The sequence below is a fragment of the Ixodes scapularis genome, unplaced genomic scaffold, assembly GCF_016920785.2.
Source record: "Ixodes scapularis isolate PalLabHiFi unplaced genomic scaffold, ASM1692078v2 PGA_scaffold7__128_contigs__length_106722199, whole genome shotgun sequence".
Classification (NCBI taxonomy): domain Eukaryota; kingdom Metazoa; phylum Arthropoda; class Arachnida; order Ixodida; family Ixodidae; genus Ixodes; species Ixodes scapularis.
In genome coordinates this window covers 55227535-55299623 of record NW_024609882.1, presented here as the reverse complement: position 1 = coordinate 55299623, position 72089 = coordinate 55227535, and the positions used below count along the sequence as shown (strand labels likewise).

General features: G+C 46.4%; 3 protein-coding genes across 3 annotated transcripts; 2 read left to right on the top strand and 1 right to left on the bottom strand.

The window, feature by feature from the left end:
• Positions 1-11805: 11805 nt before the first annotated feature.
• LOC120848987 (high-affinity choline transporter 1-like) lies at positions 11806-42923 on the top strand. The gene is made up of 7 exons (XM_040221057.1): positions 11806-11891; positions 17885-18076; positions 22305-22412; positions 30196-30351; positions 32268-32416; positions 41221-41373; positions 42801-42923. Exons 2-7 carry the CDS (start codon positions 17899-17901, stop codon positions 42921-42923), a joined length of 867 nt encoding a protein of 288 aa, XP_040076991.1. The 5' UTR covers positions 11806-11891; positions 17885-17898.
• An 11643-nt stretch (positions 42924-54566) lies between these two features.
• LOC120848990 (high-affinity choline transporter 1-like) lies at positions 54567-67181 on the top strand. Its single transcript, XM_040221065.1, has 2 exons — positions 54567-54693; positions 66566-67181. Exon 2 carries the CDS (start codon positions 66623-66625, stop codon positions 67118-67120), a length of 498 nt encoding a protein of 165 aa, XP_040076999.1. The 5' UTR covers positions 54567-54693; positions 66566-66622; the 3' UTR covers positions 67121-67181.
• A 3744-nt stretch (positions 67182-70925) lies between these two features.
• On the bottom strand, positions 70926-71713 carry LOC115315160 (the record flags this gene model as incomplete). The annotated part of the gene is made up of 1 exon (XM_040221058.1): positions 70926-71713. A coding segment is annotated over exon 1 (732 nt), but the record flags the coding sequence as incomplete, so codon positions are not given.
• Positions 71714-72089: the final 376 nt, after the last annotated feature.

Here is a 72089-nt window from a genome sequence, read left to right as displayed (position 1 = left end):
ATCTAGGATTAAGAAACAACCAAAAGCAAAGCGCCCAATGTTGAGCGCTTAAATTAAGCGTAGTTTAGTGCTAGGTTTAACGATAAGCGAGTTTGGTGCAACCGAACGAAACCGAAACTAAGCTTAGGTTCCGGGCTAAGCTCCGCTTTGCGCTAAGCGGCGTTGGTGCAACCGGCCCTTAGTGTTTACCTCAGCGTTGACTTTAGATGAAGCTTTCAGTGCCAAAGAGCGAAAGCAATTTTGGGTTCCCAGTAGGATCAGCAATTTTAGCCCTCAGTGTTTCAGAGATCGGGGACGAAGCAGTCGGTAAAACAATTAGACAGCAGGGAGTCATTACGAAATTTGAATAGCCGCTGAAATGACGCCCGTGCACTTAATAGCCTCTTAATAGTTCAGGTGACTTCTCTTAGCGCTGGGTGTTTTTGGAACCACGAGCTCGCTGGCCCTTTCTTATATATTTTCCCCACTGTACATACGCACAGAAAATACCGTTGTGCCAACGGCCACCGGCAATTTCGAAAAAACAAAAACCACGACATATACAGCACGCTGGTACCATCTTTCCGTGATTCCGTGATGGACTCGCGGCACCAATAAGTGATATCCTTTAAATAAACGCATGGCTAGTGGAGGTCCAAGCGTACAAAGATTCACTGGTCATATAGTAGTTCTGCAAGAAAGTCAATTCATTTTGCGTCCTTCATCAGAACAAATTCAGCACGCAGGTTTTCTCAACGAAGTAGAAAGAGGCAAAGAGTGATACCTTGCGGCAATTGCTTTTACGTAATTAAACAAAAACAAAAATTGAAAGCCGTTTACAGCTCCCTGTAACGCCGGATTAGAGCGCAGCTCTTGAGGAGGAGGAGGGGAAGGGTACTGGGAAGGTATATCCTTCCTCCCTCCTCCTCACCTCCTCATCCTGTCTGCTACTCCTCCCTCCGAGCGGCGTCGTGGTCATCTCACGAGGGTCATGTAACCTCACGGGGGTCACGTGACGTCACCAGGGTCACGTGACCTCACGGGGGTCACGTGACTCCCATGAGGTCACGTGCCGATAACGTCATCAGTGACGTCACGGATGACGTCATCAGTGACGATGACAACGATGATGTCGATGGAGTCATGCGGATGCCGATGACGTCACCAGTGACGTCACTGATCGTGGCCAAACTCTAAAAAAGATAAATTCAGTATGTTTGGCGCTTTGTAAATTCAAAAATGCAAAAATATTGCTAAGCGCTTTTTAAGGGCCTGATACCATTTGTTATGAGCCTTGATCTGTGAAAAGTAGAACTCAAGATGGCCTTCATTTTAAACTGATTTTTTAATTATTGCAAAAATCGGGAAACTGCTTACATTTCGGTATCTTTTTTGACAAAGGTTATCGTTTTTAATTTCAATGGCAATTTATGTGAATACTAAACAAACGCGTCCAAATCATGTGAAAAGTTTTAAATTTCTAGTCTTTTGAGATTTGGATCCATAAAGCTCTTAATTTCTGAATTGCTTCGTTCTCGATAGTACATGTTTAGCTCCTTTAAGTTTATGTACAGTCTCAGCACAAAAATATTAAACCTAAGGCGACAACACTTTTTCTTTTATAAATATTCAAAGGGACGGTTTCACGCAAGTCGCAAAAAACATGCGCGTATATGAACAGAGACTGTGATTTTCGATCCTCAAGAGAAATTTGTTGCACAAAAAAGCTCGAATATGTTTTTTTTTTGTTGTTGTTTTTTTGCGGTCGCACAACAAGTAAAATATATAGTTTGGTAAAAATAAATAATTGTTGGCCGGACATGGTCCTATCTGAAAACGCGGCATACAAGAAATATCAGTCAATTGAAATATTGTTTTGCAATATTTTTTTTTTTTACAGCGAAGCTGTTAGGAGTTAAGTTCCCCAGGATTGTGTCCAAAACCGAACCAATGTCGACACAACACTCCGGTGTCCGCCGTCGCTCATAGATGGCGGTAGTTGTCCAGAGCGTTGCGTTTGCCGGTTGTCTGTTTGCCGCCGTCGCTTATAGATGGCGGTAGCTGTCCAGCGTGTTGCGTTTGCCGGTTGTCTGCTTGCCGTCATCGCGCGTAGATGGCGGTAGCTGTCCAGGGTGTTGTGTTTGCCTGCTGTCTGCTTGCCGCCGTCGATCATAGATGGCGGCAACCTTTCCCGCCTTTCAAAGCCGTATATTGGGAGAGTTTGGCCAGTGGGTGTGGCAACAAAGGCGCCGGAGAGGAGAAAAGTAAATGAAAGAGAGGAGAGCGCCGAAGGAGCGAGAGAGAAAGAAGGGAGCGGAGAGAGGAGACGACCGCCATTTTTTAGCAACGCTGTCGGAGACTGGTCGGAGAAGAGCACTGCTGAGGCTACGCGCCGTCTGCTACAGGCCGACTTCTTTTTTGCCTGAATAAAAGTTTGTGGCCATACGCCGAAAAATCTTCATTTATTAGCTTTTTAACCCACCGAGGAATAACAGAATGTTGTTTTCTTGCCAGAGCCAGCGATATAAAAGGCAATAATCGAGATTTAGATGCCGATCCCACGCATTCCGCCGGGAGAATGATCGAAGATGGCGGCCCTCCCCACTCAGGTAGGAGCAGCCGGGTATTCACGCGCATGCGCTCATGCCTCTCGCTCTACGCCGCGTGCTGATTGGCTCACTTGGGAGGAGAGCATTACGGCGGCGAGATCATAGACTGACCAAACTCTCCCCATATACGGCTCTGCCGCCTTTCCACTCTGGCTTGTCGACTTCCGGCCGGCCATTACTTCATTCCCACCGTAGTACAGCTTCGCTGGTCTTCCTAGGGAGCGTTCATGTGCACTTTGCTAGGGTGGTGCCATTCTTTGTCATATCACTCGCCGACAGACCGGCGACCATTTTGGTTTTCTGCGATAATCGGTGGGGCTTACAGCCCTCCCGGAAACGAGCAGCTTATCTCAGAAGCTTCGCCTAGCGCTGTGGAAGCCACAGGAGGGAGGGAGGGGGGAAGAGGATTAGCGTTCTCACCCTCGGAGGGGCGACCTATAGACACAAAGGCCACTTTCCAGCGCACGGCGAAACAATGGAGAACCGAAATGGCGGTGGAAGAGGGACTGGGAAAGGGAAACGGGCAGTTGGCATCACCCTATGCGAAGCGCACATGAAGGCACCCTAGGTTTTCCTTCTTCACCAAAGTGGAAAGGCTGAGAGTTTTTTTCTTTCGTGCGTTGCGGGGCCCTCCGCGGCGGCGGATCTATTGGCGCTCACAGGCGGCACAGGTTTTGTGACGCTAATCCTTTTATGTCATGTTACCGCCAAGGTTGTAGGCTGATCTTTTTGCAAAGTTACTCCGGTTTCTTTCTTCGACGCTACACGCCGGCTGCTGAAACAGGCACCGCGTAGCATGTTACAGGGTGGCGCACCTTGATCGCTCCGGCCCATGGGCATTTTCGGGTCGGTTGTACGAAAATGTATTAGGAATTTTCCCTTCAAATTTACCGTCCACCTCTGTGCTGTCAATTTGTCTTTTCCTGACAACCCCGTAGCATTTTTACGCTTTTTAATAGTAATAAAAGTGTGAAGAACGGGTGTGTGTACACCCCATTTATGGCAACTGCGTTGGCGTGAATTTGGCCATATTTGTCGTTTTATAACTTCTAAGCCCCACAAATATCGCATTGTGTCTATGCAGATTCTGTTTGAACATATTGTAAACGTGAATTTCGGAGATTTTAAAGAATATTAAAAATGGCCTTTTTGATGCATATTTAGTTAAATATTCCTGTGTGAACCATTCTTGTATTTTTCTCCCGCTAGCGAGGACAACAATATTTTTTTGTAACAATGAACTACATACAACGAGACACACTGGAAAAGTTTTGAGACCTTGGCTTTTATAGATATGGAGAAAAAAAAATCCTTCACCTCGAGCGTTATTGCGCAATGTGCTGTATTGGCGATTTTGTTTCTCAAAATAACAACCCTGGTACTGGGTCATTAATACTTTTTGTCAATCATTCCTATGCCTAGCTTTCAGTAGATATTTCTAGAGCCGAAGCCAGAACAGTTTTTTGGGGTGAAGCAGCCCGAAACGCCAACATCACGCAATACGCAAAACGCGCACGTGGCTGAGAGGGTGAATGCAAATTGTTTTCGCAAAGACAATTTTTTTTTTCCCAAAACAATGATTTGTTGTATTCTTCTGGGCATGGGGCCAGGAAAATATTTTTTCTATCAAAATTAAAAATGATCGCCGGACATGGTTGTTCGATCGTATCTGAAAATACCCAGCATAAAACTGCTCAAAAACGAAATATTAGCCTCATAGGGTTGCTTTAAATTGCCCTTTTGGCTCCAATTTGTCTGCGATATTCCATCCTAGAAAGCATTAAGCGTAATCTCTGTAGGTGATTGGTAAAATAGCTGTGGGGGTTTATTTACCGCTATCCTGCTTTTTTTCCCCACGCAAAAGAACACAGGAACATGATTACGATGTAGTTCATGTTTGAAAATTCAAACGCACAACGTTTCCAAAAACAACTAAAGGACGGACTGATACTCAGCTGCAACGCTTGTTGGTACATTAATCGCATTAAATCATTCGTCTGATAATATGAGTGTGTCAAACTCTCTGACTGACGGAAGGTTATTACCCATATCTGTATGAAAATCTGCACCTGCAATTAAAGTTTTAGTTTTATTTTTAATTTTCAACCACAAAAGCAAGAAAGTAATCGTAGAATATTAAGTGTTCTTTAGATATATATATATATATTTCCGTTTTGTGGCCAATAGCAAGCAAAAAGCATTGCCCTAAACACAGCGAAAGTTTTTCATAATCAGGAGTAATCGCACTGTAACAATCAAGCAATGTACATCCAGTATTGTCGTAACATAGCAATGCAACCCCGCCACCTCAGCTAAAGGTTGTATGGACCCTTCGCCGAAGCATCGAACTCATTTGTGCTTTGAGTATTGGTGGCATAATAACGGGAATTAGAAAACAAAATTTAATAAATAATTAATTTAAACACGAGAAATCTGTCGACTTTGTGTTTAAATTATTACATTCATTAAACGAAGTGGAAACTGAGATACAATCACATTCACATCTTTCGGCTAATAATAACGTTTTTGGTTTATTGTAAATGCATGTGTCCCCTCAAAGTCTGCACAATTAATTCATTAATTTTTTTTTTATGAAGGTCATGGTTGGTTTTAATGTAAATGAGGAGTGCTCTGTCAATTTTCCAAACCAAAACTTTTTCGTTTTTTACCAACTAATGGCGTAGTTTTTGTGTGTTTTTTTGTTTCCTTTTTTTCTGAAGCTTTTTTTTAATGAAAAGCCGCTGGGCAGTGTTCTTAAGTGTGATTTTATTTTTCTGTCCCATCATTCTTGTTCTGTTGCCTAATATATATAACGATTACTCCACGGACGTATTCTTGTTTCCCGGGTGGCCTATGAGCAGGTACAACATCAGACGCTGTTAGATGAGAGCGCTCAAGCTTGTCAGCCACCTCATCTAGCGAAAAATGCAGGGTGTCAATTTGCGTCATTGTAATTCTGTGGACTTCTATATTGAGCCAACTGCTTCGAAACTGAAGCTCATACAACCCTGGCTGGAGCACATCCTGTAATGCTTAGCTGGTCTCATACTTCAGTTCGAATGTCTTCTTTCTCGTTTTAGGTTTTTAATATCGGTCGTTTGGTTTGTTATGTTTCTCAAATTCGTGAAATCTGTTTTACATGTGCTCTACGGACTGTTCCATGCAGTCTACATTTCCGTTTAGACTGGGTAGACTCAAGTTTCTTCTTGGTGGATGCAAAAGGAAATTTCCGGTCTAATTCAGTCTGCCTATCATCGCTACCACCTTCCCGGGATGCACCGCTCCTGCACTCTCAACTCTGCCACGACTTCTCTTTGGCTCCATTAAAAAACAAAAGGACTGCTTAGCAATTTACGCAAATTTTGCAATGTTGCACTCAACGTCATGCAACGCCGATAACAAGAGGTGAACAATGAAAAGCGTACCTGGTACTACGACACAAGTTTTTTGTGCATTCGCAGATGGACTTCGTGCTATTTAAATTGGGCCTTTACAGTATCCCAAGTGTAGTTCTTTTTGGGGAACTCGATCTCTCTAGCTAACTCTATAAGAACCTTATATAGTTAACACCCGGAATAAGATAAGGCCATGCCGGGTGACCTTCCCCCCTTACCAAAGTGTGCTCAGTACCAGCATATCACACGGCATATGCTACAAGTTATAATAATATTTCTAGACTTATGCCGTTTTTTTTTCTTTCCCACATCAAGATAATTTAAATTATGCCATGCTGGTTACAGATGAATCTTGATTTCCGCGCGATGTGGCACCCAAAACAGTTCGGCATTAGCGTAGTAAAGGAAAGCATATGCTCTAGGGTCACGGCAAAGGGGCAACGTGAACAGTTAGTGCCCTACGGAAGAAAAAAAACACAACTTCATTTTTTTTTCAGGTTGTTACACATATGTAAATATGAAATATGCCGAAGTTGTATTTAATTTCCTGCCGAACAGGTCAGTTACGTCAGCTTTTGTAAAACTAAGGCGATAGAGGGGCGATGGCATGACAAGTTTAGTGGTGTCCCGATAGAAATGCTTCCTTTTTTCTTTACTCAAATATTTTTTTTAATACTTTCAATAGAATTATTAGCTTCTGCTTTTTCTTCGTCATAACTCAAAACAGGTGCCCTCTTGACTGCGCTGTAATTGATGTCAGCGTCCATCCACAAAGAAAGGTACAGCCCTCCCAGCCTCCGCTAAATATCAGCAGGTATCATATATTTGTTATATATGAATTTATTTATTCTACCTACCAACAGCCCTGGACCTAAAACAGAAGCGCATGAAAAAGTATTCAACACAACGCTGCAAAAAACACATTGTAACAAAAGTGAAATGCTCCTCTTGAACGACAAAATGTCATGATTGAACGATGTGTCAAGATGATTTAAGAAGTTCTGCATGCGAACTAGGAGAGGCAAGCAATACATGGTGTTAAAGTATATGTGGGATTACAGCAAAAATATCTTTCAGGAACTTTATTCTTGACGTGAGATACTTTAATTGAACAGTCGTGACACGAAAGCAAGCACTTGAACAAAATACTAGATCACCACTTGGCCCGAAAAAGCTCAAACCAGTGCCCTTTCACTTTGAAGTCAACATTCACACATCCTAGACCGCCTTTGTGTGGGCTAAAAAAATATTGGAGCATCGCGTTCTTTCCAAACAAGAATTCCAAACAAACGTCCCACAGATGCATTGCATTTGTTTGGCAGGCCACAGCGGGAAATGAATACCATATACAAAAAGTACCGCGTTCCATACGTAGCTTTGGCTTAAAAGAATTTTTTTTATTTCTTGTAACTCGTACCCGCCCCACGGACGGCATCTAGCCTCACGCCTCCTTCCCCGCATTATAGCTTGGTTAACTCTAGACTGACCCACAACGAGGCGGTCCACCGAACTGCCAAAAACATTTCTGACATCGACGGCCATGGTCCCAGCCAGGCACTGGATAATTTTGTTTTTTAGAATCATCTCCGCCCCCTACGCTCTACAGAACATTTTATTGCGCGAGAGCGCACGCCGTAGCTTTGGCCTCAAAGAACTGACAACCCTCACATCATCTGCGTAAGCGAAAAACTTGATAGGCGACACCACTAAGCCAGTCCCCCCCACCTCCCCCGCCCCCCACCCCCCCCCCCCCCCCGCCTTTTTCCGTGTTTTAGTATCATGCCTAATTATTTGGCTTCACAGGCAGGAAGTGAGAGAAAAAGTGAGCAGCTCCCCCCCTCCCCCCTTTTCCGTGTACTAATATCATGCCTCTTTAATTGGCTCCACAGGCAGGAAGCGAGAGAAAGGGCGAGCAGCTTCCCTTCCTCCACCCCCCCTTTTCCGTGTACTCATATCTTGCCTCTTTATTTGGCTCCACAGGCATGAAGTGAATGAAAGAGTGAGCAGCTGTACTAAGTATAACTTGGGAACTAGGGTAGTTGACGACTTTCTGCGGCGTGTGTTACATAGTCCGGCATAGTTACTACGGAGGCGACCATCAGCCTCCTGCTGTACTTAGTCCAAAATACTTGGTACGCATGTAACCGTCAGAGGCGAGTCATACAATTTGGCTTCATGTTCTCTCAGTCTGCAAATTGTGTTTGAATGCGACAGCTCTATAGGGTGAGTGGCGCTCTTAATTCAGGTGGTGCCTGGGGCAGGATGAATTTTAGATTTCAGTGCCGGGGCTGTGTGTTGCCTTTCGTTTAGGTGCTGCATATGACAGGGTTTTATATAAGAACAGACTAAGTCATATTATTTTCTTTCTATGACGCTGGGCGCGCTTCTCTTAACCACCACGCGGATGCAAAGTCTTTACGCTGCATTTTCTGGGTCACCATATAAGGAAACGCGTGGTTTCCTGCACTCTCCACTTTCCCTCGTTCGGCGAGCTCTTTCCACACCACCTGCTTCTGCTATTCTCTTTTTGCCCTTTCCACTTCTTTCACTGCGCGCGCTTTCTTGCACCACCTGGTTCTGCTTCTCGCGGTCCAGTGTACTGGGTCCGTAGCCAGGTTCATTTGCGGCTTTCACCCAAAGCGGATTTCACGGAAACCAGAAAACAAACACCTAACACGGGAACCAATCAAGAACGTAAATTTTTTCTCGTGGACATGATGGCACTAGTTGGTATAGCTCAATTCGGACTCTAACCTAAGTGGTAGAATTTGGGGTCCACAAATATGTTTTCGCACATTACCATGTAATATGCGAAAACACGTCCCTGTTGTATTCTCACGAACATGCGTCCCTGAATGTGTGCACGCCAAAGGTCACAAAATTGGCACAATTTATTCCTTTTTTTTTCTTTAGTAGCTTTTAATATGTTTTCTGGTCGTGTTGTGATACTGAGGCAGAATTATTAAAGAAACGGATGGGGTTTGGCGTCACATGCATACACATCAACACGGACAGATGTAGCGTCAAGTACAGGTAGTTCCTTGTTCTCCCACTAAATTTAGGGAAGACGTTTACCATGTCCAGTGACCTAGACTGATCAGCACTTCATAGTGAGATGGAACGTACTGTGCGTTCACGGGAGTTGGGCAATGGCGTCTAGAACGCGTTCCCGACTGGGGGTTTTAACGTCCCATCGTGGACATACATCAAAAGTCAGCCCGGAGCGCCAACAAATGACGTCACAGGAACCGGAGCGCCATGCTGTCAAACGTCGCGATCCTGGCGGTTGGTGGTAGAAATGCAGGCGAAAAGCACGAGGAAACGCGAGTGTCGCTGTCGTCGCGGCGTCCCAAAGTCTGACTGCCAAAGCATCCGTGGACGGCTTCATATGAGTGCGACCTGCAGCAGAACAGGCGTCTACCCCATCCACCACCGCTGCTGGGAGACCGCCAGGATCGTGTCCGGCAAGAGCATAACACTTCTATGACGTCACAAGGCGGAAATCGAATGACCACTTTCTGGGGATGCGAAACGTTCTAACACCATTGTTTGTCGGGGGCCGGAACTTTTTTTTTTTTTTGGTGCTGTTTTTAACACAGAAGGTGTACATGACCTGGGATCAATAGACAGGTTACGGGACGCCACGAAAACCGTCACATATATACTAAATGTAATGAACCTGCGTCTCACAATATTTAGCGTCGGAAACATGTGACGCGCAAAATATCGGTCACCAGACTTGGAGGCCGGAGCTACGTATTGCGCGAAATTTAGCGGAAAGCACAGCTAACAAGCACGATCCACTTTGTCATAAAAAACGACTCTATGCGGTGGCAGGTTAAGTAGGCAGTAACAGGTCCGCCTTAAGCAAGAGCTCCTCGCCTTTTCCCAGCTTTCATTGCAAGTGCCCTAGCAAATAAAAAGTTCGGCTCCTAGAGAATCTTTACTAATGTACTCATTTATGTAGAGAATTAGGATATATGTGTGTATGTACACTTTAAATTATACATATGTTACCTTATCAAGATGTGCACGTTTCAACCGCCAAAAGCATCGCTTCTTCCTCTGACAACCCAGTATTGTAAGAACTAGCACGCGCGGCGTGTGAACAATGCGTAAGAAATATTTTTTTCCCGAGGTGAAAACGAGTAGAGACATAATTTGCACCAACGTCACATCAGCGGTAGTTCACGGAGGCTTGCCGCTGAGCGCGTACAGTGGCTAGTAATGTAATCTAGAATGCGCAAATGCCGACCAGACCGCGAAGACCACGCAGTCTACCTAACCGAGAGTGGACGGTTAGGACGGCAGTAGAGGCGTTTCAAGGTGAGTACTAAACCGCAGCGGGATACCTTCCCTACACCCCACGAAAGCACGGTTTCCGTAGGACAGAGTGGTCTGTACCAGTCATGGGTAAGTTACATTTAAAAAGTATTTCGTTACAGTTACAGTTACTTTCAGAAAAAAGTAGCGAAGTTACCGTTACAGTTACCGCAACAAAAGAGTAACTCGTTACAATTAAAGGTTACTTTCAAAAAGTAACGACGTTACTTTCAGTTACCTTCCAATAGCACAAAAATTAAGAAAAAAGTAGTGTTTGAAAGAAAATAAATTATAGACACGAATCAGTCGGGCTTCTACCATAGCCGTAAATTCAAACTTGATAATTTAGCTGGAAAATTAGTCAATATTATGAAAAAAAAAATAAACACCAAAATTCAACTGGATCTCAGATTTGAGCACGAAGACTTGTTGTCGGAGTACTCCTTGTTGCAAAGTTTGCATACTGCGATCAAATAGTTAACAACCACCTTCATCACAGAAATGTACTCTGTTTGCCGGCCATGCTATAGTTGTGTGTTCTGTTCTCATCAACATCGATATATCCTTGGTAGCACTAGCACATTGCCGGCTCGTTGACGGTAGCGCTGGGTTCATGGACTCCTTTGATATATTTCAGTTCGTACCCGGCAAACCAGAAACAAGCCCTGCGCAACAGCAGTAAATTTTGCCTCCACCGTTGAAACCACGCCAGAGTAGTACAAATCAAAATACTAAACATGCGCAGTGCAGAGTAGTGGCGCTAACCAAAATACGAAACATACGAAGTTTCCTCCGCGTGTATCGTTGTTTCACGGTTGATTCACTCGATTAAAAATCGTGCACAGAAAAACCCCCAAAAAAACGCAACAGACATAGTGTTTCAATATACTAAGATGTAAGTGTTCAGTCACAAAGTAGAAGCAAATGCGTAAAGATAACAACATTCTTCTTACTTTTTTTTTTCTTTTCTTTTCATAAAATCTACACGTGGCTATATTCGGGTCGTGACTCGCGAGAAAGAACGTTTTCTCAAGTTTGTGCAAGGCCAACTGGCACTCGAAATGTCGGAACAGACATTTTGGAAAGTGCAAGGAATTGCTAGATTATGCTCGTTTATGATATATTATTCACAAAGAACTGAAAAGTAACGACAAAGGTAACGTCGTTACCCCAGTAGCACAGAGCTCCGGGAGAATCTGGGGTTTGCACGGCGCATTCTGGGATTGGGTCGGTCAATTTCGGCGCGCAAATTGCCGGATTCCAGCCGCAATACGCCCGCCTGAGAGCGTGACGTCGGGAATAAAAAACAACAACAAAAAAAAAAATGTCGGTCTTTCGTTGCCGTAAACTCCCGCTTTCTGCCGGAGGAGACACGTGACGTTTTCCTCCTCTGTCTCGCGCTCCCTCGCCATTTCCGGGCATGAGCTCGAAGATTCTGGCAAGCCGGAGCAACGGACATGCGCGAACGGTTCATTTCATCACTTCGCGCCAAATCCGTGCGCCCGGCGACGCCATCGCGAACTTGTGCAAAAGTGAAAAGGTGCGGAACGAGGAGGAACGGGGCGCCTAAGGATAACGGCAGCAGGTGAGTACAGCGCTTCCTTCAATTAACCTGCATTTCTTTTCGTAGTTTGTTCCGGGCGCTTGCCTTACGTCGATATGTGTCGGTTAGAATGGGAAGACTGCATGTTTTCAGCGCTTCGTCGCTTTGAGAGAACCTGGCGGCCAGGCCGCCAGGTTCACTCAAACGGAATACATTCGAGCGCTCTGGAGCCCGCGCCGGCGCAAAGTTGGTGTTGTTTGCTTCTTGTTTGTTTGGAAGTTGATGTCAGTGCCCGCCCAGTGCTATAAAATAGCTGATTGAGCCGGCGGCTGGAGCCTGAAAGCAAAGCTATGGTTGGTGTAGCATAACGAATGAAAGCATATTCCTGCCAGCACATCGGGGTCCAAAAAGCAAGATCTGTCCTCTTCACGGTGTTAGCTAATGATTTGTAGGTGTGGACTGTGTTTTTCTCGGCTACCAGATGGAAGTTGGCTCGTCGCTTTGGTTTTAAGCGACGCCGGCAGATGACTCGTCGAGCTGGAGTCATCCCGGGACACTTCTCCCATGCTCTTGGGATTTTTTTTTTTTTTTTTGCTTTTACGCAGTCGCGCCGTTCGACGGCTGACATTGTCAGCCGTGGGCACGGTGGCTGCAGGATGATGAGCCTTTCAGATACTCGTCAACCGAACGTTATCCGTTTGATCGCGCCGCACATTTAGCAACGCAGTTTCCTCACCTAAAGCGTATACCTTGCACCGTTGTCCTTGCGTGTACCCGAAACAGTGGCAATATCGAAAGGCATAAGAGCGAAGTCTCTTTCAGAGAAAGCGTCGGTTGAATTTGATAGCCTTGGCAGCTAGAGACTTCGGACTCCCAATCGGTCGCATCGACAAGAAGACTTTTCGAGCAACTGGATGTTTTTCCTGCAGCGACCGCGAGGGGCATTTCGAGCAGAAGTAGGTGTGGCTGACATGATCTAGCCCTGCCATTCCCCGCACGCACGCCGGAGTGTTTCTCGGGCAATTGTAAAGCCATATATCTACGTTCTTAATTACTCCCTAAAGATATATGTTCCTAATGAGCATGTCGGGCTGGGGCTGTGTTTTTGTATTACAGAATTTTTTTTTTATTCGTTCGTTTTTCTAGTGTTTTGCAATGCATGTGCAGTAAAATAATAATGTTCGTTGGGTTCTAAATTAACTGCAGTGACTTACTTTACTCCTGCATGGTTGTATGTCATACATTCGCTCACAAACGTTTCTGTATTCGCAGTTATCCCACTCCTGCACTCAGAGCCCAAGGTTGGTGAGTCTTCAATGCAAGTTGAAATCTCCAATAAATTAATCCTTTAAGACAGAGGTGATACACCCTTATTGTGGCCCTTGCCACGCAGCAGTTGCTTGCGAAGTGCCAACTTTTATGCCATGAAATTAATTGCTAATGGATAACCTGCCAGATCTATTCATTCTGAGTGAAGTGCACGGAGACATTTCTTTAAATTTACAGTAATGTGTCTCTTCAGAATTGATGTTACGACTGAAAAATGTTGTCAACGCTCCTCTCGACGTACTGGCATATTTTATCTCCAGGCATTTCACATCATTACAAATGGAGCTAACAAAGAAAGAACCTTGCAGTCGTGCCACTGGCCAAACACCGCAGCCAATTTAGACCACTGGTATGTGCCGTGCAAAATTTAAAAATTCGAAGTCGGCTGGAGTGCAACACTGAGCGCGACCATTTAGGCTTTCAAAATGCTTCCACCAAACCTAAATGGCTGCACTTGAAGGCTTTGCTTTCCTTCCAGGTTATAGAAGAACAGAATATATGTATTCACTCAAGGTTCACCTTTATTTCTTCCTCATGCAGGCTGACCAGCCATGAATCCAAAACCAGGCCAATGGTTGGCAATTGTGGGGTTCTTGGGAGAAGAAGCGACCAGCTCTGTGCCGCTTTCCTGGTTGACCGAAGAGCTTACGAAGTGCTACTGGCCGACAAATGTCACAAGTGGAAGACGGGAGTCTATGATCAAAAGTAATTCCCTACCTGGACCATGGCGCAAGTTCCCCATACGTGTCTTTGGATATGCATGTAAGTTTAAAACGGGAAAACACATTCGAAATGAAACTACTCTAATACCTGCTTTTTAAGACGCAAATGCTTGCTTTCAGCGTCCTATGAAGAAGCCTGCGAGAAAGTCACTCGCTCTCTGGACACGTCTACAATAGACCCTGAGTCAACAGTTGATGCAAATGAGCTTGACAGTGACCTTGAGGAACCTCGGACTTTCATAACCCTGAGAACGTAATATACCGCACTGACCATTTTGAAAATTACCCCCACTGGTGTAATTTTCTACATTCTGTTTTTATGTCGTTACCATTCCAGACCTTCGCTCACTCCAGCTGTCCAATCTGTGCCCTCTCTGCTTGCTGGAGCAAAGAGCAGTGGGGTCTGCAGGCAGTCCTTTGACGTCGTTTCGTCCGCTACCATCAACACAACAGCAAGAGCCTGTATTCAAGCACCAGTAGTTAACCAGCGTGATGAGAGTGGTAAGTAAACTGAACATTTTGTTCCTTACATGTGATATCGTGCAACATAAATTCAAAGGATATCTTTGAACCTAAGGTTGCATTAATTTGCATCACGGACTAACCTCTTCGATGCACTAATCATAGCTCCACATTGTCTTTTCGCAGCTCCCTTTAAAAAGATTCTCACCCTTATGCTCGAAATAAAAAATACCGTGAAAAGCTTGGAGGCACGTGTGCAACGGCTACAACAACAGCTGGATGGCCTCTGTCCAGAAACTACTCTAGACACTCAGCTGCCTGCTTTCCCACTGCCATCAGAAAAAAATGTGGCTGCACTGGAGCCTAAACTTGGGCGCCCTGAATTTCGAAAGGAAATGGTAAGCAAAACATGCAACATCGTCATTACACTGAAAGGTGTTTTCTCTGCCAGCTTTCATCAAAATTTCCAAGATAACATTTGCAATACATATTCCTCCGTTGTGGCAAGAATATATAATCTTTCCCACTGGGCGGATTCTCGCATACTATACATACCCATTCCTATCCTGCTGAAACACATTGACGCAAACACTACCACAATTTCTTTATTTAGCGTGGTTCTTTTGCCTATCGCTTGTTTCTCTTCATATTAATGTACGTTCATTAAAATAAGGACACCAATTTCACCTAACAGAAATAACAACGTCAATAAATGTTTCGCTTCGCATACCGGAGGGCATCATCAGTGCATACAGAAAAACGAGAAAGTTTCGGTCAACGCAGCCCTACCTATCGGGAATGTCCATGTATACTTCCAAAAGGAGGCCACGGTTCCTGTTGCACCCTGACGCATCGCCGCGGATGAATGACTCAAATAGCTTGCGTGCGCCCCACCTATCTCCCTTCGCCTCCGTTGTTGCGGCCGTAACGTTGAAATTATTTCCTGTAGACCACGAACCCCCTTTTGAGATGAATCGCGTTCGTAGCATACTTTGTCCCGGGATTTTTTTGTTATCAGTTCTCGTTCAACTTGCAGGTCTCCTACCTTGAACGTCTTGGAGGCGAGACGTTCAAAGATGCTGTAGTCATAATGACAAAACGACTCCTCTCAAATGAGGTGATGTTACTGTACACTCTCAAAGGCACGAGCACCAAAAAGTGCTTTGAATCTCTGGCTCTCTATGGATGCATGCGAGGTAAAACCTGTTTTCTCTCATATCTCGAAATAATTACAAATTTGATTGGCACGGGTAAGACTCACATCTTGATGCTGTATCGGAAAAGTTCAGATAGTTTCTCCTAGTGAAAGGCTGCATTTTCATTCAGCGCATTAAAGCGCATCAGTCGTGCGTGTTCTCATCGTCATCCATCATCATGGCAACCAAACCAGTCCTACTCCGAAGCTCATTCAATGTGCTTGACGTGAAGTTCTTCTGGTTATATTAATAATTATTTACGCGAAAAGATAAGAAGAAAAAGCAGAAAAAACGACATTGTTCTTTCACTGAGACAGCAGAGTAGTTTGTAGATAATGGAAAGGATGTGTCCACGTCCTCCGCGGTTTTTTTATTATTTCGCACAAATTCATTAATCAAGCAGTATTCACTATAGTAGCAACATACAGAAATCATCCTGTTGTTATATATATGTACAGCTGTAACGTACAGCCTAACGCGATATAAGAAAAAGAACTTCCGACAAGGCAGTTTCTTCAGCGGCATTGGGCCCACAATGGCCATATGCACTTTAATTTGAGGGAGATTGCAACAAGGGTTCATTCTCCAACACCGCCACCTGAAACTACCTTGTCGAATGGGACTGTTATGTGGCAGAGACTGTATGCTCGTAATGACTTGGTATGTCACAACTGCGGTGTACACGCTGTATCTTTGTGTTTCAGATGTGCTGCTTAAACGCTTTCCTTCCACTGACGGCACACGGATCGCACAACGTATTGGAAAATGTTTGTCAGGAGCCTCCGACAGAAAAGGCGGCCGGGAGAAACGACGAAAGGTGATGAGAGCAACAGTGGAAAACAGAGCACTTCGTGGAACTGACACACCGACAGATGTAATTTAAATAGAAAGAACTATGTTGTACCCTGGAAATTACGTAACTGGATATGTTAAAACATGTTGAACCTCAAGGAGGGACACTAAATTAGTTATTTTTGGAACGACTCTTCATGTGATAAGCTACTCACGAATAAACAAAATGTTTAGTCAATTATTTTGCGCAAATGTCTTTCTTTAGATCCTACCGTAGAGGGATGCAGGTCAGCGAAAATACCGCACGCCGGCACGTTTCGCTACAATAACCCGCTACGAAAACCAGAGGGAGAGACCGATATCGGTCTCCCTTCTTTGCTTTTCGTAACGAGCCTTTGTAGCGAAACGTGCGGACAGTGCAGCGCAGCCCGTAACCCTTCGGTGTTGCAAAACACCTCCGGCCCGGTGTCGGCTGCCCCTGAAAATGCCGAAAAAGGGCGAGGCCGTCCCAGAGCCGGCCTGCACGGTTGTGCTATTGGAAAGGCTCCGGCCCAGCTACGGCGTTTTGCGGTACAGCCGCAAAACTCTGCACACGGCCCGTAGCCGATTGATGTTGCAAAACAGTTCCGGCCCAGTTCCGGCTGCGCCTGAAAATGTCGGAAAACGCCGAGGCCGCCCCAAAGCCGGCCCGCACGTTTGTGCTACTGGCGTACTTTCATGGTTACTTCAGAAAAAGTAATAGAGCTACAGTTACAAGTTACGTTCTTAGAAAGTAACTCGTTACAGTTACAAGTTACCGAAAAAGTAACGAAGTTACAGTAACGCGTTACTATTAACGCGTTACTACCAAGGACTGGTCTGTACTGCCTGGTCGCCGTCTGCGCATTCTAGTAGATCCTATCGGTAGCGCCGCTGCCTAGTTCAGCTTATATTTTGCACCAGCCAATCTGTTTCTGTGGGTGAAAACGAGTAATAATAAAGAGTTCTAGTATTGAGTAAAAGAGCAAACTAATCCGCTGTGCGCTTGCGTCAACGCTGGGTGCAAAACGTTGCGCATGCGCGTCCTCCCCGTGCGCCACCTCAAGACCGTAGTGGGGGCTCCGCTTACTCGAAGCGTGAAACAAGTATAACGCTAATGCAAACGCACATTGCTTGCGTTCGCTCGTATACACACTGAAAAAAAATTTCTAATTACCAGCAGCACGATGCATTGACGTAACGTGGAAGCCATGTATATGTGTGAAGTGTCAAATATGGGCACTATAATCACTGAGAGGGTAGGAACGGCATGGATGACTTTAAGTTGTCCTGCCTCCAGCGCGACCTTCCTACTAACGATAAAGCCTCGGTGATTCTTCGAGCATGTACGCGCAACCGAAGCAAATTGGAATCTAAAGAGAAGCTACAGGAGATCGGCATCCGAAAGAGGAACACTGTCGTTTTATTCCTGTCGATGACTATAATAACCATTCCACACAAAAATAATGCGTCTCCTAGAATTGAATTTGTACTAAAATCGACCTTTTTCCTTCAGGTCTCCAAAGCGTAATGGGCCTCAGCGTGCCAGGTCTTGTTGCCAGCGTCCTCTTCTATGCACTCATCGTGGCCGTGGGCTTCTGGGGTGCCCGGAAGAGGCTAAGAGGGGGAGCCCGGACGAACCCAAGCGAGGACCTGATGCTCGGTGGCCGTAGCGTGAGCCTTGCTGTCGGAGTGTTCACCATCATCGGTATACCGCTAGAAGAATGTCCCACGTTGTGTATACATGGCCTGCACGTGATATCATCGAATCACGCTGGGGGTTATTCCTACCTTAGGCTCATCGATACTGACAAAGCATGGCAGATTGCCTCGAGCCGGGGCAGCCGAAGGTGAAAAAAGTAGGGCGGCAGACAAAAGGCATGTAACGAGCACACCGCTGCAGCGAGACGCCGAAACGTACTTGTCCCGCCCACCTTACACTCTCAAGAAAAAAGGGTGCAAAATGGTGTATCGTTACACCCTTTGCCCCATATAATACACCCCAAAATTTCAATTCGATGTACAGTGCCCTACAGTTGAACAGACGGCCCGAAATTTTGCGAGGGGCTTGATAGCCGTGATGGTACAACATTTTAGATAGCTAAAGTACGTATCAAATACCACATAAAGAAAACACCGAGTTTTTACAGTAGGGCCAAGAAAACCTCGATTATTTCTTTTGTAGTCAGTAAAACGTACATTAGCTTATGCCAATGCTTATAGTCAGCGCACAGCAAACGCTGTGCGCTAACTATAGCCTCCCCGCGAAATGCTCTGTGCTACCAGATCCTCGCGCTCCAAATCTGCGAGCGGGCACTCTATGGCTCCGTCATCGAACTGCCAGACTTTGCGAGTACAGAGGAGGCTATGTTCCTACTTGTTCTCGCAAAGGAAAGCAAATCTGGTGGTGCGGAACGTACGCGGGAAAAGTATGCTGCCTAGAACCCGTGTCCGACTGCCGAGTTTGCCGCGTCCTAAAAAATGCTCCCAAGAGTTCCGCCTGATGACACCATAAATGTGCCATGTTTTCACCGGTCGCTGTCCTGGCAGTCTCACACGAAGGCCGGTATATGTAGCACATACCTGTTCTGCTAAGGGTGCTCTCTAGCTTGGCATACCATTAAAACTGGGGCAGCGAGAAGTTGAGACCCAACGCTAACAGTGACACCCGTGATCACTCGTTCTTGCCGGGACTTCTAGCACCAACGGCCAAAATTGTGACAACCAACAACAACAACATACGTCGGCTACAGTGACGTCACTTGTTGCAACTTCTGGGCCACTTTTGATGTATGGATAGGATAGGCCGCTAAACACACTAATCAAAAATGCGCTGCAGTCATCGTAGCAGGACGTACACGATCAGCAGCAAGGCCACCAGAATTAGCGCTGATGTGATGTCAGTGCAAGTCATGTATTAAAATTCGAGCAAAATGTACTATGAGCGCTGCAATTTTTTGGTGACTCCCCCTTACGGTCCCTTTTTTTGGCGTCACGACGATGATTTGCCTTGCCGTGACGTCGCACCATAAGGATATCATTCAGCAGTTGCCTTCTGCAAGGGGAACCTCAGAGTATGTAGGATGATAAGGAAAGTGGGGATTAATGTATGATGTTGATTAAGTGACCCTACCGACCATGAAGGATCAAAGCATATTGATGAGTGTTGTGTAAAAACGAGTTTTAGAGCGGAGCTCTTCGGCGCCCGTTTGCGGCTTGAGTGGCGTCGCCGTCGCCGTCGGTGTAACCGTGCGTTGCATCATGGGGAACATTCTATAATGCAACGCGCAGGACTCACTCTTGACCCGCGCCTTGTATTATGAGACATTTCCCATAGTAACGTCACGAGGGTCACGAGTGACGTCACGAGGTTACCCCGCGTTGCATTATGGAAAAGGTTCCATGATACAACGCGAGGGTCACTCATGACCCGCGTGTTGCAGTGTGGTGGATACAGCGGTTCTGCTGCTGCAGGTCGCTCTCCAGCTTGCCAGTCCACGGAAGCTTCGACACCCACGAGTTGGGACGCCGCGACGACAGCTACACTCACCTTCACTCGTATTTTTTTTCTCCAAATCTTTCACGCCTAACCGGCAGGGTTGCAACACCCGACAGCATGGTACTTCCACGTTTGTGACGCCATTTGTTCACACAACGGGGACCGCTTTTGATGCATGGGCGTAATGGCGGCCCAACGCACCAGTGGGGGCGCGTTCGGTGCGCCGTTGTATCCGACGCGCAAGTTCGTCTGCTCCTTCAGCAGGGATTGCGGTGACATCAGAAAAACGCCCAGCTCTGAATGACTCCGACTTGAGGGATAGTTGGTAGACCTCAAGGTAGCTAGCATCGAGGTCTACCCACAATCCCTGTGTCAGAGACATTCAGAGCTAGACGTTCTGACATCAGTGCAACCCCTGCGCAAGAAGCCGACAAACTTGAGCTCCGCAAATTTAAAGCCTGTGCACTGGAATTTCAACATCATCATGGTGAGATTGGGCGAAGACAGAGATTAGAGACGAGTGCTGCGTCGACGTTCGGTTGGGCCTCGTATCCAATCGACGCATCGAAAGATGCTCGGCATCGGGCTTGGGTCCAATTGCTGAGTTGGCGCCATCTGACTGGAATGACGTTCCATAGACCTGTTTAGAACGAACCCACGTACAACAAATTATTGTCGATATCGAATTCATGGAAAGTTTAAATAAAAATGCATGTAAAAAGTACATTTTATAACGAAAAACATATTGGCTATAAAGAACTTTTTCCCCCCGGGAAGGCTTCCAAAAAACGCGCAAACGGACGACTTCTAGCCCTGTCCCTCCCCCCAACTCCCCTCAAAAAAAAAAAAAAAAAAGTTGGAAAAAGAAAACAAATTTCAAAAGCTCAAGCCGCGAACAAAATTGAGTGAAGAGAAGCAGGTCAGAAGGGGAGAAAGCTAAAAAAAAAAAAAAAACACTCAGCACGCACGCACAGAAAAAAGGTCCTCTCAAAGCGGTAGCCCACAAAGAGAAGCGATTAAAGAAAGAAGATAAGCTAGAAAAACAAACCCTGCTCGAAAGCAAAAAAAAAAAAAAAAAAATCCTGAAAAGATTTTTGCGCGGGGTTACAAGGCAGAAGCGAAGAGATGAGAAGAAAAGAGAAGCTCTCACCTTACAACGAAAGAATCGTGGAAGTCCTTTGTAAATGGTTTCTGCTATATCGAACTATTTGCTCAATCGAACTGATCGGGGCGTTTCCTGCTATTCGTTATAAACGGGTTTGACTGTAGGAGGACATTCGTAGGCTTCGATTATCGCGGGTGGTTTCGAATAGGCTGAGGAGCACGAAATAGCGCTCCAGAGAAACTCCTTACTTGATGCGAGCTTGGCAATATTTGGGGACTAGCATAAGCCTAATCCGGTTTTGCTCTAAGGCGTTAGTTTGTGCCAGATTACTCTTCTTTCGCGTTCATGGCTTCTTTTTTTTTTTAAAGAGGGGGGGGGGGGGGCAGGGGCCGCTTGCCAAATAATTGTTCAGTTGCCAGATGTGAGCAAAAGATGCCATCAGGAATGGAAGAACCAGCAGTGAAGCCCAAATTTGGCACTTGTCTGCCAATTTAGGCGTAAAATGGCCCAATAAACCTCCAAAAAAAATTCGGCTCTCGTTTGCAGACTTAATGCTCATTCACACTGGCACATTTTCTTACGTTAAGTTAAGTTACGTGTAAGTCACCGAAACGCTCGTGTCGAGGATGTCGCGTGTCGTGCTTTCTCCTTGAACTAATAGCCTCGCTTAAAGGGAAGATGGGGCATTTCTACATTTGACAAAAAAGAACGCTTGAATTGCGTTCATTTGGCCTTTAGAATAGCAGATATCATAATTATATTGCAATGCGACGCGCCGGAAAGCCATACGAGCAATTTCAAAATAGGCCTGAAGCCCCGCCTCCCTAGCCTTGGGCAGCCAAAACATCCGTCGATGACGTCACGTACCGCGACTGTCTTTCGCGTTTTGTTTTGCGTTTAACAATACTTGCGCAGCAAATGGTTTGGTTATTCGGGTTCACGGGGTAGAAATACAGTAAAATTCACTTCTAACCCTTTTTTTTTTTTCAAGAAGCTCCGTAGCTTCTTTTTAATATGAAGCACACAGGTACCGGTGACTTCAACGTAATATTTCGTAAAGTAACTTAACGTAAGAAAATGGGGCAGTGTGAATGAGCCTTTAGGCTCAAGGATGCTAGATGACAGCCAGACTACTCGCAGTGGAGCCTAACTTTGGAAATTGTTTGGCAAACTAGGGCCAAGATGCCCATACTCTGGCAAAGAAGGTCAAGTTCGCTCTACCTTGGCTTCCTCGGGCTGTCTAAAACCTTAAATTCCCTGACAAAAAGCAAATTTTGGCACAAAAATTCTGTTGTACTTTGGCGGATTTTCTATTTGACTGTCTTTGCGTAGCCACCTGGGTCGACGGAGGTCTCCTCAGCGGCATCGTGGAAGAGACCGCCGTGCGGGGTGTTCTCTGGTGCCAGACTCCTGTGGGCTACTCTGTCAGCCTCTTTGTTGGTAGGTTCATCACGCCTCTCCAGCAGTTTTGTAATGGCGCGCAGCATGGTGCATAATGTAGTACATATTTTAATGGAAGCGAATTTAAGATTTCTGTTGCGTTGCAGTACTGTTCGGTCTTCAGCTAAATTTAGCGAGTTAGCGTCCTGCTAAATTAACAGGGGACGCCGTGTGGGTGTTTTGGCACGTGGATTTGTGTACCCATACCCCTAATTCATTCTGCATACGAAGGTAGACGGAAAGTGCACTTCATTGTTTTAATAACGACTGAACGCGCTACAGACTTAATCTCTCACTATACTCATACGCAAGCTAGGAATGCAGCACTTCTACTCTCAACCTCCCAGTGTTTAAATGTATGAAGCGGTATTGTGCAATCCACTGTCTTGTTAATTAATCTTTCCATAATGGTTACATTCATCTTTTAATTTTGTATACGGACTCCATCTAAGAGCCCAATCGGCTGACAATATCAATAAATGAATGAATGAATGAACTCTCGCGCTCCTTCTGCCAACATATTTCTCCTCCACAATCCCACATGTCCCAGAACTCGTGTTGGCTAACGCCTTTCCTGTTTGGCCCGCGGTGTGAATCAATGTCGCAGCCTGTACATTCAAGTGGTGTTTATTTGGCACGTTCTTAATTGTATTGGACTATAGTAGATCTCTTCAAATTATCAAAGGCATCAAATGGCTCGGTTTCGATCTCGAGATATTTAGAGCTGCTTGGTATAAAAGTGCGTATAATGCCTAATGTCCGATGTAAATTAACTTTATTTGTCACTTAATTAGTCGGGCGCCATACACAATTCTCTTCGGCGTGAACAGTCACCTTGAGTGACTTAGAGGTGTTTAATGGGGCACTTTAAACATTTCTAAAACTACGCATTTAAAACTAGCTGTACTAACATATTTATTGTATTTTAAAGAAATCTAAGGCAGGCTATTAAAGTAATAGGTTAGTCGTTTACTAAAATTAATACCAAGAAAATATACCTCTGCAGGTTTCTGTTTGTTTTATAAAATTAATACTAAAACCCCTTGAAGCAATATTGGCGGTGGCCATTTCTTGTGTACGGGGGCGTGATTGGATACGAATCCTCACCGGCTGTTGACGCAGCACCAGTATTCCTACAAGCTGGGCCGAGCTGGTCCCAAACACTGACGCTACCCAAGTGTTCAATGCATGCTCGGAGTACGTACCCAAACAAAGACGGACTCGATTAATTGGCGCAACTAGATGGAGCGCACTTTTGAAAATGGTCTATTTTGTGGAAGGGTGCCACAAAAGCGCACGACACGAGAGTGCACGACAGCCGAGCGCCGCGACACCAATGCGCACGACGGGAGAGAGCCGCGACCCTGGAGCGCGTGCCATTAGAGCACGCGTCACGAAAGCGTACGGGCGCGCCTTGATCGGTATTAGAGTCTTCAAACGCATATTTTCTCGGATAGCGCAGTTTTTGCACGTAAGTTAGTTGCCCAAAAATATTGTAAATTGTATGCAACATACAGGACGTGTTTTTTTTTTTTTTGTTTTTTTTTTATCAAAACAATATTTGTTTAAAAAAAGGCTTTGTGCTTTGTGGATATTGTCTTCGATATATGCTGTTCAAGGTTGGTGGACATTGGAGGTACTGATATATGGTAAAATATGTTGGGCAACAAACTAAAAGTTTATTGCTCAATATATTTTACCTATATTGGTAAAATATGTACGTGTCGATTGAGGACAAACAATCGCGTCGAGTCCTGGCCCAATGTTTTCAAAGTCCTTGGGGCTGCATCATCCGGGAACGTACAAGCTAGTGGCCACATTTCAAAGAGAGCAGAGCTTGACAGAGCAGAAGCTGGCGGATGTACTTCGTAAAGAGCCACAAAGGTGCAGCAAGGCCACCTACGTTCGCGTAGCGAAGAATCTGAGCAAGCTAGTTGAAGAGTACGACCAAAGGTGCGTGCTGGACTACCTCTGAGGTTTCGCGCAATCATTCAGTCTTTTATTTTTTATTTCTTAAATATTATGGAACGGCACTTGATAAACAAATATTTCCGACACTCTGTATCTCGCTTCTTCATTTCGAGTTTGAGAAAATTGAATTTTCTAGACTTGCCACAGGTCTGAGTACTCAACCAATAAAAGGGCGTAAAGCGTTCGATCCGGGAAAACATGTATATTTGAAGACTCAAACACCAATCATTCCCAAGGCGCGGACATGCGCTCTCGTGTCGTTGCGCTCTCGTGTCGTTGCGCTCTCGTGTCGTTGCGCTCACGTGTCGTACAGACCTATTTTGTGACACCTGCTCAATGCGCAATTATAAAGTGAACGAGTATTGCGCATTTTTCCTAAAAATTCAACATATAAAATGTTTTCTGGTACACATTTGATAAATTTAGAAGGTTTTACTGATTTTCATTGTCCTATAGTTAAACAAATAAGAAGAAATAAGAAATTTTCTAGGACAAATAGTTTATTTTACAAAAGATGCCTCGGAGATAAATGTTTAAAGAAAAAATTATCTTCCATTTTTTTTTTATATTAGCACTGAGAATGCGATAGAAAGCAATCACCCAGTCCTAACTTTTGTACAAGAAAAAACAATTAGTCTTTGTGCTAAATTTTGTGAAGGCTCCCTCAATATAATATTATTTTTCCCCCGTCCCCAAAGAGTATCCCGCGTGTCGTTGAATTTTTGACAGACTGTTAATATTGTGAACTGACACTGGATTTCTAAAGGAAAATATATGTCGAAAAAAAAAAAAAGAAGAGTTTTCCGCATGCGGTTAAAGATGCGGCTTGCGGGTTAATATTTTCCCAACTTCTTGTTGACTATTCGTTCTAAACGCTCTTTCTGGCAGGACTTAAACACAGTCACAGCGCTGCGCCTGAGTCCCTTCTTGTACTTGTATTTATGCTGTTGTTTTTTTTCGCGCTTTTTTAACTATATGTTTAGTATGCACCACCGACCAACCCACCTCCAAACATTAATGAAATATGTGGTTCGGTCGGTGGCTGTAAAGTGTAATACTCGCGTCTGCTGCTGGCGGTATCAGTTAGCTGCGGGAGTACTAAGGGATAATTTATTTCAGGCTTTGGGGTTAGGGCACACCGACTCAGGGAGCTTGTATTCCCGATAGCGTCACATCGGTTTGGAACTATGCACAGTGGAACTGAAGAAGTATGAGACCAGAGCGCGTGGGGAATGCAGAACGCCGAGTTCTGGTTGGAATGATTGTTCCGTAGACCAGAAGCTAGCTGCCCCTGTCTCCAGTGCACTCGTCGAGCGGGTTTTAATTGGAAATCCAAAGGCCGACGCCGACGTTCCGCGTTCTAACGCGTTCGACGAATGCATTAAAAACAAAGGTTGCGTCTTGTCTCTCCTCCACTTTTCGAGCGCGTTCGAATGCGAAAGCAAAAACGCTGGTCGCCGGCGTTCCGCGTTCGAGCGTGTTCGACAAGTGCAGTCGAGACAATGGCAGCTATTAAATTTCGGTCTACCCACTAATATTTCGACCTAGAGCTCGGCGTTCTGACGTTTACGCGCGCTGTCGACTCCTCCTCTCCCCCATTTTATCGGCTCATAGCTACCTAAGCGAGAAAGAAAAATGGCACGAGCGGGTTCCAGTTGTTCCACCTTTAGCACAAGCTTGCCACCTTCGACAATACTTTGCCGGCCCATGAAGTTCGAGCATGGACACGCAGCAAAAGCGCAACGGAATGCAACGAGCGCCTGGTGGAGGCAGGACACCCGAAAGAAATATCCTGCGCTTCTTCCCACTAGCCCTTTCTATAGTTGGTTGCAAGCTAAGAAAAAAACGGAAATGCCTCTCAGAGGAAAATGTAATCCTGCGCCGAGAAACGCCAGCCAATCGTTTTCATGACGTCACGATTCCGTGGACCAATCGCAATCCTTTTGAAAAAAAAAAAAAAAAAAAAAAAAAAAAGTTCAACATGGTTGTTGGCCTTAGCAACGCGACGCTAGTTTCTCGTGACAATTATTCTGCTTTTTTGCACCGTGTTTTACGTGCCCGAGGTTACGCCACGAAATCTTAATGGTATCGGCTTGCGTTTGCAGCAGTTTTTGCGCAAAAACGTGAGAATCCAGCGACGCTATCGCCAACAAAAATTTCGAAGCGTGCGCGAGGCTTAGCACTGCTGAGAGGTATGTTAGACGGTATGTTAGACAGTATCTTGGACAGAAAATGAATTGGGAAGACGGTACATTGGACATGGCTTTCTTTCTTTACTAAACAGCTATTTCGTTGACAAAAACGTATTCTAACTTATTTAAATGTCCTGAATGAATTAAATAAATATTGTAGTAGTTTAAGACACGTTTCCTGGAGGAAGAAAAAGCAACGTTGCTAGCGAACTACTTTCTCGACGGCGGAGGCACTTCACATGGGCGCAATGCGCTTGTGGGTGGAGCTAAAAGATTGTTCTTAGGTTGCATCCGACTATAGTATGCGTCGTTTTTTCCGCCGCTTGGTGGCGGGTATATGTGAACGGGTCATTTCTTGCTTCCATGGTTTATAAACTGCACTTGTTTCTTTTCTGATCTAAAATACTGAAAAAAACTACTTTCATACATAATTGAAACCGTTCGTGACACTTATATTTTGTATCTAGACTAAAAAAAAAACAGCTTTTAGCGGCTCTGACCAGTAGTAAGTCCAGGACCTAAGAAGTCACAAATCGCGCGCTTTCGGCAACGCGGGTCGCCCTCGTAGGTGCAGGAGGTCTCCGCGTCGTCCGGTTAAAATATGACGCACTGATATTTACTTACTGTCTCCGCGCCCGCTCACTTGCCCGGACCCCAAGAGACGTGGAAACCGCAAAAAAAAAAAAAAAAAAAAAGAAGTTAGACGTTTAAATATGATTGCAGGGCCGCTTTAAGCTTAAACGTACTATAGGAGGTGCTGACCCTTGCCATCTCTGCTCTTGTCTCTGTCCCTTCTCTAAGGCCCTGGTTGTTCGAGCACAGCAACGCACGCGTGTCTAGCTTGAGCGCATCACGGAAAATAACGTGAAAAGATAGCATGACGAAGACAAATAATTATTATTTAAAACGTGCCGCGAAACAGACTGGACGGAAGAAAGGCGACAAACAACCAGTGAACTTACAACTGAAGTTTTAATCATCAAGGCGCAGCCTATATACACGATCAAACAAAGGAAACACACAAAGGAAATAACACCTCACACTCTTAGAAAAATTAAGGGTATCGACAGTTTTCCATAAGTGGAGGAACGGTCTTGTAACCTATGTTCCTTTAAAAAGGGAGGAACTCTCGTCTCTGAAGCAGGGGAGCAAATAGTTCCTACGTCGCCTGCATCTCATTATAGCGGCCCTGGATCGAGCAAATCGATCTTGAGGCTTAACGGGACGAGAGGAGCAGCAAAAAAAAGCGTAACACGAGCTTTCCGCGAGCTGTGTTAATTTTCGAAGCCAGATTTCCCCGAAGGTACAGAAACTTCCGTTTCGAAAGCAGTTACTCAGTCTTCTTGTCGTCAGCACTGCGATGTTAAACAGAAAACAGTAACCCAGTTACTTCGCGCCCTTTACGTCTTACCTTTGGTGTTCCTCAACTCACAATACGTTCGCCAACCGCACATCACGAAGGAATGGAAAACCAATCCGCGAAACCAGAAGCCGTTCTCAAAAGAACGAACTTGAAGCCGCTCTTGAGCGCGTAGCGCGAAAGGTTAAATCGATGGCAGAGTCAAGCAGAGTAACTGCAACTAGCTAGGCTAGGTGGCGCTAGGTACCGCCCAATTCATGCTCTACACAAAATATTTTTATTTCCTCAGGTCACCATTACGCATCGGGATCTTCGGGAACCTCGATCTGCGACCTCTGCTATAACACATGTAGACACATTCCGCATACTGCAAGCATCAGGTGAACATACATTTATTATAATGGCCGTTTTGAACGTACGGAATATCTCGGTGACTCCCTAATGAACAAAAAATATTCCCAGCATGCTCATTTTTTTCCAGCAATGTCTTATCTCTGAGAGTATATCGAATGGCTCAGGGGAAGGATCTCTTATTAAAAAGTAAACGCTCAATTATTTGAAAGCCGATAAATCAAGCCACTCCAATGCGGTTCGAAGCCATGAGTTTGGTTCCCCGTAAAAGACGTCGTTCGTAGCCTGTATTTTTTTTTTTTTAGCGTTTGTTTTTCTATTTGGCTGCAATTGCCGTCTTGAATTAATCTCTGTAGAGCGGACATTCACTCAGCGGGAAGTGATGCTTCACGGGCAGAGAAAGCGTTTTTCGATCAACCTGGATGCAGTCAAAGCCGCGACTTGCGGCAGGTGTTAAGTGTATGTAGCGACGCCGTGGCGAGCTCGAAAACGTCTAGCGCTCATCCCAGCGCGCCACTTAAAGGGCAGTTTTTGGAGGAACCGTAGTATATTTAAACAGGACAATAAAGGGTACCTTTTTTTTCGATTTTACGTATTATTTCTTTTTAATGCTAAAATTCCACACTGTAAATATACGTACTCTCCGTCACGATTTTGTACTGTTGTCCTTGCCCCATAGCGCAATCGCTCTCGGGGACGAGACAGTTCCGAGTTACATTGGCCACTGTACGATAGGAGCTCACTGTTCAGACCAGCGTTCCAACATGACTATCCGCAAGTCGATCGATTGCACGTGCCTAATCCCTCAAGTGATCTTAAACTTTTCAATGTAAAGCGGAATGTCAGCCTGCGACACCCCGCCCCCTTCGATCACGGCCCGACCAGCGGCATTAATGCCCGACAGTTTACGTCATCTCATCCAGTTGTTACACCACTGATACGCGAACATACGGTCGCATCGGCGATAATTCCAGTCTTCTGTTCACAACTCACAACACTGCCATCACGATGTTGCTGCTATATTGCTGACACGCAGAAATACAGAACCACGTTGAACGCCAGTTGGCACTCGGCATCGGAAAACAGATCCGAACTCAGTGCAGAAGGCACCCAGGCAGCCGGCAGCAAAAACCTGCATGTCGTGGACGCAGTTCCTGCGATTTTCATAACGTCGAAAACGTCAACGCAGTTCCGCGTGGTTCCGCTACTGTAGGTCGGCGTGGGTCCCGCAATCCAAGAAGGCCCATCTTACCCAGTATCCATTTCTAGCGGCTTCGTTTGCTCGTTTGATAAAATTAGTGATAAAAACGTCAATGGAACCGAAATGTTCTGCACGTTTGGACTAGACGACGAAATTACATGCGGCCTTCCTTGCCGTTGAAGCTCTATCAACTCAACAACATAATTAACAACGTGCGCGACGTGCTCGGAAAACGAACCCGAAAGAAGGTGAGTCGAGAGCGGGCAAGCTTTCCCCTGTCTGCCTGAAGAAGGAAAAAAACGTTTCGTTCCTCCCTGTTTCTCGTATCCGCTTGGGGGCGCGTTAGCAGAAGGGAGGAGGACGGGACGTTGCTACCTTTTTCCTCCATTTTTCTTAGAGTGCACTGAAACCCGCACAATCATCGGCCATGCTGTCGTCCTGGAAAAAAAAAATCAAATTCTTTAGCCGACAAAGGAACTCACGGAGCGCCACTTCTGTGTTGAGGTCAGGTCAGTCTATCCCGTGTGTTTCGCTGTATGTTTTGAATTATCATGCCTTAAAAACGTGCCCAAGCTTCACTTCTGAACAAAGAATAACACGACCAAGATATTGGTTTTGTCAAATTTTTTTTTTTCGCCCGCGGTAGTTTTTACGGCATTTTCCGCAATGTATTTATAGTGGCTAGCAAAAGCTGTCGATCTCTTTCAGTTGGAGCGCTCTTCTCGGGCCCTATGTGGCGTGCCGGCCACGTGACCCTCTTGGACCCCCTGGAGCAGGCCATCGGGAGCCGCATGACGGCGGTGCTATTCATTCCGGCCCTGGCCGGAGAACTCTTCTGGTGCGGCGCCATCTTGAACGCGTTAGGTGGGCTTTGTCTCTCTACGGTGCACATCAGGCGGGTGAACTCAATAGCTTCTAGATGGCATGGTGATAGATTTTCCAAGTCACATACCGAAGGCCAGTGCCAGTGCGAGGCACAGGCATCGGTTCGCGTCAGCGCCTGGCCGCAACTGATGTTCCGCCAACACGATCCCCTATCCTGATTTTTACCCAGCACTCGTGTGCAATCTGGGCCCCGCTCTAAGATTCAGAACCACGGCTTTATTGAGGAGGTATTGGTGAACTACCAGGATTCTGCCAGGAGTGTGACTCATTCCGCGTCGGTGAGACTGGTCGAAAATGGAACAGCCCCTCCTCAAAGTAAACAAGAGGGACGTACAAAGGGACACATATTCCACGAGGTCAAAAACTGAACTAGTTGATCACTGCTGGAAAACGGGTCAAAGCTTTGCTTTTCAGAGCACAGTGACCTTGGCGTGAGAACAAAGGTGGGGCCCCCGAAAGTGTTTATATTTCAGGTGCATTCGTAATGACGCATCCTCCAGCCATGCCAACCGAGGCCCCATTCATGGATGTCCTTGAATAGCTTTCGGGTCTCTGTACTATGTTCATTCGTGTCCCTGAGCACGCAGCGATGATGTCTGGTGCGTGGGAGACGAAACGTCCGATTAAATTGTTGACGTTGGGAAGTCAAGTCGGTGTAGTGTTCTTTATAATTAAAAATAACAATGCAAGCTCGTACTCATCCCATTCATAAACCAACGTAATCACACTTGACCCTGTGACGCTGTGCTGATTTCCGGCGGTAATAAAAGAATAAATACGTTATAGTGAGCGTTTGACCAATCGCAAATCGCGACCCCAGTGAGGCTTTTCGTCGTAAATGCGGTTAATAGTCACTGAGAGTCTAAGAAATGCAGAGCCTGGCGACTCCCTATCGCATGAATACTGTCAAGTCAAGTCGCGCCATCAGACGATAAGAACGCCGAAAAACGACCCGAAAATCGTGAACATACTGGGCTACGCCCTGCGTGCTATCAGAGATAAAAAATAAAAGTCGTTTACAATTCCCTGTAATGCCGAATTAGAGCGCAGCTCTTGAGCAGGAGGGGAGGGTATGTGCGTGTACTTTCACGAGGGTGACTCCACTCGTGACCCTCGTGACGTAACACGTCGCCCTCGTGACGTCACATGTCACCCTCGTGACATCACATGTAACCCTTGTGACGTCACTGGTGACCCTCGTGACGTCTCTAGTGGCTCTCGTGACGTCACACATGACCCTTGTGATATCACATGTGGCCCTTGTGACGTCACTGGTGACTATCGTAATGTCATTTATTGCCTCGAGATGTCACTGGTGACCTTCGTAATGTCACACGTCACCATCATGACGTCACTGGTGACCCTCGTGACGTCACTTGTGACGTTGATCGTAGTCCTTGTGACCCTCGTGACGTCACTGGTGACCTTCGTGACGCCACTGGTGACCCTCGTGACGTCACTCGTGACCCTCGTGACGTCACTGGTGACCTTCGTGATGTCACTGATGACCCTCGTGACATTGTTCGTGGGCGCGGTTACGCCGACGCCGCTCAACCCGCAAACAGGCGCCTAAGAGCCACGCTCTAAATAGACGGCAGGCTTCTGTTCCAGGATGCAAGCTTCGTCCTATATTTTTTCCGTCTATCCCCCCGGAATAACCGCTCATTCACACAGGAAACGGATCCGCGTTCCAGAGGCGGTTGCGAACGCGGTTGTATGAAGATCCAGTTCAATCGCACGCGCAGTTGATGTCATCGGGTGCACGTACAATTGTACTTTATCTTTATAGAACCGCGTTCGCAACCGCTTTGTGAACGCGGATCCGCCTCCAGTGTGAATGAGCGGTAAGAGCGCTCCGTCGCGCTTTTTAACGTGCCAACCGAAATCAATTGCAGGCGCCACGGTGAGCGTAATCACGGGCCTTGGCTACGTGACCTGCGTGAGCGTAGCGGCATCGGTGGTGGCGCTGTACACCTGCGTAGGAGGCCTCTACTCGATCACGTACACCGACGTCCTCCAACTGCTCATCATGTCTTTTGGACTGGTAAGAACGACTCTTGAAAGTCACATATTAGAAGCAGCGGCGTTGTTAAAGACGTTATCGTTTCTGAGCGCAGCTCTTGGGCGCCCGGTTCCGGTTTGAGCGGCGTCGCCGTCGGCGTCGGCGTGGGCGTAACCGCTAGGTGCGTTATGGGACGTTGCCGAAACGTCACCGTGACCTACACCGAAACATCACGTGACGTCTCGGCACCACGCCGAAACGTCGCGTGAGGACGCGCGTTATGCGCATGAAGGGAGGAGAAGGGAAGGAAGAGAGGGTATGGAGGAGGGAGGAGGGACACACCCTCCCCTCAGTACTTTCCCCTTCTCCTCAAGAGCTGCGCTCTAAATCGTCGTTACAAAAATTAAAAACATATTTCATACATTTTTTTTTGTGTGTAACGCGTTATATTTATTTTGTTTAGATTAATTCCGACCTTAGCAGATGCTACGATTTGATCTGGCGAATCAAAAAGTGCCAAATCTGCATTGTCACAATGCGTGTTGTCTTTGTGGGTTTGCCGGGACCGACTAAACAAAACACGAACAAAAAAAAAGAAAAAGAGCGGGATCGCATTGCATTCAGTATGCGTGATCGGTTGAGTCGATGAATCACAAGGCACAAAACCGATAAGCGCCATGATGATGCACTTTTGACGCTTCACGATCGGCTCAATACAATCGTCGCGTCAACTGCGGTTGGACTTGAATTGAAATGGTCTATAACGCACTCCCTAAGATTTGACACGATTAACGAGTAAAATAAATTCGGTGCCATTTTACGCTGTTTTCCACCAAATTACATCACTCGTTTCTCCTTAGATCTAAACAACATTAGTCACGTTGTTGGTCACTTTGAGAGGTCGAACGCGCCATCGGGACATCGCTGTATACCTTAAATTTGAAAAACTAAGGGTAACGATAATATGAAATCGATCTTTAAACGCTTAATTGCCGTCGAAGCTCGTAACCGCGGCTTGTGGCTGCGAATTATTAAAATCCAAAGTAAAAAAAAAGTAACGTTCGTTAGATTTTGCAATTTACTGTAGCATTAGGTTCGCTTTTGGTAGAACCGTATCGAATCTTATTAACGTATTAAACGTTACCAACTAGCGAGTGATTCTATTTAGTTATTTATTTTCCGTAACGGACAAAATAGTCGTAAGAAAATTCGAGTCTGCGGATAGCGGCAAGCGTCATCGCGAATATTGGGCTTTTCCGAGAAATGCTCGAGGCATGCGCAAACTCACCGAGGGCAACTTGGAGGTAGCGCTAGCAAACATCTTAGTTATTTGTATGAAAAACACCACAGTGTTTTGGTGCTATTAACGTAGCTTTAGAATAGGCTTTGTACCCTACGAGCGGCATGATACGTTTCTAGATGTAACCCAGGGACAAACAATAAAGGCCTACGGCTTTTTCCACGTCTCATACGCAGAGATTTCTCGAATTCGAAAAACTATGGGAAGGGAGGGATTTTCAGGTCACGTGATCAGCTGAGGTACAAGGAAAGCAGAGTAAACTCATTGAGCCCGCGAGACAGGGCGTACGCAAAACTCTTCTCGGAAAGGTACCTACTGCGACGACGATGATAGATCCTCTATTTGTTTCGAACTTGTTTGTCCCGATGGAGCGGGACTGGCGATTGCCACCAGTGAGCAGATCTTTATCCCTCCCCTCCATAGCGTTTTCGTGTGGAAAGGTCCATTCGCCGCCTAGAATGCGTCTCCCACTTGTGTGTTTCAAGCGCTCCCGATGCATCGAACGTGGCCTCCGAGTAGCAATAAATGACGTCACAAATGTGTATTGCTGTCAGATGTCGCGATCCTGGTGGTAGGAAACAGAAGTTCCAGAAAAAAAACACGCGATATCACGGATGTCGTTGTCGTCGCAGTGCCCCAACCCTTGGCTGATGATGCTTCGGTGGAGAGTCAAGCTAAAGAGCAACATTCACCAAAGCAGGTGTCTGTCACATCTACCACCGCTGCTTTGGCACCGCCAAGATTGCGGTCGCGGACAGTATGACACTTCTGTGACTCCATCAGACGAAAATCGAGGGACTACTTTTTGGACGCGGCCATCACACTAGACAGAGACGGTTTCTAGGCTTCGTGCCTAGAAACCGATCTTATTTTTAAAATTTTATAACTTATGAAATACAATATTTAAGGTGCGATTGTTTAAAATTACTTAGAATACATTAAACCGTCGTTTCGGAGAGTGAAGAGTCATTATTTATATCAATCTCTCAAGTGCTTGGATAAGTAAAAATGTGTGAATAGGTTATGTGGGGCGTCCATTTTAATGTTTTAAACAAAACATATTTTCTGAAAGAACAGAATAAACTTAGCCTAGAGGTGCAAGTGAATTTTTTCAAAACTTTTTAAATAATTTTAATCGCAAATATACAATAAAACCGAAACTAACCTTAAAATTTAACGATCCGCCATCTTGTTGGGACGTCAGATGTATAAACATCAGCACGTGGGCACCATGAGCCTCTTTCGCCCAGTGTCAGAGGCGGTTACAGGGCCGTCGCCGTCGTCCGTGAGAAACAATGCACTACTATTTTTCAAGATTCTCGGAGTCAACCAATGACCAGCAAATTATACGTTTTTCAGCACGAGATGCTAGATGAAAAACCGTTCGCATTTGGTCCACCGGAACAGCGTGCCAGGGAGCCAGCCGTGGCGGCTGTACTCGCGATCCGCCGATATGTGGACCCACATGCCGCTTCAGAAGCAGAAGGGTATGGAAGATTTTGTTTGCTACCACGGTAAAAACAGTTTTCTAGCACGATGGAACGCTAGGAGCCAGCGTTCGTGTGGAACTGCTCGGACTCACTTCCGTCGCTGACACTTCTCGGTCGGAAACTGAGAAGTCATTGGGAGCATCGTCTAAGAGCATCGTCTGCTCTTTGAATACAATATTTACCGCCACGAGCGCCCCTGCTCGTTGTTGCCAGTGGAGCGGGAGCCAGCGATTCCGGGGTGTAGGCGTAAAGTTCAAGATTGTTTTTCGTCGAAAGGGAATTCTTATTTTAATTACCAATCTTGTTGACAAACTCAGCAACCCACGGTGGGCCCGCGAAGACAAGCGTTGCAAAGACCACTCCTAGGCCTAATGCACTTGTACATACACTGGTCGTGATTTTCTGTAAATAAACGATGTTTTATGTACAATATTTACATTCTTGTTTGCGTTCCACGCTGCCAGAGCCTTCAACCTCATTTCTTCTTCATCATCTCTCTTACCGCGTCTCCTTCGGCTATACAATGACTTCTTCCAAGACAAAAGCACCACCCAACTCCGCTCACTCCTAAGCTTGGACACCTACAAAGCCTTTGATAACTTCTCGCATGACTACATACTCAGTACCCTCAGAGAAACGCAGTGCGGCCCTCGAATTTAAAACTACATCCGCAACTTTCTATCGAACTGCACGGAAGCCTTTAAAATTCCTGGATACATCTACACACCTTTTCCGTTTCACCAAGGAGTACCACAAGGCTCCATCCTTTCTCCCACCCTTTTCAATCTTGCCATGACCAAACTTCCCGCACAACTCGACGCCATCCCCCACCTCAAATTGTCCATCTACGCCGATGACGTTACCTTATGGACCAACACCGGCTCCCCAGGCCAGTAGGAAGAAACACTGCAACACGCCTGCGACACAGTCGCACGGTATGCCATTAGTATAGGTATGGCCATTCCTCCATCTAAACTCCTCGTCATCTCCAAATGCAAAACCAATCCCGACAGGCCGCTGATCACCGTCCACCTCGACGGCACTCCCATATCCCAACGCCCGCACATGAAGCTTTTAGGCCTCACCATCCAAAACAAAGTGCAAACGATGTCACCATTCAGACCCTCTCCAAACAGATAAATCAAATCAGACACATCCTCGGCCGTGTTTCTTGCCGCCACAAAGGCCTCAAAGACAGCGACATGAGAAGAGCCATCGAAGCTCTCATCTACTCTCTCGTACTCTACCATATCCCCTACACCCCGGTGACTAACCGTCAACTAAACACCTCCAGACACAGCTCCGCAAACACACCCGCCTTGCTCTTGGCGTTCAACAGTACGCTCCCCTTGGGCACCTACAACAGATGGACCCCTTCAACACACTCGAGGAGCGAGTCGACTTGCACCGACTGGGTCAACAGCAACAGCTAACCACGCCCCTGCACGGTTTGTACATTCTCCACTCCCTCGGTTACAACACCATGCACCTCCCTCCCATCGAAACAAACACCGACCTGGGATACCGTGCCCCAAATAACCACGCTCCCCATACCCAAACACATGAATCCCGACAGTAAATCGGAACGCCGCAAGCACAGAGCCAAACTCATATCTCCAAAACTCGCCACACTTCAGGCACAGCGGTGCCTCATCTACTACACAGACGCCAGCTACGACCGTAGCATAAACTTCGGCCGCACCTCAATTCACTGTCCCCAGACCAAACAACGCTCAGGCGAACACACCGAATCGCCTTCGGCAGACCTCTTGAAGAGTCAGGCGGTGTGCTCCGCCATTCACCATGGCGTCGCCAAACCCCACGAGGGACACACCTCCATCACTGTTCTGACAGATTCCCAAAAGGCAGTCAGCATATTTCAGTACAACCACCTCCCTAACTACATATTGCGCGAGCTTCGAGCCGCCCACAACCCCCCCCCCCCCCCCCCCCCTTGGCTTCTACATCTACTGGATCCCTAGCTACGCTCTAATCCCAGGCAATGAACGAGCACGTTCACTTTCTGGAGTGACTTCCACTCCGGTACCTGCGATCTACTGGCCTACGTCATATGAACCCCAAGTCCAGTGCAATGAAACATATCAACAGCGCTCTGACACACTCCGCAACTCCGCGAATCGAGATTCGCCCTCGTACCCCCGCCTCCCACACCCTCCCGACAACAGGCCAGCACTCTACGCCGAGCACAGACCCACACGCTATCCTCCCCACACTATACTCATCTCTTCCAAGGTGATCAGGGCACAGCTAAGTGTCCCTTCTGCAGTGCCTACCCAAACAACACGCACACCTACTGGCAATGCCTCCCATGCACAACCATCCATCCTCTCTACACTTTCCAAGCTCCCTCCCGGGCTCCGGCCTACGATAAGGAAAGAGTGGCTCTCTCCCACAAATCACCAACACGTACCCGCCATCTTCGACGCCCTTCTTCACCACATCACAACGATCGAGGAGAAGCTGAGGGCCATCGAAAGACGCCACCAATTTCCCATGATCCACCTGTCCTCGCCCTTCTGAATGGCGTCCTCCTAGACACCACTTTGACACCCTGAACTGATGGTCAATAAAGATGTTTTCTCTCTCTCTCTCTTACTACTCAACTTCCTTCTTTTTTTTCAACGCGTCGAAGGAATTTCAACAATCTCGTGCTACACATAAACGTAGAGATGAAATATTTAAAAAAAACTATCGACTTTTTTCTTATATTTCATGTGTATATTGAGTTGTTGCTTTTCAATCTTTGTCAAAATCATTGTTAACTTTTGTTAATTTCGCTGGCTGTAACTTCTATATCTCCTTTATTTTTTTTCGCTTCCGTTTCTCGCTGTTGACTTCGACGACAGATTAGAGATCAACGTCCTCTTGTTGCAGCTTTTCATAAACTCTGTCGTGAGGCGTGGCCGCTTGACCGCACTTAGGGTAAAACGCTTTCGTCACTCGTTCAGTATCATGGCTAAGCATCTCATTATATTCATCATGGAACAGCGCGAATTTTACGAGGACAGAGACAGGAAGTGGACAGGACCATGCTCGTCCTGTTCTGTTTCTTCCTCTGTCATTGTAAAATTCGCGCTGTTCCATCATAAATATATACCAACACGCCCAGTTAACCTGTTTGCCAAGTCTGTTGTATTCAAATTTAAATTCGGACATTTTGTTTTTGTCGATAAAGTCTTGTGGTTCAAGTAAAGCTCCAAGGAAGGGCATTCCTTTGGTTTACGATGATTGTGCGCAATACAGTGATATGATTGGCCACAGCCATTTTCGAGCACCTTTAGGAGCAGCCAAAACAGCTTTTTGGAGCAGAAAATGTGGCCTCTGGAGCAACCCAGACTGTGTTTTGGAGCAGCAAAGGTGGATTTTGGAGCAATTAAAACAGTGTTTTGGAGCAGGAAAAGTGGCTTTTGGAGCAGCCAAGGCAGTGTTTCGGAGCTTCAAATGTGCCTTTTGGAGCAGGTATTCTCATAAATAAAACAATAGTCGTTTTAAGCGCTGTACAAACAAAGGGCACTTTGTGCTGTGTTATGTTCTGATGTGACGTGTTGTGATGTAACTTGCTACTTGTGTTTTTACTGCTGAGACATCTCACAAGTATACAGTGTTGTATGCATTGCCGAGCAATTCTAAAAAAAAAAGAAAACGATTTCCACCGTTTTACTGGCTACCGACGTGCCAGATTTTCGTCAAAAGTAAGCAAACGTGAAACAGTGGATTCCAAGCGTCCCGGCTGGTGCCTCTGTCGTGCTATCATGTTTGCATTCATGTAAGGGCAACTTCGGCAGATTTGCAGTTACGCGTGCTTCGTCGAGCGAGCGGGACAACAACTGTTCGATCGAGACCGAAACCGTGCCACTCGGCTCTGTTGCCAACTAATCCCCAAAATTGTATGCAAAATGTAACTGTCAAGCATATGACAAAAAACGGTCCAGCGGCGTGTGCTTGCGAGGCCGCCAAAGAAGGTACAAGATAAACACACACCAAAAAAAAAAAAAAAAAAACTATTTAAGCGCATTGATGCAGGACATTGCGAGCCAGAGTCGAAAAGTTCTTGGAGCGCTTTGTGGGACAAATGAACTCGAGACTAACACGCGCGCTGTGGGGATTCAGCGTGCGGAAATTGCCTTATTTGCTTAAGCTTACTTCTCTTCACCAACTTTCTTTCGCGGCAGATTGTTCATGTGCAAGGGTTCACCTCGAAAGAAAGCCCACCGTGGGAAACCTAGGTAATCCATACTTCGACACCGCAGTTTTTGAGTTAAAGTGGGATGATTTAAACAAGAACAGAAATGTTGAGAAACATGCTGCGGTACTTAGTTTCAATTTAGAAAGCGCTATATCTATAGCGACGTGGGCACGGTAACACCCGACGTCGAGCGACTATGGTGACTAGAAGGCAGGGACCAAACATAATTTTCCCACGGCCGTTGCTTTCAGAGGCGAGTGCTTCAGCTCACAAAGTAATTCTGCCGCTCAAAGACGTGGTTTCGTTTCATTGCATGAGGGCATGGCTGGTATCCAACACGCTAGCGTCGGAGCGTCCTCACACACCCGCGTCTATCGTTAAAAATATTTTAACAAAAGACGTTGGACAAAACCGACCAGGCGACGAGAGCGCGAAACGCGAGATGGCTGGAAATCCATGCAAGACCGGGTAGGCAATTGATGCATGGGGCTTTTTGTGGGGCGGCCACTTGCGCCACATAACACATGCAGGCTCAAGTATGGTCCTCAGTTTAGCTTCGGTTTCCAAAGGCAACCGAAATTGTTTTTTTTTTTTTTTGTGCAGGCTTGGCGCAGATTGCCTATATTTCGGCAAAATGTAGCAGGATGGAGCAGGGTTAGCCCCTTAGCGCAGTTTGGCGCGATTGGCGCAGCAATCACATCACTAGCAATATGAGCGATTTCTGTGTTTTCGTTGTCGTGTTTCGATGTGGTCGCTTTACATTCTAATTTGTTCATGGCAAACACAGCGTTGCCATCTAAAGCAGGTGTGTTCTCGTTCTTTGAAGCCATGCTGATTTACATCGTTTCGCTCTCGATATTTCTGTTTGTGTTTTCTATGTCATATGTCCTTGTTGGTTTGGGTGATTCTCGAATACGATTCATTAGTTCTTTTCTTGCATCCTTACTTTACTTGGTGCAAGAGATTCAGTCTGATGAGATGGATTGTGATGGTCGCTGTACACGAGGCTTCGTGTATATTCTTCGTCGATGTCCTTGTCTGGAACTAGAGGTTCTATATCTGTGTCTAAAGTGGGCAGCCGAATCTTTATATACTACCTAAATGCTCTGTCATTTAATTCAGTTTCGTGATTTACGTTTGATCCAAAAATGTTGAATCCATGTCACTCAAAATGTCCGTTGCTTTGTTTCTGGGCATAGTCTTGTTTTGACGTTCTATTCATTGTGAAATGTAAATCTCCAGTTGTGTAAAAGATTTTCTCAGTGCTAAGTGAAACGCTGCGTTAACGTTCTTTGTCGTTGATTGATGTTTATCGAGAGATGTAAGTCGTTCAAGAAGTTCTTGCCTTTTGAAAACTAGTAAGCTTCCTTTAGGTTGCTCGATGAGCCTCGGCTCGTCAGTCCGATAATCAAAACATTGTCAACTGAGTTTATCCCTGGTTTCGGCTCCAAGATGTGCAACGCTAGACTGAGGCGCCTGGTTGTGCTTTTGTATAAATAAACTATGTTTTTTATACAGCATTTACGTCATATGTACGTTCCACGCTCCCGGACCCTTGATCCTAACTTCTTCTTCCTCATCTCTTTTATTACTCAACTTCCATTTCTTTTTCAACATAGGAAAGGAAATTTCAGCATATAATATGCTAATCACCATCACTTTTGCATACTATATCACCACATAATCACCATCATTAGACCCGGCACCACGGGCCTCTGTGGTACGTGCTGTTGCCTTTCTGTGGTGCCGTGGCTCTCCTGAGCCAATAAAGATAAATATTATTATTTGGTGCACTATGAAAGTTTTTTTTTTAAATTTGATTACCATCAACATTTTCGCCGCTTTCCAGTGGGTCACCCTTCCATTTGCCCTGAGCAACGATCACGTGAAGCCCCTGGGCAGCCTGTCGCCTGACCAGTGGCTCGGAACCATGGCTCCATGGCAAGTCCCCAGCTACGTGGACAGCTTCCTCATGATTGTCTTCGGGGGCGTGCCTTGGCAGGTAAATTCTCTTTCGACAAGATCACACCCTACTAAAGAACAGAACGGTTTGAAATTCAAACCGGTTCATACCGTTGCCCGTTCAACAATACAGGTAGCAGGTTCGAGCCTTCGTTTAGCACTATACCCAAACTGCCCACCGGTTTGTTCAAACTGTTATTCGGCCATATATAGTCAAACTGTTCATAGGTTTGAGTGTAGCAATATGCGGACTTGTTCAAACCGCATATGGATGTGGCAGGCCAGTTTAAACCTGCTCACATGTTTGATAAAACTGCTATCATCCCGGTCACACTGTTTACAGGCTTGAACGTAGCGGTATGAGGACCTGTTCACACAGCATAGCGTCGTGGCGGATTGGTTTGAAGGGGAGAGAGCGCGAACCTGCTTTCAGGGAGTTTTGCGAGCGCTATCCCATGGGAACCGGTAGAGGAGCCGCTGGACTTTCAATGTCGGCTGGCTCTGACCTTGGGGGAGCTGAGGAATTTTTCGGCAAGAGAAAAGAAATGCAGTGGCTATGGAGAGGAAGCAGAGATTGGACGTGGGTGGTCGAAGGTGGACGTTCGGCAGCCGGACGAGGAGCACCCGGGAAATAAAGGGAAGAAAACCAACCTGGACGCTGCGGAAGCTAAGAAACATAAGCGGAACTGCGAGTGTTCGTAGGCCGCATCCCGGAGGTAAGCAACGTGGACCCAAAACAAGCTACAAAACAGCAGTGGGGCTCTGAGTGTTCCTCGACCGTGTACTGGAGATAACCGAGCTGGACGCAGCACAAGCAAACTTCTGCCTTTTTTAAGTACTCTTCTCAATATACTGTATTTCAAATACTTTTTAGTGCATTTTCGGTAGTTCGCACACTCATTTTGTCCAGAGTATTTGCTACTCTATCTTAATTACATTTTTCATTATATTGTAGTCAGTATCTCAAATACTTTTTTCAACCTTCGGAAATATTTGTCACCAGAACAATCTACGGAACTACATAGGGATCGTCGCAATCCAGGGCGACGCTATACCGATTTCAGACTTGGAGGCAAGGGGCCAAAAACAGGACAGGAAGCAAGCACGAGCAAAACGCAGTCAACGAATGCCAACAAGAGACCAAATGAATAGCCATAAGTGCGACCACCTTTATGTGTTTTCATGACTAATTTTTTTTCAATATAAAGTTGTTTTTAATGGCAAATTAAGCTTCTAGCTAGAAAAAAGCTGGTGACATCATTCGGATTTGACATCTTTTGTCTGATGCTAGAGGGGTTCCATCAGCGGAAGGTGGTGACACCAACGCTCGGTACGGTCACAATAGGACCATATCAGGAAATCGCCGGTCAGGGTGTTCTGGTATGAAAATACGCCAAGCACATTTTATACCAAATCACCAACAGATACCACGGCATGGAAACAACTAATCTACTCGGACTGGTACAGGCTTTCATCATAAATATAATAGTCTACGCTACCCCATTCCTGCAACTAAAAAGTGATGAACGTACCAAAATTAACCTGATGATCAAGAGAGCCTACAAGCGACACCGCAGGAGAAACTTTTGAGGCTCTCAGCATACACAATACTCTTGACGAGCTCAGAGGAGCTAAAAGAATTTCCCAACTGGAGAAACTTTCGGAGACTCAAGTGGACAGTGCATTCTCCAATCACTCGGGATTGCATACAACACCCAATTGGGACAAAAGCAGGGCATTCCCACAGAGCTCAGAAAGCTCAGAGAACACCCGCCTTCTGCACAACCGAGGGCGCGGACAGGAAAGAATCAGAGCCATACACATACGCTTCGCATATCCTAAAGACGTGGCCCATGTAGACGCGGCCGAGTATAATAATCTAGACACCATAGCAGTGGCCGTACTTGATCAACAAAATCAAACAAACGCTGCAAACTCAGTCATTACAACCTCGCCGGAGGTCGGGGAGGTGCTCGCAATTGCCTTGGCGTATTCCTCATCCACGGCCAATTTCATTCAGCGTCTGAAATAGAGCCATAGGAAATTTCGCGAAAGGGCGCATTACGCCCGAAGCCCTAAAACGTTTGGCGAAGGTACCCAAAACCCGGCGCAGATGGACACAACTCGTTTGGGCAGCGGCGCACTCCGGTTTCCAAGAAACAAAGGTCCTCAGTGCGACCCGAGAACTCGCCATCCGCGGCCGCACGATACCCTCTCATCATGAGCAGCTCAAGACTCTTCGTCGTTCAGGTAAGGACCGTATGGTGTCCTACAAGGAAATCTTACAATACTACCAACATGGCATTAGGCATTACCCCGCCTCTCATTAAAGCTTTAGATAAAGCGCAATCAGTTACCGGGCGCCTTTTACAAACGCACACTTTCCCAAACCCAGTGACCTGTATCCTGGGCTATGTACAGCCGATTGAAAGTTATGCGCAGGTAGGGTCGATCTTCAACCCATCATGTGGACGTGCCCCCTGATAAGTACTCAAAAACGCATCCCGCCAAAACCTCCACTTCCCATCACCACTCCAGACCAGTGGGAGGCTGCACTGCTTAACTCAGACCCGGATATCCAACTCCGGGTCGTCCAGATGGCCGAAGTCGCCGCCAAAACAAAGGGCCTGGCCGCCGCCTGAGGAAGAAGAGGACGGCAGGCCCACCTCCCTAACCCCCATCTCGGACAACACTGAGTTCACTACTACTACTACTACTGCTATAATTGATAAAAATAATTCAATTTGCGAACATGGCGGGATTGCAGCCACCGGAATCCCCTCATGATATTTATTATATCTGGGAATACCGATGCGTAGTGGAACGCACGCAAAATCAACTGTGGTCCACTCGCAGCCTCACACTTGTTGTTCTTACATCACTGATTCGCTCACTGCTGGAAACCACGCTACGAGCACCCAAACATCTGGGCGAGTTTTCTCAAAGCGAGGGTAAACCTATTTTGGTAAACCACGCTGCATAGGAAGGAAAAAGTACCTAGGTACTGTAGTAAACGGCTGGATATAGAACAACTAATCATTTTTGATTGGGCAGTAGTATGCGCTGTCTATCGGCGAAACAAGCCGGTCATTTTGTTTATCCTCTTTCCCGCTGGTTGCTTTCTATCTAGTAAGGTATTTTAAGTCAAAATATAGTAATGTTGTACTTGAAGACCAATTTATTTGCTTCAGGTGGTACGAAAAAATGTTAGCTACTACGCTAGAGTTTGTCGACAAATATTCGAAAATGTAAGAAACATTTCCTTCAATATGTTTCGCCATAAACAACGCATAACTTTCCCGTGTGCCTTCCAGTCTAGCAACGCCGGTGCTGTAGTCTCGTTTTTGTTCCTTGCGACGCACGTTTCTGCGATTCCTGCTGATCTCAACAGGGGGGCTATGTTGCGCTTTTTGCACTCCCAGGAGACTAGGGAGAAGGAAGTGACGTCAACAACGCAGCAAATGCAGATTGGATGTTGGTTTTGTTTTCTTCTGTCAACATCCAATCTGCGTTTGCTCTAGTCGTTGACGTCACTTCCTTCTTCCAAGTCTCCTGGGAGTGCAAAAAGCGCAACATAGCACCCCTGTTTGCCCTCTCTTCCGTTTGCCCAACCGATCCACCGGTGACGTGAAGCTAAGCTTCTCGTCACCGTTGAATTGCTGGCCACGGGGGTATGTAGAAACCTCGTTGCTGTCGGCATACTGTCGGCGCACTGCGAACAAAAAAACTGTACAATGTCCCAGCTGTTCACCCGGAACGAAGACTTCATCGAGGATAACCCCCTTCTCCGCAAAGTAATCGCTGCTCATGAGTTGGCGTGCATAATGTAACAAATTAAACGTGCTAGTATAAATGTATATCAACACTCGTTCCAAAACATTTCTTTACTCACCATAAAAACGCTTGCAAGGCTTATGTACCGTCATATGTCTTGGATCTCGGACTGCTGAAGAGTGATGCGTTCGCGGAGTGCTGTCGTCGGTTAGTTTAGTAGTCCCTCTGAACTACCGCTTTGCTTGACGTGCTAATAGGTTGATGGTGTGCCATTAATATAACAGCCGGATCGAACTGAATGTTCGGCAGAATCAAGCAGAACTATTAGCCCTCATTAAGCGACGTCGCGGCCATTTTGCTTGTAGGTACTGCTCCTCCCTCGGCGCCCCTGCTCTCCCCAGTCACGTGACCTAGAATTCCCCCTTCTGGGGACAGTAGTTAACTTTAACCCACGGTTCGCGTTCGAGAAAACGGGCCCTGTGTTGTTTCTGTCGCTCATGTCGCCTTCCAAGCGGCACATGGCGATGAATACATATCAAGCTGTTCTTGAACACGTTTCGCAACCCAGTATTTGTTATTAGAAAACTGCAATTTGCCGTAACTAAATAGGGAAAGTTTATAATTGAATACTAAGCTTCCTTTGCTAATCTATCGATCGCAGTTTCTGGCAAATGTACTATCAAAATATGCTTTGTAAGTTAATGAGTCGTTATTTTTGTTAGCTCATGTGATTCTATTGTAAAGCACAAAAATGGTATCATTTTAAATATTTCGTTTTAAGATAGTCACTGTCTGTACAGTTCATTGCTTACTTTTTGCATTTTTGCTTACTTTTGCAACAGACCTTTTCCGGAAATTATCGTGGTAATTGATACTTCATAATTGCCGACGAAAGGTTCAATATCAGAAACTGTTCTTTATTTAAAAGCTAAATAATAAACAAACACCTAAAAATAAAGGTGCATTGAGACTATATCACAAAGAACTGTAATAGAAGTCTCTTGGCCAATGGCGTTGGGTGAGAGTATCCTCGGGTCCCCATACTACAAGAAAGCTCTTGTAATGTGAAGAGCTATCAAAGCGAATATTGCGGCACGACACTTTTAAGACGTATTCACACGAGGCAGAAATCCCTTTCTTTACTCCCCGACATGCACATCGTGTGGTACCACGAACACGCTTTCTCGTGGAGGCGCGCTGACATAAGCATCCCCGGAGAAAAGGAAAGCTTTCGCTCGGGCCATATAAACTGCCCCCGCCTTGGCGGATCATCTCGTCCTAATTGACGGCATTTTGTTCGCGTGCCTTGCAACTTTACAGATCGTGCTTTCCAGGAACTGGCGGTGACATTGGAATCACGACTTGAGCAGGTTGTCGGCTTGTTGAATTTTTCTTTTACTTTTTCACGAAATTTTTATTATCCATCAATGCAGTCCTCAAGAAGGTCCTCATAACATTGGATATAGATTACTCGTTATTTGTGTTACATTCACGCTTTCACCCAGCATCTTCTTTTTTTTAACAGGAAGCAGTTCGTCGTCTCCTGTATCTAATAGCGCTGGTGCCGTAATCGCGTACCGCCATCGAATGTACGCCTCCATTTTCCTACTCTGGACAGCTCGCACCGAGCCTTGCTGTCGAGAGTGCGACCCCTTAAGTCATCTGCTAATATCCTCTTCGGTCACCCGCCGTCCCTCTCCGAAAGCTGTCTTCATGTGAATACCCCTTTACAGCGATCTTTGAGGTGCGCTGCGTGAATATTTGTTAAAGCCTTATATGCCTCATCGTTCAGTCGACCGTCAAAGTCTTTGAATGAAAGTACATCAGCGACACGAAAAGTGCCAGAAACACGTCGGCGACACGGAACGTACCAAAACCAAAAGTACCATTGAAACGGTGCTGAAGTGCGTCGTCAAAGAGCGTGGTGTCTTCGGAGGTTCGCTATCACGTTTACATCGGCATTTGCGCTTTCACCTTCAAGTCGTCTAGGAATAACATAAAAGACCCCGTGAAATTTTATATTTTACTGTCGCAATAGCAAATCAGATTCCTTGTTAAAAGTATTGAGGATCAGGAGCTGGTGCATAATTTCACCCATTTTCCTCCCCCCCCCCCCCCCCCTCACACTTGGCGTTGAAATGCCTTCCCATAATTTAGGGGGAATGCAAGTTCGCTAACTTTATCGTTATACGGTCATGGGCTACGCTTGCACTTTTGGGAAATTTTTAGTACGTTAGGAAACCCTAGTCTTAAACACGTCGCGTGTAAAGTAGATAAACATAAAGGAACGACAACATATCGCTGAAAGCAACAAGAACGCCACAACGCTAAAACAAGATCGAAAAATACTGCTCCTGAACGGCCAGCGCCATAGTCACGCCTGAAGAGCGTAGTAGGCCTCGAAACGTAGAATTTCTACTTTTAGGACTTTGTTGGCTGACGTCCTTTATTTATTGTTCTCCGAACCACAAAGGTTTCTGTCAGATACTCATTTTTAAATGCAAAATAGATCCGCGCGCATTTTCTTAATATGGCTCGCACATTTTCCCGTGGGCACGATCGACTTCAATGCCACCGAATGGGACCTCCTAGGCCGCGTTCACACTTGCGGAGAACTCTCTAGCCGTCGACCAAACTTACTGTGCGTAATAAACGGCGCCGTTCACATCTGTTGCTACCCGGCGCGTTAGCGCGACTCCGGTCTTTCGCGGATATCAGAGCAGACCGCCTTTGGCTCGTGTGGTGTTTAAAAAACTTCTCTCGCAGACTTCCACTTTCAGTTAACGGTGACAAGCAGTGCCGAGAAAATGCCCAACACCCCCTTGGAGAAACGAGAATGCAATCATAAAATAACGAGCAAACAGCGACAAGGTGTGTACGGGGGCCACTCACGCCAGTTTTATTCTACGGGTCTTTTTTGTGGGCACTGTCTTGGTTGTTGCACAGATGCCTCTTGTCGAGCAGGGTTGAATAAGTTAGTCTCAATTAGGCATTTCTACCAACACAACGATACCAGCGAGACGGCGCAATTTGGACAACTTGGGAACAACGAAAACTCCGGCGGCCATCCCAACAACTCGGACGACTCGGCTAAGATGTGACGCCGGCAAACGCCATTTCTTCTGTGCGTTTCGATTGCCGGCGGCGACACGGAAACTTTTTCTGCGCTGTAACAAGCGGTTCCGGACCGAATGCCCCCGCGGTCGAATATTATGTCGCCGGCGAGGGGATTGATTCTCCTTGCGTCAACTTCCCCGCGGATTCGCGTCCGAATCCGCAAGTGTGAACGAGCCGATACTTCGAAAAAGCACTTGGAAAATCGGGGTCATCTATCGGGTCGCCTCAAACGCGGAAAACTTGACTGACGGTTTTATTTTAGAAATCATATATTCCCAATATTGAGCACAGGGTGAAAGAGGTATCCGGAATACATACCCAGATCGAAAGTGTTTCAGAGGAACCAGACAGAGCTAGCGCCGAAGTGTTTTCACAAAGCAATCACAAACTGTGGCAACTGAAACCACCCCGAAGACAAGGCCTGCCCACCCCCCCGGATGATGTCAATATACTTCGTTTCAGCTTTAGTCAGGACGCAGCCGACGCTACCAGCTAATGCTACCGATCAAGCCGCGCCCAAAGCGGCAGTGACTTGGTCTCTTCTGTTTTCGATTGGTTCAGCAATAATAAAACACGTAGAGGTACATGAAAACGCCACGAAGGTGCTCAGCCTGGAAGTTCGGCGACGAAGCCATGGAGTATCCGGTCGCAGATTTCGATCGCGAGGATCTGATAGCACAGAGCCTCAAAGAGTCATTCCTCGGGGAACCTGGACGTCAGCGCACAGCTTTTGCAGCGGCGAGGGCCCGAAACACACTTGTTCGTTCTGGAGGAGTGTGTTTCGGTGTCTCGCCACAGCGGGGCGCCAGTCACGTGGCTCTTTTCTCATCCGTTGTCTGCTGCTCCACCTTTTCAATTTTAGCAGCCGGTTCTCGTGATCTATCAGGCCGTTTATAGGAGGCTATGACCCTGGCCAAGCTTCCACGTGTTTGCAGCTTGGGGCGGGTCGGGGGTCCAATAATGACCGCGTCATGCGCAGGCTTTGTCTTCTTTGTAGAGCTATTGCAGGGCAGGGCATCATACGGAAACATACATGTGTGAGTCAGCCTTTAAGGGGCGCTTTAACGATGTTTTACTTTGCGCATATGCTACTTAGGATGAATACCAGATATCTGTAACCAGGGCTCTCCGTTTTCGAGAAATCCGATAATATCCGAAACCACCCGTCGGTAAAAATATTTTGAATTCGTATCTATCCAACAAACTCCAAACTCAAAAACTCAGTTGAAAAAAAAAGAAAAGAAAAGGAAAACTTTAAAATATTAAAGGACACTTTCTTCGTCCACTTGTTATTGTTTCCAAGTTTAACGTTCCACTTTTCCCTATCGAAAGCCTAAAAATGCATGTCCTCAGATCCCTTTTCAGAAAAGGCAGGAGTCGTTTTCACGACAACGGCCGATCCAAGGTCAAATACATAGCCAGCTCAAGCGGGGTTCTTTCCTCCCGGATATGTTTCTAAGACCTCCAGTCACCTTCCTGGGACCCCCTTTGGTGCAGACTGAACCTTTGCACACGTTCCCCTTCCATCCTTGTTGACGACACAAATTCGAGATTCAGTCAGTTGCACTAATGTGGCAATTTGGGTGAGTTTCTTCATGGTCGTAGACAAGCGCTGAAAAAAAAGAGACTAGGACAAGAAGTTGACGTAAACACTGGAGCACTGGAAACTATCGAGCATTCGTTTTTGCCACTAATGATCTAAATTTTGATTTAAAAAAAAATTGTCTTTGGAGTTTCACCATATTTTATTGCTCCTCTCAAACAATTATTTGAAGTTGAACACCCCTGAAATGCTAAACACCTATAAAAACTCAGAATTTTGAGTGTTATAAGTGAATGTTCCGAAAAAATGAGAATTACGGAGAAAAAAAATGAAGTCCGAAAAACGCCTGCCGATTTTCCTCAATCATTTGCTTTGAGAATGCAGGATCTTGTCTATAACCCATAAAAAAGCGCGGTAGTCGTCCTCCTTGTACGATGGTCATCAAGAAAAAAGAAACAAAAAAACTAAGAGCTTTTGAACTCGGAGCCACAACAAACGGCCGAAAGATTTGTAGTCGATTTTTTCCCGCTAATGTTGATCGTAGCCACGCGCTGGGGTTGTCAAAGTACAGGGCACCCGTTGAGGTCCAGACGTTGTGATAGTTCCGCTGCTGTCGCCATTGAAGCGATTTGACGCGAGCCCCTACTCTAATGCTTGTCGAGCTATCCACTGATTGTCGCGAGCCCGAATAGAGTGCTCAGGCAATGCTCGGCTCCAATCAATAAGCCGAATTTCAATATCGTCACTGGTTGACTAGATATATTGACTGGGGGACCCAGCGACCCAACGTTATTAGATTAGCCTAGTTAAGGACCTGCTCATAGACGCTGCTTGCGCAAGCAGTAGCCCCCCTCCCCTCTGCCCACACGAGTCCCCTGGCGTCGTTCGACGCGCCGGACGGCTTCTATGGTAACTGCAGTGTATTCTGTGGAATACGTACGTTTCCAAGCGCAGCGTCTGGATGGCGTCCTACCGTACTCTACATGGACATAGCCTTCGAGATTTTTCCCGCGCTATCTGCTCCGGCTTTGTCCAAACTCTCGACTTCCCCGCAGAAAAAGCGAGCAGAGACAGTTCTCTTCATCTCCGTATGCGGCGCTTATATTCAAACCGGAAACGGAAACAGACTAGCTTGAAAGCACGTTGCAACGTTACTAAAACACTCAGTTGGGAAACTCCCATAGAGACAGCTTTAAAAAGTGGCCCCAATCTGTCTCCGAGCACCGAGCACCGAGCTAATGACGAACACAACGCCACCATTTCTCCCCCAGCGGCGCCACTCGAGGAACTGCAGGTGACTTCTATTTTGGCTTTAAGAACAGATACAGCGGAAGAGGTTACAGGGGTGCCACCCCCGTCTCCCCGGCAGACGCGCCGCGTCGAACTATCGAAGTTAAAATGCACCTAGGTCGGGACGCGCTACCTGAAAGGACCGCTGAGGCATGGTTGTATAAAAACAATATTAATTGTGCCGCAAAACCCTGCAAACTAAAGATTTTAAAAACATAACGCGCCCCTCTTTTTGTACTAAACTTCAATAAATTTCCTACAAAAAGTGTCTTTTCCGTTTGTTTTTACGCAAAAACAGGCTTTCAAAAAGCTCAAGGTGACCACAGTACAGACAAACGATAAAGAGTAGCGTTGTTGTCGCATTTAGCTCGGTCTCGGTGGACGCCAGCGGCCCAGGTTTCGACGGCGAGTTTCCCAACTGAGTGTTTTAGTAACGTTGGCACGTTGTCAACTGTGAGCTCGACGCATGAATCTTGCAGTTTCATTGTTATCATCAAAACATATACACGTAAGCCGATTCCTGTTGATTCGTAATTTTTATTAGCCGCTCCGGTCTTTGCGTTCTATCGCTGCATGATACCTCAGAGTGCAAGATTTAGTACGATTCTATATTTGTCCTCTTCCGATACTATCTGAATCGGCGAGGACAGGCCGAGAAATATTAGTCTCATCATCCATGAGAACAGTTGTCTAAACTTAACTTGCGTGCACGGACATTTGTTATACACCCTTTGCGCTTTGAAAAGTTAAACCTTCAAATTTCGATGAACCTCTTCCTTGCCAAAGGTCTGTTTGTTGCGGCGAGATGCGGGGAGCACATTTCGCGCTGCTCCTAATTTCCGTTGACCGACGCTAAATCTGCGTAATGATAATTCGCTGCTATTTTTTGTATTGTTTGGTATGGTTGTAAGCGGCACCAAGCGACCCACAGTAGCAGTCACTACCGGCGAATTCAATGGCCTGAGGAGCGCAGCCAGCGCGCGACAAATCTCGGAGGTTATGCTTTGGAACACACAGGTTTGCAACGAAAATCGAAATGGCGCTTCAAATGACGGGATACAAACTGAAGGGAATAAGGGGGGGGGGGGGATACCCCCCTTCGCGGTTGTTTCACAACAGAAGTAATCTAGCAACGCCGCTACGACCTCCAAACTTTGTCATGAAGTTTTACGAAAGACAGATTGAAAGCAAACGTTCGCCTTTATTCATGACGTTACACCTCAACAAAGAGGCTTCATGGTTAATGGCGTTGCATGCGAGCATATTTGGGTCCCACTAGTGCCTGTCAGCTCTTCTAAAGTGAAAAAACAAAAACAAAAAAAACATTGTCACTGAATATCGTCGCACAGCCCATTTGGAAGGGAGGTGCAATGATTTCATTACCTTGCTTATATACCAGTTACAATGCTTCTCTGGCGTCTATAGCACATGAAACACACGTTCGTTTTTTTTCTTCTTCCTAGTTTAATGGCGGAGGCAAAAAGAATTAAAGAAAAACAAGCTACGTTTTTTGCCTTAACTTGCAGCCAGAACAAACGGCCAATTGATCTGGACCCGGTTATGGACCTTTTTTTAGCTTTCTCTCGTCCGCCGCCACCTAATAAAAGTATCCGGTATAAGCGGAAGAAAAAAAAAAAACTCTGCTAGTCTAGACTACTTGCGAATAACAGAATCATAATTGGAAGGTTTCTAGCGCCCTAACTCCTAACTCCTCCTCCCTGTAACGCCGGATTAGAGCGCAGCTTTTGAGGAGGAGGAGGAGGGGAAGGGTGCTGAGGGGAAGGTATATCCTTCCTCCCTCCTCCTCGCCTTCTCATCCTGTCTGCTACTCCTCCCTCCGAGCGGCGTCGCGGTCGTCTCACGAAGGTCATGTGACCTCACGGGGGTCACGTGACCCTCGTGAGACGACGGCGACGCCTATGAGGTCACGTGACGACGACGATGACGTTATCAGTGACGTCACTGGTGACGTCATCCGTGACAATGCCGATGCCGATGATGTAATTAGTGACAATGAGGATGACGGTGGGGATGCCGACGACGTCATCAGTGACGTTGATGGCGTCATCAGGGACGATGCAGATGCCGATGACGCCATCAGTCACGTCACTGATCACGTCATCAGGGACGATGACGATCCGGATTCCAATGACGTCATCAGTGATGTCACTGATGACGTCATCAATGATGTCACTGATGACGTCATCAATGACAATGACGTCAACAGCGACGATGACAATTCCGATGACGTCACTGATTACGTCATCAGTGACGTCACGCGTCCCGTAATGCACCGCGCGGTTACGGCGACGGCGACGCGAACGCCGCTCAAGCCGGAAACGGGCGCCTAAGAGCTGCGCTCTAAAATTCAATTTGTAAATAGTTAAAAAATAAAGGGGAGGCAAAACGGGACAGAGTTACTGCTAGGCTTATACCCTGAATGTCTTCTATTGGCGTCCCGACGGCAAAATGACGTTTTCGCTTATACCGGAAGTGACGAAATTCAAGACGGCGGCGCGTTTGTGGAAAAGGTCTTTATGTCGTCGATGTTTATATCAGCCGCCCGCTGGAGGCTGCAGAGCACAGGGTACGCGCTGAGTTCAAGACATTGTTAGGGTTCGGCTATTGGGTCATCGCAGCGATTGGTCGCGAGCGACTACCTGAGTGCGTGTCAAGCCATTGATTATCACGAGCCCGAATAGAGTGCTCACGCAATACTCGGGTCAAACCTATGAGCCGCGTTCAAATATCGTCACTGGTAGACTATGCCAACACTGCGTCCCCCAAACTACATCATCAAGTTCGCGAAGGAGACATTGAAAGAATATGCTCGCTTTTATTCTTCAAATTACACCGCAACAAAGGGGTTTCTCGCACAATGTCGATGTGTGCGCGTCAGCCTCAGGCATGTTGGCTTCATACATTTGTGTTCGGAACATTTCCTCAGTTTGCTTCAAATCGTGTGAAACGTTGTGATAATCGCTCCTTTACTCTAAAAAAGACAAATGAGTCAGTCTTATTCTGTTTTAAACGTTCATTATAAATGAAAACTGTGCATCGACCTTATTAGCATCACTTTTTAAGACAAGATAATGCGACATCAATTTTGGTTTCTGTTTTAACTGTGCTCCATGAAGCGCATCTCAACTGGAGTTGTTAGGTCCATGTACTGTGTACACCGGACAACTTAGTTGAACTCAAAGACAGTTGGGAGCTGCCAACGATCGTTGGCTTAATATCAGTTGAGATCGCTCGTGTAACTAGGGTAGTGTCCGCAGTTCATTTGCATAATGTATTATGAGTGTCGTCTTTAGAATGTATTGTTTTTTCTCGCGTCCATGATCACGAAGGGTGATAACCCAAATACCCTGTTCCTTGTTGCGCCCTGTTCTTCCTTTTGTCCTCGCCCTTGCTGCGCAAAAGATTGCATAAGATGTCAAACCAATTCGCCTAAACAACCACCCTTCGGGAATCCTGTCACATTTGCGCGTCGGCAAATATTCCAGAACGTGTTGCAGAGGGTGCTGTCCGCGAAGACCGAGTTCCGGGCCAAAGCGATCTGTTACGTCGGCGGCGTGGGCTCCTTCATCCTGTGCGTGCCAGTGCTGCTTCTGGGACTCGTCGCCAGGACTGCCCGTAAGTTCCTTGGTTCTGACAAAAATTGGCGGCGACTTCTATCCCCACAGCGCTCGTGAGGCATTGCGAAACAAAAAGAAGTCGCAATATACGACTTGCGAGGTGAGTACCTAAGCTCATGTTACGAGATTTAACAAAAAAAACAACAACATAACAGCCTTTCCACTCTTGTGAAGAAGGAAGACCAGCGGAGCCGTACTCGATAGACTGTGTGCTTCTTCTTCGTCGTCGTCTGTTTTTCGCGCTGTTTCCTACAATGAATTCCCACCAACGCGCCCAACTATCCATTCTTCTATTATAGCTGAAAAGGTTGGCGCCATCTACGAGCGACGGCGGAAACCATACTGGTTGTGTGCTTTCCGCCGTCGCTTATAGATGACGGTAGCTGTCCAGGTAGGTTTGTGTCGAAATATATGGACACGATCCTGGGGAACCTAGCCCTTAACAACCCCGCTGTAAAAAAAAAAAAAAAAAAAAAAACGCTCAAACTTTGACTGGGTTACTTGCGTTTCCGGCTCGTCGCTCGCCCTCCCGCGGCGGATACGAGGAGCTCTCTAGTGAGGGTCTCCTCGATCTTCCCCTCAGCGGAAACGGCTGAACTGTTCGTGACGTTGGCTCGGGAAATCTCATTTCTAAATGCAAACAACTCTTCAGTGATCCAAAGTAGTGCTGCAGCGTGTATAAAATTGTACCTTGTTAAATAGTTTTAGTATTGCGTACAGAAATAAATGCAAGCATTGTACGTTTGCGTCAGATTTGCGTGCTCCACGCTGCGCATACACGTCGTCGCCATGCGCCAATCCAAGACTGAAATTTTGGGCTTCGCGCACTTGCAATGTGGAACACGCAATGTTAACGCAAACAAACAATCCTTGCTTTCGCTCGTATACCCAATACTAAATCTCGCTTTTGTTTCATCAGTTTCCAACGCCTTCGAAACGTTCTGCAATGAGCAGACGTGCAAGCGGGAACGCATTCCTTCCAACTGGAAAGGTTGAGATTTACAAACCGACGTCGCGTAAAAATAAAAGAGACTAAATGTTCATAAAAATAGATACTAAAAAAAAAAAAAAACGATACAAAAGAATTTGCTTTTTATTTTTTTTTTATTTTGGGGCTTTTGGTCTGGAAGGATCGGCGCCTACTTTGGAAGCTTTGCCGGTTGCCAAAAAGTCGTGACTCTGATAGTACCAGATGCTTTAACCACAGTTAATGATGTTTTAAGTGGATTTTTCAGATTAGCTAGAACGTTTTCATTTTTTTATTATCTTATATTATAGCTTGTCAGTTAATAATGCTGCAATTGGCAATAGTGATGATAATTGGCACACTTTTGATTGCCATACTTGTTCGCGCGTTTGAAATAAGGTCAGAAGCAACAAATTATATTACAGTTTCAAACTGCGTATTAAAATATCTTATTTGTATTATTATTATTATCAATACAAACTGAGGCAATGTAGGCTCCCAATAAACGCCACGATCACAAAAAATATGCAATTTAACCATAATGCTTCTGTTTTTGTTTTTTTTTGCCATTAGAAAAACTGACATCGTTATCGGGGTCGAAAAACAGTCAAACACTTGATGTTATATAAAGTAATATGCGCCTCGTTTTTCCTAAGAAAAATTACATTTATGTTGTTTGATTTGCATTCCGTCTTTGGGTTTTTGTATTGAGAACTGCTTTTCTTAATTTATAAGTTCTCTGAGCATATCATAAAGGCATTACCCGTGGGGATATTTTGTAAATTTTGGATTGATTCTGTTATTTTTGTGTGTGAGTAGTGTTAAAGCAATTAATCGTGTTAAAACCCAATAGCCAGTTAAAAGACCCACGGTTACATATTTTACATTAAAAATATCTGAGCAAGAAAAGGCAGCAGGAACGCACAAATAAGAGCACTGCTATTATTAACAACTACAATACCTTATGTTAATCGAAGGTGTATGAAAGACGCTGTATTTAAAGGGTGACTGGACTCTTCAAAATATTTTATATACCTCGATCGGACACGTATGCCACGAAATAAACTTTCCGAGAACTTCTTTAACTCAATAAATGCGCTGTGAGACACTTAATAAATTATGAAAGAACCAGAAATTATCCCCTATAGTAATAAATTAAATCCAAAATAGACGTTAGTTTCGGTTTCGTTCCAAAATCAAAACGGCCTCCCGGAGTCAATATTACGCTAAGAACCGTTTTTGTTCTCAGGATAAAGAGATGACCTGCGCTCATAGCACTCTAGCTTCCGTGTAGAAGCGGGAATAAGTTGTGTCGCTCAGTGAAGCCAGCGCACGAGACAGGCTCAGCAACTGGTATACCCGGCACACACCCCCAACCAGCACTATAACCGCCTTTTTGGAAAACGAGTGGCGCCACCTATAGTGAATCGTAGTCCCGAATAATGAAGAATTGGCAATATTCAGCGCTTCGTGGGTATACCAACACGCCTAACGCATCTTCCACTTTTTTTCGTTATCCGCGTCACTTTTTTCTTGTTCTTTCTCTTGGAGCCACTGACACCAGAGCTCACAGTTTTCCCCAAATCGCTCCTGTCTATTACCTAATTCTCAACTACTGGAGATCGGAACGGACACACATTGGATTTGAGTGTTGCATCTGAGTTCAACTGCGACTCGTGTACTCGCTCATTTAACACGGGCAGTGCCTCCTGCTTAGTTTCAGTGCCTGGCAAAACGGCCTCTCGAGGCCGTCGTGCGTCCGCACATGGCGAGCGCGTGAGGGCGCCGTGTTAACATGGTCCGCCTAAAAAGTCCAGAGTTTAGAGAGGGAGCAACTCAAACCGTGGAGAAGTTTAATGATCGAATGGCGGACGCGTCCTGAAAAGACTTCTGGTAAGTGAGCATGCGTTCTGTTGTTACGTGTCAGGAAGGAAGGCGGGCGCAAATGCGGAAACGCTTGCAAGCGCTAGACGCTTTCGTCGATCTCCTCGCAGCCAGACAAAAGGTCCCAAATATAGCGGTCTACCACGCCCGCAATAAAAAAAAAAAAATGTGTTTTTTTTTATTTTTTTACGTTTTGAATTTATTTTTAAAACTTTTCGCCCAAAACCGATTTTCTTTTTATGACGTGAGTGTTTTTTGAACGTTTAAAATTGGCATACAAGTAGGCATCATTCAATAATTTAGGGAAAATGACATCTTTTTCTAACCGCTGCACAATTTATTTAAGTGATGTGAACGGCGCATCTTAGGCTTGCTGTGTTCATACAATTTCAACAAATGCGCTCTCCACCAATCAGACGTCCTATACTACCCTCGCCGCCATAAGGCCAGGGCCCACGGCTCAGATCCTTAACAATAAGAAAGAAGTTGTGGTTTGTTGAAGAGCCGGAAAAAATACACGAATTTCAACAATCTCGGGAATCGCCAAAACGTGCTTGGCCAAGACACTTTCTCTAGTGCCAGAGATTAGATGAAACAATCTGACACATGTAGACGCCTTGGGAACACCACAAGCATCACGCGGAGGATGTGTGGTACCATAGCCTCCTATATACTGACAAAGCGACGCAGATCGCAACGAGAAGCGGCCGCCGAAATGGAAAAGGAGGAGCGGCAGACAACAGGTGAAAGGAGAGCCATGTGACCGGCGCCCCGCTGCGGCGAGGCGCCGAAACACACTTCTCTCGAGCGAACAGGTGTGGTTCAGGTCCTCGCCGCTGCAAAAGCTGTGCACTACACTCTAAAAAAAAGGGAGGAGAAATGGAGGAAAAAGTGATTTTCCTCCCTGTCGCCTACGGAAGGGAGGAAATCGCACCCGTTCCTCCTTTTCGCCGATTTAGATGCAGCGCAACCTGGTGGCGCTTAAAAAAGGGACGAAAATTCCTCCCCCATGCTCGCGGCGGCAGTGGCGGTTAGCCGCCGCTGCCGCCGCGAAGATGTTCAATGGCGGTGACGGCAACTTGAGGGATTGTATACCGTCACCTAGAGCAATCCCACTACTGCCCATGCGCGGTGCTAGGAGGGAAAAAGCGGAGCTGCGGGGGCTAGCGGAGGTACACTAGTTTAACAAAACAAAAAGCGAGGCGCGTAGCACGGCGTGCGCCTCGCAAGAATCACGCCGTATGTGCCTGCTTCGAGATCGCGCTTATTCATTGTGGATGAAACCTTGCAGCTGCGATAAGTACAGGTGGCGACTTATCACTGGCATGGCAAGTACGACCGCTTTCGTCACGTTACTTGCTGCATGACAAGTAGACATAGTGACCCTGGAGCGAGGGAACAAAAAAAGGACGGACAGACACGAAACTATCTATTCTTAACCAGCTCGCCTGCCTATTTGCTTTAACTTTAGTAACAAGTAGGGCGCACAAGAAATAATCGTCATAAGCGTGGAACATTTTTTTCCTTAATCACGTAGTTGCTAAGATCACTGCTCTATTCGAGTCGACACGTCTATACGTTCCTAGCCCCGTCACCTCCGCGAGAAACATATACTCTTGAAATAAAGCGTACGTAACATACAGCGAAAGGTAATCCGTGCGGCGCTTATTTTAGTCCTGTGTAACACAGAACAGGGCATATCCAGTCGATAGGAACGAGAACTGCGTGGAAAACAAATTGGCACTTCACCTTTTTTTTCTGTTTTGAGCGCCATCTGGTGGAAGTTATATGAATTACACGAGGGGAGAACGTTTCCTCCATTGGGCGAAAAAAGGTGGCGATTTTCCTCCCTTCTTAGGGGAGGAACGTTTTCTCCACGAGCAAAAATAGGTGGCAACTTTCCTACCTTCCTAAGGGAGGAAATTTCCTCCCGTTTTGTAGGAGGAAATTTCCTCCCTTTGTAGAGCAATATATGATACACGCGAGTTCCTCCTTTAAGGGAGGAAGTACTACTCCCTTTTTCTTTTAGAGTGTAATGTACAGGTTCCCCAAAAAATGGCTCCTTGAGGCTCTGTGCTACCTGATCATGGCGCATAAATCTGCGACCGGGAACTCTATGGCTCCGTCGTTGAAGTGCCAGGCTGTCTGAGTATAGAGGAGGCTATGGTGCTACATACATTTGGCGTTCCGGGAGCCGATTGGCTACTTCGCGGAGATTCTCACGATGCTGCCGTGTGCATGCTAGCGGACAAACATCACTCGCGCTCAGAGCTACTTCATCTAGCGTCTCGAACCTCGGAAAGATGATCCGGGGTTTCCGAATACGCCGCCAAAGCTGGAGACACGGTAACGGTACCTATTTGCGACTCCAGCAAAACGGACAGCTCCTAACGCGGAAACACTGAACTGAACGAAACAGGTCCTTTCGCTATTTCCGCTCGTTCCTTGTGGCTTCCGTGATTACATGTCGTCGACTGCTGGCGCGACCGAACACTAGTCCCGGTGACTCTGTCGGTACTGTCGTGTCAGCGTGCTAATCAGGTCGCTCTGAACGCAACCCAAGCAGCAGCGTGAAATAAACATTTTATGTTTATCAACCTTCATCAGCACCGCAGTCTTTCTATGACAAGAGAAACAAGACTCTGGAAGCTTGCTTACGCCAGCATATCGCTGTAGTTTTGAAGCGTTGTGAATACAAATAGAGGCAAACCATTTGAGTACACTGCTTTCCTGCTGGAACACGAACGTTGTGCGTTGAGGTGGCGCATGGCACGACTACTGATCTGTATTATAGTAGGCTGGATCACGAATAGGGAGCCCCTCCATGGCACCACCGGCGGCCTTTGCTTGACACCAGGCAATACACGCAAGTCAATGGTAGAAACACACAGAATTAGGAATATTGAAGCTTCTAGGCGGTGCTTGAAGGCAAGTACTTTGTGAATTTCTGCGATCCTTATATCGGGTGCTTGGAGACCGAATCCACATTCATTAAACTTTCGAACACTGATAAAGAACAATATGAACTTTGCCGGCGTCACTTGCTTCAGTTGCTAAATACATTACACGTTCAACAAATTAACTACACTTTCCGAGTTTTAGTTCGTCACAGAATCCCTCACTGCAGTTCAAAGCAAAAACTTGTACAGGAACTACTATTTACAAGCGCTGGAAACGATGTCAATGTCCACAGTAAAAGACTTCGAACTTATCGCCTGCCAAACTATGATGACTTTGAGATCATGAGCAACTCCATATTGACTCTTGGCAACCTTTGTCTTATGAACTGCGTTACAGTTTACGCACTACGAAGTCGCAACCCTCAACCCAAAAACATTCTTGAAAAAATCGCTATTCCAGCGCTTTTAATATTTTCGCCCAGATTATGCACTGTCATTACCGGAAAAGGGGATAAAAGTTTCATCGTCGAGAACAACCTACTAAGGCATGAAATTGCAGTTTTCGCGTTTCCCCAAAGAGTCGCATGCATTAGCAGGTGTCAAGTGGTGGCTGCCGTTGGTGCCGCATGACCACAGCAAGACAATCATCGATCTACAATCCAGCCTACTACAATAGACACGAAGCTCTCAAGTTTTGAACAGCGTCCCTGGCGAGCAACATCAGATATTTCTAGGTCGCGTTTCCGCTGTGCTTAGCGTTCCATCCTTTCAAACGCTATGCAAGTGTGCATGAACCATGAGCAGGCGCTGAGGAACGGTGCTCCCAGACGCTAGTTTACGCCTGTAAAAGGTGCGTGTTAAGATGCTGGGATGCCACTTCACGTCAGCATTAAGTGGTCGCGTTTCGCGTATTCTAGCGGAGGAGCCTCTTTTATGGTCGCGTCTTGTGTACGCTATAACGCGCCCTTGCCGAGAGCATCGGGCCGATAAAGATCAGTGGGTAAGGCACGACCTGTTTAAGACCACCATATCTGCCCGATAGTGGCGACCCCTTAAAGAGATGCGGAACTGATGGATTTTCAAAAATAAGGCAGCAGAAGGGTTGAACGGGACGATAATAACCACAAAAGATCAGTCACACATCCATATCTTAAACGGAAGGCCGTATTTCATTTAAAAAACGGCGCGATCAAGCGAGGAATGTGACGTCCAGATTCTCTTAGAACAGTTAAGATGAAGGGGAAGAGGCCTCGCTTCTGTCCTCCTCGCTTCGGTTAGTCCTCTCCAGGGGGCCAAGCGAAGAAAAGAAGGAATGTGAATCGCAACGTCACATATCTCGTCTGTGCCGTCGGCCGTGTTCAATCGCGCAACTCCTTTATAAAAATGCAGCCACCCGGTAGAGATATTGGGGTATGAGTAATGTTTTATTTTTTTTCATTTCGCAACACCCCCCCCCCCCCCCCTTCCCCCCTCCAACCTTTTTTTGTGAGCTCTACACTTCGGTTCATCATCTTTTTGAGGTCGCTGGAGTCACGAATGCTTTGTTGCAGGTGAAGAAACGCAGGGCAAGCTTTTATCGCGAAGCCCACCACCCGTTTCTCTTCGGGCCTCACCTCCCTTGCGGTGTCTGCGCTGCGAAGCGAAAAGGCTGCTGGGTTTGGCGGGTGAAGCTTGTCCGGCATCTTAACCTCCAACAGGGTATGTTCTGTACAGCTTATGTGAACGGCCTGCTGTTGTTAGCAGGAGCACTTGGAGACTCTGCTGGCCGCGTGAAATGTCGTGTCATGAACTTCTCGCCCTCGGGTTATGAGATGATCTCTGGACACCAAACGTCCGTAGAAAATATACTTTTCATTTGTGTTGGAAAAACAAAGTTTGGCACATACCGCAACATATAAAAGCATTCAGAAAAAAAAACATATCGGAAAATGCTTTTCAATTGTGTTGCAACGTGTCACGTTCTTGGTTTAGCACTTGTAATTTCCAGGCGTAACGTTCTCAAGCTCGGACTCTGGGTTTCTTCACCACTCTCATCCACTATAAATGGTCTTACCCCATTGCCTCCACCTATTCCTCTCCACCCCTTTGCCTGCTCTCCAGCTCACTGACTCACTGAACCCCTGACTTTCCCCGTCGGGTAGGCCTGGGTTCGCAGAGTATGGGGAATGACTGGTAGCGGGAAAACTGAATGGGCGTATAGGTCACGTCATGTCACGTCATGTCAAAATTTCCGCTAAATTTAGCGGGGAAACTGAATTTGTGCGTTGATCAAGTGGCACGTAGTGATGCGACGTCATTTTCCCCGCAAAAGTTTTTGTGGAAGCGGAATTGATGATGAGATCACGTGAGGTCAATTTTCCGATACATCTAGTGGGGAAACAAACTTTGCGTAAAGGTCAAGTGACGATGTCATGCGACATCACGTTTTCCGCTTAATTTAGCGCGGAAACTGATTTGATGTATGGGATTACATGACATGAAGCCACGTGACGTCAGTTTTTTCGCTAATTTAACGGAGAAATTCAGGGTTACTCTTTTTGAGGCTTTACTTGACCAGAAAACCAAGCCTATAGACGTTTCACTTTGAAACGCCGCCTCGGCGACGCGAAAAACTGTACTACCTTAACAAAGCCCCTGCTGACACTGACCTAAAAAAAGGGTGAATTCTTGTTACCTGACGAAAAAAGTGGACAGCAAATGTGACGTCGTGCTACTCAAAGGTATGCAATCTGTGTCTCAAGAAGTAACATTTTTCTGTGATGACGCAGATTCGCTAACGCAGATTCGCTAAACTCTGCGAAAAAAGAGAGGACGGAACGACAAAATAGTGTGAATTAAGAACGTTTCTTTCAATAGAAAGGCTAAAGAAATGTTACCGGTATAAAGCAAAAATACGGAGAAAGCTGTCTGGCTCAGCTAATCGTCTCCCGCTGATCGGGGCAGCTTTAATAACAAGCCGCATTAAAATCTTCATACATGTCTCCCAAGGCGAAGAATTTGCCAAGCTTTGCACACTAATCGACCCGCTACAGTGTTCGAACCAACGCGTTATTTTTTAATAACGTACTAACGTTCTCTTTAGAATGCCAAACGACAAACGAGTAAAGTAAGCTCGTTATTATTTTACAGTATCCCCCGTCAAATTGCGTTATTTGTTACTCGTTAGTTTTGAATTAAAATAGCCGCATGATTGAAAACAAAGTATCTTTTTTTGTACATTATGAAAAAGTGGCAAAAACACAAACAAAGCTTTGCAAATGTGTGGCGTCATTACAAACTCCTTCGGAAGACTCTTTTAACGCTCCCACGACCTGGCCCAAAAGGAGCGAGATTATTGCCGCGCGGAACCCTATAAGCGTCCTTGGTCCAGTCTTTGTGTATTAGCTGCTAAGATCACCGTTGCCGTACTCTGAGAAGCCATCGCGCTGGAAAGAGGCATCCGTTCAGAAGGCAGCAGTCTGCCGCCGCTCGCCGAATAGTTTCTCAGCGTTCCTATATACTCCAACTAATACTATCCTTCCCCTAAAAAAAAAAAATTAAAAAAAAATTTTGTTCTGTCAACAACAAAAATAATAATCTCTCAGTTTGGAAGTGTGGACGTTCCTACGCTTTGAACCAAAATAAGTGTGTTAGCGGTGGCCCGGTGCTGACGTGTCGTTAATTGGAAAGCTATGTTGGATTGTGAAGGAATAAAATAACATTTATTTTGCCGGATTAGCTTTAAATGCATAAAGAGGTATACTTCGCGTCCGATACGGGGCGTGCATGCGGTCGTTCTTTTCAAAGGGGTTTCTTCTTCCCAGGCAAGTGCTAGAAGCAAAGTTCAGTTTTCCGAAACGCGGTCGCAAAGCGTCGCGTGTTCGAGGATACCGTAAAATCCTCTATTTTCTCGTCCCCTATTTTTCGCGAATCAGTCACAGAGGACGTGATCGCGGTCACTAAGTTTCGCGAATTCCAAACGCCTGCATTGAAACTCGTAAAGATAGAAATTTTCGAGTGCCGTTAAATTTTGCGAATTTTTCAATTCGTGAAATTCCAAAAAATTAAGGGCTCCCGAGCATTAAGGGTTTTACCGTATGCAAAGAGAAAGTGGTCTGCTATTTGCGCAAGAGTTGTGGTGACGTCAGAACGACGCAGTGCTCTGATTGGCTTTGATCGAAAGGATAGTTTGTAGACCTCAATGCTAGATGGTTCGAGGTTGACCCACTCTTGTTCTTTAATCAGCCAATAAGAGCTCGGCATGCCGACATCATCGCAACACCTGTGCATGAATCAGACGAATTTGCGCTCCGCATACATTACACATCCTGCCGACAGTGCATCTTTTATTAGCCTGATCAATTCAATCTGAGTGTCTGTGTATGTATTTCTGGCGTTTATTTAAATTTTAGCTTTTATAATTGTGTGTTGTTTCGAATCGTTTATTTATAGTCTTGGTCGCTTGCTTCTGCTGCTTCTGTGAAATTTCAATGTATAGGGTGTCGCAAAAAAAAAAAAAATACAGGATTTTTTTTTTCACCGCAAAAATAAACTAGGCATTGCCGAACGCTCATTTTCCACCCAAAGGTAGCGCTAGAGGTCACAACCAGATTCCAAAGTTTCAGCCCGATCCGATATCTTATTCAAAAGTTATAAGTGATTTTCTGAAAAGTTCATTGGGAAAATGGCGGCCGACTGAGTTTTCGAATACTCGGGGCTCTATGGCGCCAGAAACCAAAACCGGGCGAAAATGAGCTCCTTTTTCCCATTGAAATTTTCAGAAACTCTCTGATAACTTCTGAATAAGGTGTCCATTCAGGCTGAAACTTAGGAATCTGGTTGGTACCTCTAGGTCTACCTTTCGGCAGAGAATGAGCGTTCGGCGATGCTTAGTTTATTTATGTGGTAAAAAAAAACTGTAAATTTTGTTCTGTGACACCCTGTATAAATGTGATCTGTACCCAACTCCTCTTCTGTAATGCCCTGGCACTGCTGAGTTAAGAATCACCCTGAAAAAGTGTATTAATGGCGAACTTCATGGAGGTGGTTTATTATAGACAGCTGTCGTATACTGACTGTGAAACACAAAGTAACGACAAACTAACGTAAATGTAACGCCTCTTAGTCGTGCCAAGTAACCTCACCGGTATTACGCTACATTTGTAAAATAGTAAGGCAGCTCTGTAACGCGTCAGCCTTCTTCCAAGTTAACGACTAACGCTATTTCATATCATATTTTCGGTAACGGGCACACCGCTATGCTGAAGATAAAATTATTGATAGTAATTTCAAATAGTAAAAAAAAACATCAAGTCTTTATCCTTCAAGGTCTTTTAATTCATAAAATGCACTATAGGGAATTGATGTGTCAAGTGGTGTAATTTTTATTGCAAATTTAGCGGGGAAACTGAATCCTTGAATAGGTCATGTGACCTCAGGTCACGTGATGTCGATTTCCCCCGCTAAATTTAGCGGGGAAACTGGATTTGTGTTTAGGTCACGAGACTCGAAGTTTCCCGCAAAATTTAGAGAGTAACTTATATAATGTATTGGTCACGTGACGTCAATTTCGCACTAAATTTAGCGGGGAATTTGAATTAATGTTTTTGCCAGCCACATGATGTTAATTTTTCCGCTAGGTTTAGCGGGTAAACTGACGTGGGGACGTGTAGGTCACGTGCCGTCGATTTCCCGTAGCTGTCTAGGTGACGTTACGTCACGTGACGCCACTTGATCGCAAACTTTAGCGAGGAAAATGCATTGGTGTAGAGGTCACGTGACGTCAATGTTGCCGCTATATTTAGCGGGGGAGCTGAGTCGGTCTGTATGACCCGTGACGACAAGTCACGTGACATCCATTTTCCAGCAAACTTTAGATCATGAGTTCAATTCGGGTTCTCCCGTGTATCGTGATGTCAATGTTTCCGCTCAATTTTACGGGAAACGCACGCAAGGACGTTCAGACAAAGTTTTGAGATCTATATAAAGTTTATACTGTTTGTCCTTCTGCCTTTTTTGTGCATTGCAATTAACCAGTCGCATTGTCGTTTTGCTATTCACAAGACAGTAGCCAGCATGCCAATCATCGAGACCGCAACCTGGCTATAGAGCAGTAACCATATTGTATTCCATTCACGCAGGCGTCAGAAAGAGAAAAGGTGTGGGTGCTGCGTTCCTCCATAGCATTGACGGCCGCCATGTCGTCCGTCGTGGCCATCACTGTGGACTCGGCGTACGGTCTATGCCTCCTTGTGGGAGACATGGTGTACGTGATGCTGTTCCCGCAATTGCTGGCGGCTGTGTACTTTCCTTCTCTCTGCAATGCTTACGGGTCCCTCGCAGCCTTCGTGGTCGGGCTCACCCTCAGGTCCATCGGGGGCGAGCCCATACTGGGGATTCCGGCACTGTTCCGCTACCCGCTCTTCGACGAAGAGACCCAGCTCCAGCTTTTCCCGATCAAGACGGTGGCCATGCTTGCCAGTCTGGCCACACTGGTCATCGTGTCCGCTGTCTCCAGGGTGGCGCTCTTGTCGCCAAGTTACGACCTGTTGCGCCGCCAGTTCACCGGAGAAGCCCAGGTCAAGGCGGTACCCGTGGAAGAGACTGTGGACACTGAGGGGGATGACCAAGAACGTCCCGCTAATTGCACGAGCCGTACACTAAACTCCCCAACGGAAGCCTACAGTAGTGTGTAGGGGACCCATTCGCGTATTGGGAAAGCAACGTGAAGTCCATGAAAATATTCCATGTCACCAATTGGCCTCTTTCTTCTACGTCACAGTTTCGAGCTTCATCGACGAAACACGGCGGTCTCCTTACTTTTCTGAACGACGCAGCCCAATACCACCTATAGGCAGTATTCACTGGACGCCATATTTGTGGGTGCAGTTTAGAGCGCATGCTCAGAACGAGCTCACATTAGTTGATTGCTAAGACCGGCAATCTTGATGGTGCGGAATGCACGTTGCGAAAGAACTGTGGAAGCTCGCTGTCAGCACGCGCTCAGCTGTAGCGCACACATCTATGGCCGCCAGTGAATGTTCCCTATACTTCGTTCACCCTTAAATTGACACCAGATGCTCCGCCTTCAGCGCGAGCTTTCTCCCCTCGCTAAAGCAAGAATGAACGCGCAGGCACGCGCAACGAAAGCACTGCGATAGCCTGCGAGCTCGCGCTGAAGGCGGAGATTCTGGTCTCAGCTTAAGGGTGAACGGAGTAAAGAAATAAATGCGTGGTGGCTGAATCTAGTCCACCTCCCCTTCAAGGCCACTGCGGAGCACATATGTTGTGCGAGTGCTACGTTAGTGTGCAGCTGGAACACGCGCTCACTGAGAGAAACCACGGCTCCCAGCTGAACACTGACACAGCTATCTTGTCCAATATATGGCCTGCGCTGGCCCTCAATAGGGAACGCAGAAACTTCAGCACTGCGGCTTTGCATCTATAATAGTTTTCTGTTTTCTGTCGTTATCACTCAAGTAGTTACCGCATCTGGTATGCGCGGCAAAAAACCAAAAAAAAAAAACAAAAAAAAACATTTCATCCTGGAATAACCGAGAAAATATAGGTAAGGCAAAACAAAAATTTGTGACAATCACACATTTTTCCTAAACCCCTTCCAGAGGCGTGGAGAGATTAAAGCAATGCTTGAGCGCATGCAAGAAGTGACGACGTTCAAGATGGTTGCGCCTTTGTGGAAAGGCTAAGGCTAAGAGTTCAGTCGGAGCTCCTCCAAACCTTCTCCTTTGTGCAGAGCGGTCACTGGAGGGAAAAGAAGTGAGGAGTTTCCTTTGAACTCTTAATCTGTCACCAACTATTAGCCCCACGAAGATTGCTTAATACATAGAGTTAATACAATAATATAGAGTGAAAGGTCCCATACATTTGCGTGGCGTCCCCTTACGGCGAACCGGGGTGTCGTCACGGCCGAGGACAGAATTTTTTCCCAACTCGCCCCATTCGACCGATGATGGCTGTGACGGCGTCAGCTGTCGGCGCGCTTGTTTCTATTCAAATATTTTTGTTCGCGTTTTTCTTCGGAAGTGCTAATTTTCACATGTGGCTTTATTGAGGTATGGCCTATATCTACGGCTGAAACTTCAACTAACATTTCAGGCAAGGTTGACGGAGCAGGCAACACATGAATCGCATCTGGTATATGAAAATGGAGAAATATCACCACAATTGCAGGAGTATCACTATAGATTTTCATCTTACACAATCAATGCTTGTGATGGTCTGAATGAATCGGCAGGTTATGTATACTATATCGTTTGTTTTGTTTTTGTGCGTAAGTACAGGGGCAAAGTAAAAGAAAACAAGGAACATTTATTCATGTACATGGCTCGCGTTTGACCTTTGCTGGATTCGGACACAATTTCGATGGACTCCACTGGTGGTATCTGTGGACTTGCTTATATCATCTCTCAAGTAATGTATAACAAACGCAAGCGAAAGCGCCTAGCCCGTTATTAGTCCCTTAGGCTCTAAAATTTTGATGTTAGCTTAATCGAATTGTCCTGACGCTGAACTACCAGAAACTTTTCTCACGTAAACTGTCACCCTTCACAGGTTCCACGTGTTCTGCTACTAGTGTAGCATCTACCACTGGAAAGCCCCTCGAATGCTTGCTCTTCCTCCTGTTCTTTTCTGCTGTCAAAGAGTCCAGTTGTAGACAGTTTGGAGTCCGAGGAACCTTTTGGGGACCTGCAGCAGTGTCCCTTATAATTGGAAATGATAATTCAAACTAAGCGGTGCATTTCCGAATACGCAAAGCAGGAATAAGAAAATAATGTAAAGAAAAAGCATAAATATTCCAAATTACGGTACATATTTTGTTAGTTCAATACATCTCATACAAGCAACTGGGGCATTTCTGCCGTTCTTCCTGCTACCATAAGAACTAATTTCTAGTAATTGTGCATCGTATAAAAAATAAAACATGCATTCATACGTGTACGAACCATATCATTTGTTGGGAGCTGGGACGAAACGAACCAGCTAGGACAGCGTTTGAATTCAAACTGTTCTTATTGCTGGCGCTTCAGAGGCAGCTGAACGTCGTCGTCGTCGTTCATGGCGTAGGCTGGCTTTGAGTGTCACTACAAGGCTCCCCTCTGTGGAGCCGTGGGTCCTGGAAGGGTCCATGTGATGTGTTTGGTTCTTGTTGCAAGCGCCGAAGATGGTGACGGGGCAGGAGCGGTTGCAGGGGATGCAGGAGGTATGGCTTCTAGGTAGGCCGGCTTGACACGGTCGGTCGTGACTACGTCACGACGCCCGTTTATGTCTAGTGTAAAGGTCTTGGCTTGCCGATCCAGCACTCTGAACGGGCCGTCGTAGGCCGGTTACAATGGTCGACGAACCTGGTCGCGAAGTAAGAAAACACGCAAGCATGTCTCAAGGACTTGGCTCACGAATACGTCTCGATGGCCCCGTTGAGCTGGAAGCACAGGCCTGAGGAGACGAAAGGTTTTTCGTAAGTCGTCGACGTAGCCGGTGGGGTCTTCACTTGACTCGGAGGGAAACGAAGAGAAGAATTCGCCAGGTAGGCGCAGTGGTGTGCCGTAGACTAACTCGGCTGTAGAACAGCTAAGATCTGCCTTGAGCGCTGAGCGAAGGCCTAGGAGTACGAGGGGAAGATGGTCTGCCCAACGTTCCCGCGGCTCGTAGGTGGCGAGAGCTGCCTTCAACTGGCGGTGCAGCCGTCAGTTGAAGGCAGCTCTCGCCACCTATGCCGTTGGCCGAGGGATGATAGGAGGCGGTGTGAATGTGTCCGACGCCCAGGACGGTGACGAATACGGCAAAAAGGGAGGATTGAAATTGTCGTTTCCTGTCGGTGGTGACTACAGCAGGGCAGCCGAAACGGGACACCCAGCCGTCCATGAAGGCTGTAACGACTGTCTTTGCTGTCATGTCAGGGACGGGGAATGCCTCGGGCCATCTGGTGAATATCTACACACGTCAGCAAATAGCGGGCTCCCCGTGATGATGGAGGGGTTCCCAATAAGTCTATGTGGACGTGTGCAAACCTGGAGTCCGGTGGTCGGAAGGGTGAGATGGGGGTGATTGTGTGTCACGTGATCTTGACGCGTTGGCACGCACGTTCGTGCCCAGCAACGGACATCCGCGTTCATGCTGGACCAGAAAAAACTAGCAGTTATTAATTTCTGTGAAGCACGGATTCCTGGGTGGCTCTTGTTGTGCAGGTTGTTGAAAAGAGCGCGACGAAATGCTGGTGGTACGAATGGTCGGGACACACCAGTTGTCGTCTCGCAGGTAACTGGTGTTGTAGAAAAGGGGACAGGAACGTCAGCAAGCTTCAGTGATCCAAGAGGAGGAGGAGGCGGAAACTTTATTATTTTTCCGGGATCAGGTATTGGGGGTGGTGGAGGCCCAGAGGGCCGCCGCGATCGCCAGGGCCCGGGAGGTGGTTAGGACTTGGGCTGACTCCTCCGGGTCACGCAACATCTGCTCCCAGAGGTGAGGGGAGGGAAGAGGGGGGTATGGGTCTGCGGGGCATTCGCAAAGGGAATGGTAACGAGTGTCGAATGCCCCGCAGGCAGGACAGGCGGGGGTGGTAAAGAGGTGTGGGTGAGTGTGTATTAGTTGTGTTCGGTGTGGGAAAGTGTGTGTTTGTAAGAGGCGCAGCATGTGTGCTGCCTCTTGGGAGAGGTGGGGGTGCGGAGGTGGGTATTGGCGGCGGAGGAGGCGGTAGTGTAGGGTAATATCCCTGTATTGCAGGAGGAAGGTAGGCTTGCCTGCAGGGGTGTCGCGTGTAGGCGCAGTTGAAACGGCGGCTCGGTCGATAAGTTCGCGAGCACGATCGTGCACCATCTCATTAGCGCCTACGCCTGTGTGGGCTGGTGTGCACAGCAGGGTCACGGTGTCGGATGGGGGGTTGTTGGTGAGAATTTGGAAGGCCATGGGGGAGGTATTGCCGCGAATAAAATTGCGGATGGACTGCTGAGAATTAGATAGGACGAATTGGGGGGTGGGGCTCTGGGCGAGCGCAAGGGCAATGGGCGCTTCCTCCGCCGCCGTTGTGTTTGTAGTGAGGATGGTGGCCGCCGTGACGTTTGGTGGTGGATGTTGGCCGAGAACAGTTACACAGCGTGCGGGTTTGTGAGGGTAGGGTGTGGCATCAGTGTATAGTGTGCATGGTGATGGTGGGTATAGTTTGGCGTGGATGTTGGCTCGTGCTAGTCGCCGGGCTTTATGGAAAGTTGGGTGCATGTGGCGAGGGATTGGGTGGACTCGAATGCGGTTACGTATGTGCGGTGGAATGGGGAGTGGGGGATTGGGATGGGGGGGGGGGGGGGGAGTATGTTTATAGTGTTAAGAATGTAGTGCCCTGTGGGTAAGGTTGCGAGGCGGGTGAGTTGGGACATGTGGTGGGCGTCTAGGTGTTCGCGTACTGTGTTGTGTATGCCGAGGTCGAGCGAGCGGTGCGTTGCGGGGTGAGGGGGGAGTAGGAGAGCATGTCTATATGTCTTCCTGAGGAGCGCATCAAGGGAGTCGAGTTGGGTGGGTGTAAGGTTAAGGTAGGGTAACTGGTATAGGATACGGTTGAGTAGAAAACTGTGGACGAGTCGGAGGCGGTCCTGTTCCTTGATGCCGTGTTTTCTAGTGGCGATCCTTCTAATGAGGTGTGAGGTTTGGGTAACA

Coding starts and splice junctions, on each gene's coding strand:
- LOC120848987 (XM_040221057.1), top strand. CDS start 17,899: ATGGGCCTCAGCGTGCCAGGTCTTGTTGCCAGCGTCCTCTTCTATGCA. Junction 30,352..32,267: donor CGCCATCTTGAACGCGTTAG/GTGGGCTTTGTC, acceptor AATCAATTGCAG/GCGCCACGGTGAGCGTAATC. Junction 32,417..41,220: donor TCATCATGTCTTTTGGACTG/GTAAGAACGACT, acceptor GCCGCTTTCCAG/TGGGTCACCCTTCCATTTGC.
- LOC120848990 (XM_040221065.1), top strand. CDS start 66,623: ATGTCGTCCGTCGTGGCCATCACTGTGGACTCGGCGTACGGTCTATGC.